The sequence below is a fragment of the Urocitellus parryii genome, chromosome 15, assembly GCF_045843805.1.
Source record: "Urocitellus parryii isolate mUroPar1 chromosome 15, mUroPar1.hap1, whole genome shotgun sequence".
Lineage (NCBI taxonomy): Eukaryota > Metazoa > Chordata > Mammalia > Rodentia > Sciuridae > Urocitellus > Urocitellus parryii.
Genome location: NC_135545.1, coordinates 17,706,589 through 17,769,869, shown reverse-complemented (window position 1 = coordinate 17,769,869; position 63,281 = coordinate 17,706,589). Strand labels below are relative to the sequence as shown.

The window sequence follows — 63,281 nt, the reverse complement described above, 5'->3', positions numbered from 1 at the left end:
CCTGCACCTGCAGGTGGCTCTCCTAGTCCCACCCCACAGGTCTCATTCTGAGGCTCCGCCTGGGGGCCTGCAGCTGCTGCCTGGGGCCTGTTTTCTGGGGCAGCAGAAGACAGGCAGACTCAGTGCTGGCACGAATTCACGTCGGCTGGAACCATGATCTGCTAAGTTCCCTTCGGTGAAGCCCAATATCAAGGTGGGAAGCTCTTTCTGCCCACCCGAAAGCCAAGCTGTGGCAAGAGTGGAGATGTCTCTAGGTACGACAGAGCAGGGAAAGACTGGAATCAATAATTTAACCTCTCACACGTACCAAACTGAGGTTCCCTAGGAAGAGGAAATGAGATTGCCAGAGAGTGGCGGGATTCATTTGTAATTAGTTCTAATTACTAAAAGGATCAATGTCTTAATTTTTTGCAACTTATTTGTATTCTGATATTCCTTCTGTAACAAAGCAAAAAGAAGAGGCTCTCGATTTTCCCCCACTGCCAGTGAAAATCCTCCATGCAAAATTTTTACTAGTTGGTTTCATCTGGAAGCCTGTCTAGCCATTTGAAAAAATAGATTCATTTTCAGATCCAGACCTTTTTAGATGCAAAAGTTAATTTTAAAAGGCTAAGAAGGGCTCTAAATGTAAAATCAGAACCGTCACAATTTGCAGGGAGATAATATTCTGAAATGTATCAAGATGCGTTTTCTTTTTGTACTTCCTTCGGTGACCTTCCAGTTTTTCAGCCAGAGGCTTGCATCGCCTAGAGGTGGAGGAGGAGGGAGGCAGCCAGGGAGGACAGCAGGAGAGGAGGGAGGAGGGGAGAGAGCAGGGGAGGGAGGGGGAGAGGTGGGGGGAGGGAGGAGAGAGAGGACAGGGAAGAGGAGGGGGAGGAGGGGCAGAGAGAGTCTGGAAGGGAGGAAGATTGGATGGCTGAGGGGAGCTGGCTGAGGGAGGGGACTTGGGGCAGGAGCTAGAGGCCCCATGTGGATCAAAGGAGTGACACAAGAGGGTGTCTACCCTGCCTGGTGATGTGCAAAAAGCAAGTGACAATCACAGGATTCCAGAAGAGACACACTTCCGTGCCATTTATGTCCAAGTTCCAAACAGACACAGCTGTTGTCATTGTTCATGACATTCCCGTTGCCAAAAGTAGACAAACGTGCGTAGAAGTGATACAACTTAAGCTGGGGAAGGAGAGAGGGGTTTAAACTGCTCTGTATCATTTTGTTTGGTTTTTAAAGAGAGAGATGAAGCAGGCTTTTCAAATGGTGAGGTTTGTTACATCGGGATGTCTTCGATTATTTTCTATAGTTTGAAATACAGAATGGGGGAAAGAGAGGCTGTGGATAGGTATGAATAGTTTGATCTCATATTTTAAATGTGTGAATGTGCGTGCACTCAGGGTGCCTTTGGGACTGTGCTTCTGTGTGTATGTGATTATCTGTGGTTGGCTGGATGCAGTGGGGCATGCTTGTAACTGCAGTGATTGGGAGGCTGAGGCAGGAGGATCTCAGGTTTGAGGTCAGCCTCAACAACTCAGTGAGACCCTGTCTCAAAATAAAAAATAAAAAGTAGCTCGGGGTAGAGCACCCCTGACTTCAATCCCTCAGTCACACACACACACACACACACACACACACACACACACACACAATCTGTATTGTGTAGCACTCTTTTGTATATACATTTGCAGGTGAGCAGGTGGGCATCTGCTGTGCCTCTGTCTCTGTTACTATGTGTATCTGTGTCTATCTATTGTTGTGCTTGTGTCTTTGAGCATGTGTATTCATGTGTGTGTATCTGTCTGAGTCTGTGCAATTGTGTGGGTGCACACTTGTGTGGACATGAATAGGAAAATGGCTGGTGATTACATCAAATCACTGGGACCGTTCCTTTGGGAGGGGTGAAACAGGATTTTTTTCCCTTCATTTTATTGAGGTTTATTACTTTTTTGCGATGACCTTGTATTCTTTATTTTTTATTAACTTGCATTAATTGTACATATTAACAGTGTTCTGCATGCTATTTCAATCCATGCATACGCTGTATACGGATCAAATCCCTCCTCCCTTTAGCCTCCCCCTCTCCTTCCAATATTTTAAAAGACTGTAAAGTGTTTCTAGGCATGAAAAATAAAAAGAATTTCCCAGCTGACCCTCTGGGCTCTCTGGGCTCCTCCCTTGAGCTGAATTGCCCTTTGCCTCTGGGGGCCCTGAGGGCAGAGGAGCCTGGGGACACTTCCCAGGCTTGCCCAGGGGCACAGCCCAAAGGAAACAGGACATTTTTCAAAAGTCTTATATTTTATCTTTAAATGTTAGGCAAATTTTACGCCTTCCCCCTTAAGGTATACAAGTTCATCTTAATTATACAGTCACGAGGTATTAAGCCTGGACTCTTGGAGTCAAGGGGCAGTTCCTGAGTTCCCATGTGTCTCCTGTGGGTGGGCTCCAGGCCAGCAGCACCCGGAAGGGAGAGGGTACAACCTAGGCCTATCCAGAACTCTTTGAAGGGTCAGTTGAAAGAAGAGACTAGCCAACAAAAAAAGAAAGAGGAAGTTTCCACCATCGTTTTCAAAATAATTCACACTTGCTGAGCGATTACCCTGGGCCAGGCTGCGTCCCTTGCATATGTCCACACACAATTCCCTGGGCATTCCCACCAGCTAGGTCCTCTCACTGTTCCCACATCACACAGCAGGACACTGAGACTCTGAGCCCGAAAGGCCAAGACCACCCAGTTGGACTCACACTTCCCAAGTTCATGCCCCACTTTCAGACAGTCTCCTAGTGGACGGGCCCAAGGGGAAGGAACTGCCTGGGACAAGAAAGAGGGTCAGTGTGCCAGGCTTTGGTCCCAGGAAGGCGCCCAGGGGCAGGGCTGACTCATCAAAGGCTACTTTCCTTACTGTATAAACTCTTTTCATGAGAAAAACTCTTGGACTCTCGCAAAAGCAATCTGCTGAGCCCTGTGACCTGTGAGCCCTGGTGGTCACTGAGGGCCACAGTGGTAGCCTCTCGATATTTAGAGGCAAGACTCAAGTGCTTAAGGCTGCTCCCGCAGGAGTCTGGACAGGGCCTATGTTGATTGAGAAAACCTGAGGAGCCCAAAGAGGGCCTCACCGGCCTCTCTCCACTGCAACAGCCTCGTCTGACCAGCAATCTCAGTAAATGCTGCTGTCCCTGGGCTGCTCTGGGGCCTCTTCCCAATGTCAGGCACTGCCTGCGTGGCCACCATTTCCCTGTTTCCCCGTAGTTGCTGTTGACAAGGAACAGCCTCATTCCCCCATGCCCCAAGGGGCTGCTGGAGGATCTCAGTTCTGTGCTGAAGCAGCTCAGGAGAGTGGAATGAACCCTGAGGAGGAACCCAGGTGGAGGGCCTGGGGGCAGTGGCCTGGCTTGGCTTCCTGGAAGTAGCCACCCTCTGCCAGACCACCCCCATATTTGGGCCTTGCATCTCCTGAGGGTTTGGGTGAAAGACAGTTGAGGACATAGCTACCTTAAATTTTCCTGGAGGTATCTGTTAGAGTTTGGGGGGCCTCTCTCCACTGTTCTTCTTTCCTTCTAGCTCAGGGTCAACAGCTTATAAAATTTGGGGGTGCGTCTTGAACACAAAAATCTGCCTCTCTGAGGCAGAGCTCCACTTGGCTCGGTATCCATTTCTCTTCCAAGGTGTGGGGCAGTAACCCCAGACTCCCCACCCCACCCCTAACCACAGGGAACCTGATTGGCTGAAGCCAATCCCTTTCCTAGCAGTAGGATTGCTAGGTGGCAGGTTGACTCGGTTTGGGCCAATAGGAGGCACCCGGGAGGGTCGTGGGAGCCGTTGGGGTGACTTCCTTGTTTTCCACGGGTGTTTAGGAAGGTCTGAAGCTTTGAGTTCCATTAATCTGGAGACCAGGGAAGAGCTGACATGAGGATAGCCCAATGTGCTGGAGATGGCAAGTGGAGAGACCCAGGGCCTTGATAACACCGCAGAGCCCCCCAGTCAATTCCAGGCTCCCTCCACCCACTTGCTGTTGTAGGAGAGAATCAAGTGCTCATCAGGGAAGCTACTCTGATACAGCTTTTAAGGTCTCAGGCTGGTCTCATGGTTCTTACTCTGAGCTGGTTCCCAGGGAGGGCAAAGTTAGTTTGGTTCTGAGCAGCATGCCTGGGCTGCATGCAGAGGAAAGGAGGGAGGGGTGGCCTGCAGCACCTGGAGATGGCCCCTGCCTTCTGATCCACTAGAAACGATAAAGCCTGTGCCTGAGCATGGTGTCTGCAACTGGGCAGGGCCCAGAGAGTCCTGGGGGGTCTTGCATTATTCTCTTCAATGACAGGCAGAGGAAATCTGGTTTGGGGAGGCACTAGTGTCTTGCATTCCCTCTTTGAGGGCTCAACCAGGTGGGAAGGGTGAGGGGGATTCCCAAGAGGCCAAGTGAACATCAGATTCTGAGCTCTGGGCTGGCCTGCCTCAATTCTAGCCTGGACATGGGCCATCTCTGAGTCATGGGCACAGACCTGGGAGGGTCTGGCCTTTACCCCAGGAAGCCTGAGGGGAGTAGGGAGAAGACAGCCTTGCCTAGTACCCCAGCTCTTCCCTCCTTGCAAGACCCAGCTGCCGGGTCCCTCAGCCTATTACTCCATTGGTCTGGTCACAGACTTCCTGAGATTAGGTTAGACAGACTATGATCTCACATGGGATTCATTTTACCTGCCTCATTAAGATCCTAATTTTTAAACAGTCTGCAAACAACAATGACAACAAAACACAAAATCACACTGGAAACCAACCTGAAACATTTGGAAACCCGAGGTCCTGCCCTGGGTTCTGTGTGCCACACATGGTTTTATACCTGGCAGACGACCTGCCTGACCTGTGATGTACAGAGGAATGTCAAAGTGGGCACAGGTTTGAGTCTGCTTTTTACACTATAAACTGCAATGGCTTAAGTGCTAGTTAAATCTTAATGATAAAGCAAGTTCTGATTAGACTCACATCCAATTTTGTTTCCTGGACCGCAGTAATCAAAGTAGATGTATTCCACAAGATGTGCAATATGTTTTCAGTCCTAATTATACATTTTCAATTAAAAAATGCATCACCATTGTATTATATACCACAGACCATTAAGTGCCTATCACAGGGCCATGTCCACATATCAATGTAAGGGATGGTTGACATTTAGCCGGGAACTTTTAAAACACTTGAGAATAAATTATGACCCAAACTTACTCTTCTTAACGACATGTATAAAGTTCAGCTCTTTAATAAAAGGGCTCAGGAATATAAAAACAAAGTCCCCAGCAGTATTAAAGAAAGAAAGGTCCTTCAAAATGGTCAGTTTTTGTTTCGATTAAATTGTGCATTTTTAATATAGTTGGTATAAAGTGAAACTCTTTAAAAAAACATGTAGGAATTTAAAATAAAGTGGAACATCCTATTTTCAGGGTCAGCAGTACAACAGTGAGATCTGTCTCTTAAACAATGACACTTAGTATCTCTGTACTTCTATGAATACTTTTGAAGTGTCATATTAAAACCAATCTCGTGGCCTTGAGGCAAAGGGAAGCAATTAGTCTTGGAGTTGTGAATAAATAAAAATCCATTTATACACCCGTCCTTGACATGTACCTTGCAAATCTTAGAAACTTCATCTAGTGGGAAAAGAAATGTTAAATCATGAATACCAATACTAATCACATTGCCATGTGGCTTCCTAAAACAGTTGAGTTTATACCAATCTTTTAAGTATTAATTTATATGTATATATTCATCCATATTGAACACAAAACAAAGGCACACCAGCAACGACCTCGAAGAGAAAAGAGGACTGAGGGGTCCTGGGGGCCACGAGGGCCATCACAAGCAGGTTTTCAGTGGGTCCTGGTTCCTCAAACGAGCCCGGTGCATTTTTCGTCATTCTTCTCTCCTCAAAGGAATAGGAAGTTTCTGTCCTTGAAGCTGGGAGCATCCCCACAGGATCTCCTCCATTGAGGAGTGACCCCACCTGGGGTTTGGGGAGAACCTCAGGAAGTCACAGTACTTGTCACTTCCTATTTGGGTCCGTTCCTTCAATGCGAGGTGGAGGTTGCTTTGCTGTTCTTAGATTCTGAACAACGTTGGACAGATCGGAGCAGTGGGCCACAGAGCTGAGCGGACCACTCAGGGTGGGCCAGGCCTGGCCAGGCCACCCAGCGCCAAGAGTGGTGTTGTTTAGCCAAAGCTGGGAATTAAGAAGCCCAGGGGCTCCAGAGCTTGGGGAGCAGAGTGGGCAGCCCTGGGCCGCATTGCACGGATCCCTGACCTACTTCCAGGGCCCCTTTCTGTTCTCGGAGCAGCTTAAAATCCATAAATTAAGGAAATTAACTGATGGGGCCTGCGGCATCTTTGTAAGCTATTTAAATCTATAAATTTACAACATCTTCTGCATATATCAAGTAATTGAACTAACTGCAGGGATGTAACTTTAATGAGAAAATTTCCCCCTTCTCCAGTAGTTCGGGATCTAAAATAAATAAATAAATAAATAAAACCCTCCCTTAGGAGGAAAGTTTCTGCTTATTCCCGCGTGGAGAAGTTACAGAAACGCGGTCCGGACGCTCCTTCTGCACGCAAGGTCCCCTAGTCTGGCGAGGCAGGCCCCCAGTTCATCATCCTCCCACAGCTCTCCCCGCGACCCCCGGGACTACAGCCGCTAGAGGGCGCCGAGGTCCGGCCGGAGCTCGTGGAGGGGCCCCCGGCGCTCTCCCGACCGGAGCGCACCCGCCCTCCAGCCTGAGCCCGGTTCTGGCCCGGACGTCCCGGGAGCCAGGCGAGGGCGCAGTATGGGTCGGGCACAACGGCAGCGCTCGGTTTCCTAAGACCTAGGAAATGGTCGTAGAGGAAGGACGGGCGGGGCGCAAGGGGAAGAAGAAGAGGAGGCGGTGGGAGAGAAGGCGAAGGAAGGGGCAGTGGACACCAGGACCCGATAGTGGGGTCATGGGCGCAGGCCCTGGCGCCGCAGGGAGCATTGGCCGCCAACGTCTCCATCGCGCCGCGCGCGTAAAGGAAATGGCGCGTCTAGCCGGCGGCTGCCGGCCGGGTGCCCCCCGCGCGCCCCTCCCCCGCGGTGGCCGCCCGCGTGTCCGCAAACGTCACTGGCGGCGCTGCTCCCCGGGAGAGGGGCAGCAGGGGCAGAGACCCGGGGAAGGAGGCCGGGAAGGGGGAGGGGCGGCCCTGGTCCCCGGCTCCGTTCCAGCCCCGGCCGACTCGCAGCCCAGTTTCTTCCCAAGTCCCGCCCCCAGCCCCGGGCGCCGCGGCGGCGGCTGCTCTCCTCTTTGTAACCGAGGAGTCAAGAAATGTGAGAAACGTGCCCTGTGTTACTTATTTGGGAGCCGAAAATTTATGCCCAGCTGAAAGCGCCCGGGGAAATATTACATCAGATGAAATGACAATGATTAAAATCAGCTTCTCCCCCGCCCCCTCCCCGAGCCCGGAGGAGGCCCGGGCGCCGCGTGGCCGGCCGGCGGGGGGCGGGGGGCTGGGCCGCGGAGGGCGCGGGGGCCTGGGCGCACCGCTCCCGGGAGGGTCCTGGCGGAGGCCCCGGCGGGAAGGCGACGGCTCGGGGAGAGGCGGGTGGGGATCGCTGGGCGAAAGGAGGGGAAACAGCGCATTTTTGTCGCCGAGCGCGGCGGGCGCGGGCGCGCGGAGCTAATTGCGACTCTAATCCTCTGCCCCGAGGCGCAACCGAGCCCCGAGCCAGGAGTCGCCGCGCGCGCCCGCTCGCGCTCGCCGCTCAGGGTAATTTGGAGCCGGATCGCTGCCCTCTGCGTCCCGGCTGGGCCGCGACAAGGCGCGGGCTACGGGCTGGGGTGGGGGGCTGATTTTCTCTCCAGCAATCGGGGGAGGCCGCTGGAGAGAGAGGAGGGAGGAGAGGAGGTGGGAGCGGCGGGAGGGCAGCCGGAGAGCGGCGCGAAGAGGAGGCGGCGGCGGCGGCGGCCGCGAAGAGGGGAGGAGGCGAGGGGAGGGCGGGGAGGGGAGGCCCCGGCGCGGCGCGCCGCGAGGGGCCGCGCGAAGCGGGGGCCGGGGCGGGAGGGGTGGGTGGGGGGAGGGTTGGGGGCGAGAGAGAAAGTAACTCCAGGACGAGACCGGAGCGACCCGCGCAGCGAGCATAGGCGGCGAGGCTGCGCCGGGCGCCCGAAACCGGCGGCTGCGGGGGGCGGGGGCTGCGTCCGAGCCCAGTCCGCCGCTCCGGCTCTGAGGTAAGCCCAGCGCGGGAGGCCACCGCCTCAGCGCCGTGCACCCCTGTCCCCAAAGTGGGTGCGATACCGAGAAAGTCTCCCGGGCAGGGTCCTGACGTGGGCGGGGGCAGCTGCTTTGTCCCTCTGCTGGGCGGCGGGGGCTGGCGGCGCGGGGGCGCCCAGCACAAAGGCCTGGCGCGAGGGGGGGTTGCCCACGTGGGCTGGTCCTGGCCGCGGGTGGACCCTCCCCACGCGGGCGGGATCCGAGCTTCCTGCCGCACGGTGTGTATGTATGTGTGTGTGCGTGTGCGTGCGCGCGTGTGCGCGCTTGCAGGTCCTCACACTCTGGTCCCAGAGCAGGACCGAATGCCCTGCAGAACCGGCGACTTTCCGGGGTCAGAAACCGGCTCTTGCAGCTGGGGCTTCGAGACGCACAGGCCCTAGCTTGGCGCTCAAATCAGAGAAAGAAAAAGTCTCTAACGGGACGGATGTGCGTCCTCTGACGCCCACCCCGGGAGTCCGAAACCAGGCGGGAGGGGTTAGTGCGCTGGTGGTCGTTCCAGGCGCGCGGGGTGTGGGACCCGGCCAGGGCCGCACTGAGACCCGACCGCTACCTCCAGGTCCTTTCTGCCCACCAGCACCTTCCTGACCTGGACTCGCAGGCTGGGCACACACCCGCAAACATCCCCACACTCCCGCCTCCGTAGCAGCGCCTTTCTGTCTTCCCGAAGACCCCGACTGCAGAAAGATAAAGCTTCAAGTTTTCACTCCATGTCTCAAATGTGCATGAAGGAATTTAACTGCACGAGTGAATAACAGCATTAGTTTCAATTAATTTTTTTTAATCCCAGCAACAATAAACTTTGAGAACAAAAGCGCTTTTACGTCCTTAATTAGGCGAGCTTCCCATCTGTGGTCTCGAAGTGTCTGCCTCTTGATTTAACTTTGTCCCCGCCCCCGCCGCACACCCCTCCCTTCCCAGCCTGGCCCTTCGGGTGCGGAGGCCACCCCGCCCCGCGGCGCCGAGTGCTTTAGCCCAGCCGGCTCCCGTCGCCCAGAAGTTCATACTGGCCGGTTGGGCGGCTGGGCTGGCGAGCACCAGGTGGCCCGCCAGCCTTCCACCCGGTCTACCCACTGGACAATTCTGTAGGCCACTGGCACTAGCGCCCGGGGCCAGCGCCCAGGGCGTGGAGCTGAAGGGAGCTTGCGAGGCGCCTTCTGTTTACCTTTTATGGTTAAAATAACAGCTTAGCAAAGAAGCGACTTCACGAAGAAGCGATTTAGTGAAATCGTCTCAAGCTGCCGCAGCTCAGCCAGTTTAATCACCCCCAGAGAGCTGAACAACTGCGAGCACAATGGGACACAAAATCATTTTGTGTGTAAATGAGCGTGGCATTCTGCTCACTTCCCTCTGCTCGGGCGGGCGGGGCTCAGCTGCGGGCGGGCGGGCGCGGGACCCGGGTCTCCCGCCGCAGCTTGGAGAAGGGGGCCCATAGTGGGCCGGTTTGCAAACCTGCGGGCCCTCTCGTGCATTGCTGCTGAGCTCCCTGCAACAGGCTGTTCGGCCTTGAGTCTTAGGACAGCGGGGAGGACTGGGACTGAGTCGTGGTTTTGATGCTGGTGTTGGTGGAGTGAACTTGTGTCTCTTAACTGCAACCACTTTTATGCTTCTGACCTCAGCAGTGGTCTCGGGAAAAGGGTCGTTGTCCAGCACAGATGCGATTGTCCGAGGGAGCACTGGAGATTCGGGTCAAGGCGTAACGCCTGGGGCTTCCAATGGTGAGTTTCTCATTTGCCCTGAACATCAGATTGTGCTTTTGATGGGAAAAAGGCTGCGTGAGAACAGGATGGAGCAGTTCAGGTGATGGGTGCTTAGTGTTACCTGTCACTTTTGAGTTGTATCTTGATGGTAGGGAAACGTTGTGCAGTCCGCTTGGATAGAATTTCAGTTGGAATTCCTTCCCCTTCAGTTTATCCTCAGCGTGTCTTCCCTTCTGACTCCTCCCCCAGCAGAGCCTCCTAGGGCAGGATAATTCATTCCTGAGGTCTGTTTTGGTTTCTCAGAACTTCCTTGAGATAAGTGACCTGGTTTTCTTTTTTAAGCTTTCAGGAACTCAGGAATGCCAAAAGTAGCAGATGGGGCAGCCAGCTTCCCAGTGAGGGTATAACCCTCTACCCCCACCCCAAACAGTTTCAGGTCAGGGAATTTGCCAGGGCACTCAGGGCAGAACTAATCACAGGAGAGCAACCTTCCTTAAATTTGCAGAATGTGATTCTCATTGGACCTTGGTCCATGTTTTAAAATTCAGTGTTGAGTTTCAAGGCACACATTTAGAAGCCAGAGTTTAACGGGAAAAACAGCCCCTTGGGTCCCCAGGATTTCATTTGGTTTCTCTCTAAGGGTTAAACCTGTGAAAGAGAAGTGCAGGCTAGGTGTGTGGAAGCTCTGTGAGTGTGTGTGTGTGTGTGTGTGTGTGTATTTTGTGTGTGTGTGTGTGTGTGTGTGTGTGTGTCTGTTCACCATGCAAAGCTCCCTTCTCCCCTTTTGAGACAGCCCCAAGTCAGTGGAAGGAGCTGCAGAAACCTGCCCTTCTCCACCTCTCCTGCATGGAGCCTGCAAAGAGCCCTGGGGGTGGCTTCTTGGGACTGAGGGACAATCTTATTTCAGGTGGCTATGGCACAGAGAAAAGTGGCTTAGTAGCTCTGGGGAGGAGGCAGAAAAAGGGTCCATTTGCTGATTGCTGTCTGGCCAGTTCTCTAATGCCTCAGGGGCATGTGATCCTGAGGGGGTCTGGAATACATTAGGCATAGACAACACCATAGTGGGGGGCTGCTGAGAAACTGGGAGGTGCAGATTAGCAAACAAAGACAGGTTTTCTCTGCTATTGGGAGCCATAGGGGAGAGGTGGCTTCCCAAGCGACTTTCCCTTATCCCTGTATCCTGGCTTTGGTTAAAAGAGGCTTCCCTGGGTCCAGCCAGTTTGCAAACTGTATCTTAACACAGTGGAGAGAGCTCCTGGGCTCTCTGGCCCACGGAGGGTGGGGGATCCTTCCTGTGCTGCCGTCCACAAGGTTCCCTGCGGATGCAAGAGGAGACACGCTTGGTAACATGGCTCTAAACCAAAATACCAGGAAAATCAGATTTGTTCTGAAACATTTCGGGGCAATAATGGTGAGCATATGTTTCAGTACTGTCATTAGCTGAATTAGCAGACATGGAGCTGCCCAGAAAACACATGTGTGAGTGTGTGTGAGTGTGTGTGTGTGTGTGTGTGTGTGTGTGTGTAATCTGCTATGCCCAGGAGGCCTGCTTATGGGTGTGAAGAGAGGATAGTGGCAGGTGGAATATGGGGGGCCGCCTGGCATGTGTGGGGTCCCAGAGAGCATGCAGAAAGGATGACGCTAAGCATCTCTGACTCCAGGGGAGATTGGGTGCCCATGACTCTGGTTTTGTCGCCGCTTCCCACAGATACTCTGGGCAGCCATGGAAGCCTAGATGCCTCACCGGAAGGAGCGGCCGAGTGGGTCCTCGCTTCACGCACACGGCAGTACCGGCACCGCGGTGAGCCTGTAGGGTAGGCTGGGTCCATTCCGGTGGCCCCCTCTTTGCCTTTTTTCCAGGGTGCCTGCTCACTGACTGCCCTTCCCTGGGGCCCTGGCACTCCAGAGATGGCTGTTGACTGGCTGTACAATTATGTATTTTTTTGAAACAAAAATGCTCTTAATTTGATGTGAAATTTACTACATGTATAAAACTCAGCGCCTTAGGTGCTGAGGAAGTCACTAATTTAGAGGTGTCTCGTTACTGAGACAAACTTGCAAAAACCCCTGAATCCCAATTCACAAATTGGTGATTCGTTTGTCAAGGGATATTTCACATCTAACACATAAGCCCTCGACCTTTAATTAGAATTTTGCAGTTTGTTTTATGCCCCTGGAGGCTGACACCTTGAAAATTTTTTTTTCTTGATTTCTTATTGCTAATAAGCATCTTTCTTTTTCCCTCTGGTACTTTGAAGAAAATGATGCAAATACACTTAATTACAGTGGTGGCCGTAATTTGTCAGCGGAATATGTGATCAGGCACAAGCAGAAGTGATCTGATTAGATCTGTGATCACACTTGCAATAAAGGGAGTACATGGCTGTGTCATTTAGAAACTCTTGGTTTTCACCTTATTTCTGTCTCTAGGAGGGAGGAAATATGTCCCGGCTGTCTCTCACCCGGTCGCCTGTGTCTCCCCTGGCTGCCCAGGGGATCCCACTGCCAGCTCAGCTTACCAAGTCCAACGCACCTGTGCACATCGATGTGGGCGGCCACATGTACACCAGCAGCCTGGCCACACTGACCAAGTACCCTGACTCCAGGTAAGAGAGAACCCCTCAAAATGCCAGGCAAGTAGTGATAAGAGGTGGCATTTGTAGCTTGTAATGGCAAAGCCCTGTCTACCCTGCCGGCCCCCTACAGGGCTCTTCGGGGTGCACTGCCTCATGCAGACACGGGGAGGAGGGTTCGGAAGACATAGTCTGCTTGTCCAAGACTGCTTTGAACCGGAGTTTGTGACCCTGTACTGGTAGCATTGGTTGTGCGAGGTTGCCTGACCTAGTAACGGAGACTTGACTTATTCAGAGCCTACCTCAGCTGAGCCTGACTAGCAGCTGGCTGGGGAGTCTTATGCACCTTCAGGATCCTCTTGAGTGGGACTGAGGTCTCCCTCATTTGTGAGCAAGGGATGCTAAGTACATCTTGGGGTCCTGTGTGCATGGAGGTATTTGATCCGATTTCTCATTTTGGCCTTTGGGAAAGTGCATAAGGAGGAAGAGCTGCAGCCACTGTTGGACCCTGAGGGCTAGCGAGCTAGCATCAGGCTTCCCTTGGAGCTGGATGTCACAGTGACTGACTAGGAATTCTAGGACATTCAGGAATATTTGAGGCAATGACTGATCATGGACCTCACAGCCCCATGGTGGATAAAGTGACCAGGCCTGGGGTGGGGGGGGCTTGCAGGCTCCTCCCATACTGCTTTGGTACAGCCTCCTACGCTGCTGACGCTCGGGTTGTCCTGACTCTACCTAAGGGAGGCACAGGGTATCTCTGACTCCCCTGCTCTTGCCTCTTGGGTGTTTCCCTCCCTGGGTGGACCTGGTTTCCCCATTGGCACAGCAGCTGGACCCACCAGAGGTGGGCTGCATCTCTGTGAACATCCCCTGGAGGTGACATGTCATGCTGCTTGCTGTTTGCTCCTGCAACGGTGCAGCCACAGTTCTCTGGGGCTGCCGAGGGCTGAGCAGTGGAAAGGCCACGGCTTCGGGGCATCACCCTGATTTTATACATTTAAAATAAGAAGAAGAGTTAATTAATTCCCTAGATATCGAGGGGTCATCTCTGGGGAGCTGGGGTGTCAGGCTGCCTCATCACGGGTGTGGTTGCTCAGAGCAGGGAGGATTACAGGGTGTGGAGTGGCTGCTTTGGGAGCTTATTGAGGGCCAGGTGGAATAGCCCCTTAAGGAGGGCAGAAATGCCCCCTTGAGGGAGCACTGGAGATGAATGCTGTGTCCAGTTCAGAATTTGGGGAGTATGGGGAACAGATGGTGGTTGGGGCTTCATGCCCTCAGCCTGGCAGAGACTAGGCATGGGGCCCTTATGGACTTGGGGCTTTGGGAGACCAGGAGCCATGAGGCCAGGTCAGTGGCACAGGCCTACGTGCTGACTTGCAGAGCCCTGTCTTGGGCAGGAGATGAATTCTGCTTATTTAATTTGAGTTTTGCCTTCTGCAGCATTCCCGAGTTGTATGAAATAGATCATTCCTTAATCGGCTGACGATGTTTGTGAGTGAAATTCATAAAATCTTTGCCTATAACCCTCTCGGAAGAGTGTTTCCAGAAGTCAGATGTTTGCCTTTCTGGAGCAATCATAGTCCAGACCTTGGGGAAAGGTCTCTCCACTGCTGCCTGGGAACAGGGAGGGCAGGGGTGGTCTTCCCTTCCCAGATGCACAGTGTGGTTCATCCTTCCTCTCTGACTGAGGAGCCGAGGCTCCTGTGGCCCCATGATCTGGCATGTGCAACTCTTGATTGGCAGGATGTGCCCAGAGGGGGTAGCAGTCAGCGTTCTTTCCCAGGACTGGGGTCAAGATGAGTGTGTTGTTCTGCCCGGATGGCTTCTGGTTTGAAGTAGAGCTGATCCCCAGGACTGAAGCTTTGGCCTAGAGGCCAGGGGCTTTTGAGACCTGCAGGATAGCCAGGGAACTGGCATGAGGCCTCTGTCTGGCGAGGATATGTGTACCAGCTCTGTAAATTTAATTTTACAACTTAAAACTTGTTTTTCAACAATTTTGGAATGAAGATCTATCCCTTCTCCAGTATCATTGATGGTCACCTGCACATGGAGAAGTAAAAGTGCTAATTCTTCATGGGAGTTTCTGGATATCAGAAATGTCATGCCCTGGGCAGAGCTGTGAGAGCGAGGGTTCCCTGTGCCCACAGCACTGTGCTCAGGATTCTGGTTCTGATGGGTCAGGGTGGCCTGGGTGTCGGAGGGCCTGGTGCTGGGTGTCTCCCCTGGTCCTCCCAGGAGCAGTCATTGGTCCTTACCCAGAGACACAGCTGCCTGGGGCTGGGTAGACTTCCTAGGTCTGCTTCTCCCCTGTGTCCTGCCTGCTTCATGTCACTTGTCTGCTGGTGTCCATCTGACTGTGGAGAACTACAAATGGGAGTTGGCCAGGAGCTTTGGGACAAATGAAACCTTGTGCTGAAACATCCAGGAGCTTGGAGCCAAAGCTTTTTTAAAAAGGGAATAAAAAAGCCAATGAAGATAGTATGATGCTTCCCTCTGTGCACTAGGGGCAGGGGGTGGGACAGTCTTCTTTTCTGCCCCAGAGGGTCCCAGCTGCCGCAGTGTGAACTTACCAGCTTTCTCCGTGGAGGACTTCGCAAGTTGGCTCCCACACCCTGCAGCCTCCCTCGGGGTGGCCTGGGGCTGGTTTCCATGGGACACATGGAGCCACCCACAGAACCAGGAGCTCATGGTGGGAGCTCACTCTTAAGACCCTGCGAGTGGCAGAGGGTTCTTTCATGGTGATGGTCCTGACCCTCCCTCAGCCTGCATGCATCCTTGGTAGGCTCGGATGCCCAGGGCATGAAAGGTCTTTGTGCTATGAGATGCGCCGCTGCCGGTTGGTCCCGGAATAGACGCTGAAGTGTGGAAAGATCTAGAACCAGCCAGCCCTCAAATAAGGCAGGTTGAGAACTTCCCAGCCTTGGATCAATACACCAACATAGAACCTAGTCAGCCCTGGAACGTGGGTGGATTAGGAGTCCTCTAGACCAACAGGACGATCTACAGCCTCAGCCAGCCCTGATGTCAGAGGGATTTGGATCTCAGCCAGGCCCAGCACATTGCTTGCTGTATCCAGCAGCTGAGCTCAGCTGCGAGGGTGTGGAACATTCCCAGGGAGACCGAGGCTTTGGATTTGCTGACTCACCTGTAGATGTGGCTCTTACCTCTTCCTGCTCATGCCTTTTGTGGACCTTCAGCTGTCTGCAGACCACTGTCCTTGCACCTGGCAGCCTGGCTGAGCCACATGTCTCCAGGGATGCTAGAAGCCCTCAACTCTGACAACTCAGTGTCCAAGCTCCAGGCCACTGGGCACTTTGAATGCTGCAATGAGTTGTGAAACTCACAAGGTTTTCCAGCATGGGCTGTGTCCCCCAGGACCACTATCACAGGTTTTGGGCTCGGTAGCCTTTGCAGCCCTGAGAAGAGTATTATCTGGGTGGCTGAAGCTCTGGTTCCACAGGCTCAGCCCTCCATAGCCCTCTCTGTGGCCTCTGACCCACTCACCCCATCTATGAGGTGGTCTTGCTCTTTTATGCTTCCCCACTGGGGCAGAGGCTGACCACATACCTACAATGAGAGCAGGAAACTGCATAGCTATCCTGTATGTGGATGGAACCTCTTGGCTGACACCAGGCTACTACAGCATACTGTGGTATGGATGGGAGGCCCTGAGAGGTGCTTGGGGGCTCTAAGCTGCTCAGCTTTTGCCTAGCTAGTATTCCTGGCAGTGATAGGCAGGGCCTTGGGAGAGGTTGTGAATGGACAGCAAAGTGGGCTGTTGTGGGGACAGAGGAGCATCCCTGGAGAAGTATAGGCTGGCGCAGGTCCCAGCTGTACAAGCGAGGCTGGTAGTCGCAGGTTGAACCACCCTTCTCCAGACTTGCAGACAAGCTGATGCTGCGGCAGGATCTAGAGGGGCCTGGCTATGTGGCCTCATTGCGGGGAGATGCTGCTAGCCTCCCTCCTCTTCCTGAGCCAAGTTCTTGGCTGCCCCAATCATCCTTGGGCTCCCGAGTTTCCATAGCTGGGGTCTGCTGGGTAGTCAGCCAAAGCAGAACCTGTTGCCCTGGGCACTGGGGAGGTACCAGCTCTAGCTCTGAGACTGGTTCTTCCTCCCTGGAGTGGACAGGGACAGTCATCAGGGGTTCCCCAAAGCCTATTACATGTCCTGTTTGTTAGAGCCACCACTGTTACAAGGACAGGGTGCCAGCACCTGGTGGTTCTCACCCCTGCCAGGTGTGCACATGCTCTGGCATATATGAATGCCCATACTCTGTCATGGACACATGCTTACATGCTATGGTATGTGTGGGGGCCGGGGTACACATGCACACAGGCTGTCCCTTCCACCTGCTTCTGTTTCCTCCGTGGCTTCCTAAGCAAGAAGCTATGGGGCATTTGTGATTTTGTGTTTCAGAGTGACTTGGGTTGGTTGGTGTATGTCTTGGCCTGTGTGTTGGGTCAGCCTGAGATTTGTGTGTTGCAAGGGGAGCGACTGTGTGACCCCATGCCCGTTGCCTGAGTGTGCTGTGTCTGATGCTCGTTGACCTGGGTTGGATGAGGAGGGTATGGATCCCTAGTGACTGTGTTGGCTGGCTTCCATGTGTTCACCAGGTTTGTGGCTGTTGGCTGGGGTATCAGGTGGTCAGTGTGCATTCTCTGGGTGGGTCTGTCTGGCGAATACAGAGAGTACCAGCTCTGTGACCACTTGATTGGTGTGTCTTGCTGTAGTTTTCCAAGCCTGTAACGTGTGTCAGAGGGCTAATGTGTACAGATGGGTGTTTCCTTTTCGGGCTGTGGCTTATGGGTGTAGGTGAAACTGGTGGCATGTTTCTGTAGCTGTCCCATTGTCCTGTATGATGGTGGCCTCGATGCCCCAGGTATGTGCAGATGGCTGTCAGGCCTGGCATGGCCCCATATGGTCCCTCACCCCTCCCAACAGGGTGGGCCCTGAGGAGTGGGGGCAGGGTAGGGGGATTTAGCCCCTTCCTTCCCACATCCTGCTTCATCTCTTGCTTCCAGAATAAGCCGCCTCTTCAATGGCACTGAACCCATTGTTCTGGACAGTTTGAAGCAACATTATTTCATCGACCGGGATGGGGAGATTTTCCGCTATGTCCTGAGCTTTCTGAGGACATCAAAACTGCTGCTCCCAGATGACTTCAAGGTAAGTCCACAGCCAGTGGTTCCCCTTGTGTGGCCTGTGCTGTGGCATTACACAGGGGACGCTGTGACTTAATAAATGGACCCCATGGTTGTCATGACAACCATAAAAAGTTAAACGATGAAGCCAAGGGCTAAATCAGTTTTTCTAAACTAATTTTGTTTTCTCACATTTTTAGCTTATTTATCGGGGTGTAACAACAATTAAGTTGTGGCACTTACCCCAGTTTAATGTTTGTTGCATTTAAGGACTGCTACGTGCTGGAGTTACAGGAGTTAGAGGTTCATAAATCTATACCTTGTTGGCAGTTCCCAGAGGGAAAACCCTGATGATCCAAACAGACAACTGTTGCCACCAAGTCTCAAGATGAACCTGTCCAGGTTCACCGTATCCTCCCCGAGCCCTTCCAAAGCACCAGGAATCATGGGAGGAAGGAAACTCAGACCTGATCCACTCCAGCTCATGTTAGCAAAAATCCTTCTTTCCTTTATTTCCTTCCTTTGTCTACCCAGAGAACCCTTAGCCTTGGGTCTCTTTTGTCCTTTACCCATTTCAGTTACTGAATGACAGTGACTGAACTTGAACTGAAAATATGGTGACACATAAGGAATCCACAAGCCCTACCCATGAGCTTCCAGTCCAGTGGAAAGATAGACATTGAACTTGAATCTCATGGAGCAAAATGCCTCAGAGAACAGTATTGTGCAAGCAAATGGGGAACCTGACCCAGGTGGGTTTCATGGGTGGTGAAGGAGGAACCAGGTAGCCAGATGTGAGGGCCTTGGTGAGGGGCTGGAAGAGGCAAAGGGCTTGATACATTCCAGCAGTGGAGACAGGGGTCAAGCCTGGGGCCTTGTGAACTGGGAAAGGAAGGGCAGGAAGGGCTGTCTGATGGCAGGGTCTTGGTGAGAGGCTTAGCATTTGGCACTTCCCCTGCATACAGTGGAGGGGTTGTGAGTAGGAAAAGGGCAAGCAGTTCACCAGCTGGAAAGATCACACTGGTTCTCGAGTGAAGTTCAGGGAGGGAGTGGGGTGGGAACAGGAGGCCACTTCCCCAGAGAGATTTGCTGAAGGCCTGGGACCAGGGTAGAGGTAGGATAAGGTAGAGCAAGGGGGAGACTAACATGTAGGAAAAGGCCTGGGGTAGACCTGGGGTTGCGTTGGCTTAGCGCTGAGCACCTCCAACACTGTGCCGGGTGTCTCCCAGCTGGTGGCTCGAGTCCTGAGTTGATGAATACAAACTCAAGCATTGAACAGGTTGAGGACAGGTATTGCCTCGTTCCTTTGGGAAGAGCTGGTAGAGGTTCAGCTGGAGACATTTCGGGCTATGAGGAAAGGTGAGGTCCCTTAACCTACGGATGTCACAGTTAACTCCAAGAGAACAGAGGCCCAGGATGGAGCCCTGAGGAGTCTTTGTGAAGAGGACAGAAGGGTCCCTAACCCATGGCAGGCTCAAAGGAAGGGTGAAGACTTGGGATTCCCTTGAGGCAGTTCCAAAGGCCATGGGATGGGCCCTGTTTTTCGGGTTGGGCTTCCTTGCCTTTCCCCCAGGGGTCCTCAAGCTTGCCAGTCACCTGTACCCTGAACCCAAGGAGTAGTGTGAATCCTGGGCCCAGGCCACTCGGGGCTGGGGTTGATATGGGTGCACAGGGACAATATCAGAGAAGTAATTTGTGTGAGTTCGCCCAGCCGGGGAGCTAGTGGCCTGGTGGGGGCTGGGCTTCGCCTTTCCAGCCACCTCATCGTACTCTGTGCCTGCTTGGGCAGGGTCAGAGCCAGGCACTTGTTAGACTTTTCCTCCTTTAATTCTCACTTGCCTTCTCTTAGCTGGGTGTTTATACCCATTTTAATGATGGGGAAACTGAAGCTCAGAGAAGGTCAGTAACGGAGACTGATAGGTCTTGGGGCTGCAGGCGATGAAGCTGAAAATCCAATCCATACAGGTCTTCCTGGAAATGACCTTTTGACCTCCCCACTGGAATGTGGTTTCCTCCAGAGTGGGTTGAGGGAGGGGTACCCTGTGTCTAGCCTGATGTCTTCTCTGGATGGGATTCTAAGAAGGCAGCAGGTCTTCAGGCAAAGACATAGGCTCCTCCTCTTGAGTGTGAGCTAGTCTCCAGGTCTTTTCATGAGGCTTCTCTGCCCCACGGGGATGAAGCTGCCCACTGCTAAGGCCAGAAGTTGCCCAGGCGGGGTCTGGCACAGGTGCCCACTAGTCGGCAGCTAAAGTCCCTGTGCCTGTGCAGAGCATCTGACCCTCATTTGCCCTTCTGTATAATAAGGACGACCATCCCAATCCACACTGAGCTATTGGGTCACAGTTCCTGCAGAGCTGTAAGAGGAAGACCCCTGGGTTTGGAAAGGACTGACCGCCTCCCCCTACCCTGTGTGCACCTGTCCGACCCCTGTGCGCATGTCCACAGGACTTCAGCCTGCTGTATGAAGAAGCCCGGTACTACCAGCTGCAGCCCATGGTGCGTGAGCTGGAGCGCTGGCAGCAGGAACAGGAGCAGCGTCGCCGCAGCCGGGCCTGCGACTGCCTGGTGGTGCGCGTCACGCCTGACCTGGGGGAGCGCATCGCGCTCAGCGGAGAGAAGGCTCTCATCGAAGAGGTCTTCCCTGAGACTGGGGATGTCATGTGCAACTCGGTCAACGCCGGCTGGAACCAGGACCCCACGCATGTCATCCGCTTCCCGCTCAACGGCTACTGCCGGCTCAACTCCGTGCAGGTGAGGGCTGAGGTGACCCAACCCACCTCCCGCTGCCTCCCGAAGCCCTGGGGCGGCAGAGCGAGACCAAGGAGGGGCGGTCCCTGAAATGGCAAAGCCCTCTGTGCCATCTTACAGAAAAGGCAACAATGTGTCGATGCATAATTTATAACCCGCTCATAATTAAATGATGGCGCCTGGGGGATGGACTTAAAAAAATTGATCTCTACTTTTTTTTCCCCCCCCAAAAGGATGTTCTATAAAAATGGCCCAGAGTATTTTCAACCAAGTGTGCAGTCATTTGACACCCAGAGTCTGACCTTGGATTCAAATAAAACCCAAGCACCAGGAGAGGTGGGACAGAGGTGGAGTCCCTTCCTCATCCTGCTCACCTGGGAACCACACTGGCACCCAGCAGCTGCCCAGAGCATTTCTGGACTGGCTTTTCCCAGATGGGTGTAAGGATTGAGAAACCCCAATGGAGTGGGGGGGGGGGTTCTGTTTTCTGGATCCAAGGGCAGACTTGCATTTTGGGGTGAGGGCAGAATAGGCTCTGTGGGAAAAGATCCTCCCAGGCACACACTCTGCAAGTTGCCATCAGAACTTGATAGTTACGGGACACAGATGTCAGTGACTAAAACTCACCCTCACAGAGGCAGAAACCCACGGGAACATGGAGGCCTGCCCTCTCTTTCTTTCCACCCAGAGCTCCTTTGAGCTGATGAGCCCCCAGGCCTCAAACCATCTGGGACTCACAGCTCCAGGAAGCAGGTGGCTGCCCAGAGGCTGGGGGCAGGGGCTGTCCATTATTGGGGCAGGAGAGGGTGCCTGGGGCCATGTGCGTGTGAGGAAAGAGGGGCAGATTACACCCAAGAGAAGGGAAGGGTCCAAAGGATCTTTTTTTCTTCTCTAAAGCAAGGCTCTACACCTCAGAGAGCAGCAGAGAGCCTGCGCAGAGCAGCCCACCCAGGTGGGATCGCACAAAGGTTCCCTGGGTCCAGCTGTGTCTGTCCCTCCTGTTGTGGCACCTAGCTGATAGTACAGTTGGGACCTTTGTCAGGGAGTAAGACAGATCTTAGCAGGAGAAGGTAGCTTGCTCTGGCAGATACCTGACTGCCCGCCAGCCCAGGCGAACTCTTGTAGCTGGGTACTACTGACTCCTCTTTCTTCCCTGATAGGTCCTGGAGAGGCTGTTCCAGAGGGGTTTCAGCGTGGCTGCGTCCTGCGGGGGTGGTGTGGACTCTTCCCAGTTCAGCGAGTATGTGCTTTGCCGGGAGGAGCGGCGACCGCAGCCCACCCCCACTGCCGTCCGGATAAAGCAGGAGCCCCTGGACTAGGCGCTGCCTCAGTGCTCATCTGAGGCCTCTCAACCCTGGGTCACCCCCAGAGACCTGGAAACAGTTCTGGGGAGTCCAGCCTTTGTGTGCTTAGCAGTGGGCATGAGACTGAGGGTGGGGCTGGAGGGCTTCCGCCCAGGGAGCACCAGGGCCCCAGGTGTCATGGCAACAGAAATGTGGGATGCTGGAGGCGTGTCCACTGAAGGAGTGTTGGTGTGACCTAGAGACGCTGTGGCTGGAACTCCAGTGTCCACTCTCCGAGCCCCTGGGCTCCCCAGCCCGGTACAGTGTCCTCTGAGGCTCAGGGACCTGCCGAGGCAGGGTTAGCAGAGGCATCCCCAGCCACTCCGGAGCAGCCGATCATCCTTCTCCACTCACGGCGGACTCTCACAGGTCTCCTGGCTTCAGAGATGGCTTATTTTTCTACAGTATTTAAAAATGGAAGTAACTGTCACTGCACAAGTCAAAGAGGCCGACAAGGACCAAGCCTTCTTTATCTGGTGCTCAGTTCTCAGTTGAACGTGCAGCAAGCCTGCATGGTGGATGAGCTGCAGGGTGCTCAGGCCCAGCTGGGGCTCTGGGGACAGATGCGGCAAGGACAGTGCTACAGAAGCAGAGCCCCCAAGGGGCAGGCTGTTGGGAGGAGGGCTATGGGGGCTGGGTGGCTCTTGACCTATCTTAGACCCTCTCCTTTGCTGCTGTACTTGGTAGGTCACCTGACCTACTCATGCCCAGGGGCTTCCCATCCCATCTGCATGTACTTAAACCTGGGTCCCTAGAGAAGTCTCTCACCATCCAGACCAGCCACGGGGCTGCACCTTACCTCAGGAATGGGCCTCATTACAAAGAAGCCCATCTGTCAGCAGCATCCTCTGGGTCCCCAGCTCAGGGAGCCACCCCCAGCTCCAGTTTTTCCACACTAATATGCACACTTGAGTTTTCATTAAACTCGTTATGCTAGCCTGCCTGTGAGACCTGGACACAGGTATATCTAGTGCTCTTGACCCCAGGTTCCAGTGAGGACTGGCCCTGAGAGGGCCCAACCTGCTGCCTCCCATACAGGCCCAAAGATGGACACCCCCGGCCTTGTCACACTTCCCCGTGTGCTGGCTCCTCCCAAGGGGAGAAACTGCAGAGAACTGGTGGGTGGGGTGCCCCCATTGGCACTACCCTGTGTATAATGCCTGTAGACTTGTATATGACTCCTTTAATATTGTAAAGATGCTGATGTACAATTGTCGTGTTTGTGTAAACACATTACGTTCTAGTTCATGCCATAAATGATGCTATCAAGCAAAAGACTGAGGCTCCATCCTGTGCAGAAGCAGCAGCCGGGTTCCCACATTTGATGTTGTGCAGGGAGGTTTGGGGGTGGAATTCCTCCCTCAGGTTCTTTAGTTCAAATCCAGGAATAACCAGCAGTGGTAGCTGGGGGAGGGGCGGGGGCAGGGGCCCGAGCTGGGTGTTATTTATTGCATTTGGGTATTTCTTCGCTGCTTCTGCCTGTCCCCTCTGGGCAATACAGATTCTGAATTCCGATTCACAGCCCCTAACCAGATGGAAACACGGAAAGGCAGGCAGAAGGTTTCTGGGAGCTTTTGAACCTAGTCTTAAATGTTTCGGATTTTCTCTCTCACTGTCTTTGGTTGGAGGTGATATTCTCTTTAGAATTCCATACAACCACATAAGAAGGTGGCAGGCCGTGGCTTAGGCCAGCCAGGGGGACAGAACCATGCAGCTAACATGAGGACCACAGATTGCCTAAGCAAACTGGATCTGAATAGCCAAGGGGAGGAGCCTGAATATGTCCCACAGGCCCCCAATTTTAATGAAGCTTTTTTGTATTTTTCTTCAAAGCCCCTATGTTCTAACCCGTGAGGACCTTTTTACATGCCTGATAAAGTCTACCAGACTTGACCTGCCTGGGAGCACAGGAGCAGAGGCCGGCAGCTTCCTGTCTGAATCCCACTGTACAATCTAATTTGCTGGACAAACTTGCTAGGCTTCTCCTCTGCTTAGCAACACGCCTACTGTTGGCACATCTGCATTTTGGCTCACATCTGAGGAGGAGAAAGTGTTGTGTTTATTAGGAAGGAAGTCTTGTGAAAACAGCTCAATTCAGTGTGTGTTCATGGATTTTTCTGGCACAATAGCATGAGTACTGAGGGGTTGAGATTCTTTAACATTCTCAAACATTCTGTGCATTTAAAATAATAAGGGGGAGGAGAGTAACTCTCATATTAAAATGTTACTCTGTATGTCTTTACCAGTTAAGTAAAATCAAAAGGTGTATGAGTTTATGAAACTTTATTATTTTATATGATGCTAGGAATTGAACCCAAGGCCTCATGCATATTAGGCAAGTACTCTACTACTGATCTGCACCCCCCAGCCCATGAAGTATGATTTAACATCAACTGGGGAGTTTCTGAATTTGTAGGAAAATACTATGTTCCCAGAGTACTGCTATCATTCTAATATGCTTCCTCTCCATAAACAGTAAGTACAAATTATCCATTCTTTTAAGCATTTCTACTCTTCCTGGAATGAATAGATTAAAATTTTGAAGAAATACCAGCAGTATCAATGTTAACTTCTGCTCTTCCACAAACCTCACTCATGAATTATTCTTGAACGTAAGCAACTGGACAGGACTGTGCCAATGCTGTTTCCCACCAAGCTAATGCCAGCACAGAGAATCAGGCAAAGCCATAGCAGGCAGCTTCTACCACTGTCCCCTCACATGGGCTCAAATATAGGTCACAACACTAATAATATCTTTTTTAAAGTGTGTGGTTTTTTTTTAAACCTACTACTTGACTGTGTTCCTTAGACTAAATAAAGGATATTTTATAAATTACACACAGCTCTAGTGCTTTGTTTTCAGTCTACCAAGGAAGCCACAAGAAGGTATTGTAACTTGGGTGATTACTTGGAACTTGATTGGCCGCTAAACAGGGCCTTGAGTATCTATACTAAGTGCAAATCCCAAAGCTTCCTGTTTGGAGCATCCTGCTGAGGATTGGACCCTTTGCAGCTGCCTGGGCCCTCGACACCTAGCACACACCCTGCCACAGCCCTGGGAGTGAGGGCCTTCAGGCAGTGACCTCCTCCACCTCTTCCAGACCCCCAGCCCTGGGCTCCAGCTTCCACCAATGCCAACCACTGGGTGTGCTGAGCCTTTTGCACTAGGTTGGTTTCATGCATGTGTATGTGTGAACAGAGCCACTAATGCATTTGGAAAGATGGCAGACAGTGTATATGTGAGAACTGGGGGAAACTGTCCACTAAGCTTCTGTTCAGGAGAAGACTTGAAGTTGACTGAGCACAGCAGAGTCTGTCCCCTGACTAAGAGGCAGACCTTTGTTCCCTGGAGAATGCTGTCTACCAAGATGGCCCCATCCTGACAGGCCCTGTTCTCCCCCTTGACTCCACAGACAGCAAAACAGTTACACTGGACCAGGAGGATAATCTAGGACACAATATTGGAGCGTCTAAGTAGGTGACGAGGTAGAATATATAAAAATGGGAGCTGACAGAGGATTTTCAGTTGAAGGCAGGCACTTACTTCAAAACAATAAAGAGCTCTGGACAGAGCTAGAGGGACAACCAACGGCCAGAGAGGGCAGCTTGAACCTCATATCTCGGCTGATATGGTGTTCTGTGAAATGTGATATGGCCTTGTGATGCCATAAATTTAGTTGATTTTTTTTTTTTGTACCGGGAATTAAACCCAGAGGTGCCTAACCACTGAACCATATTCTCAGCCATTTATTTATTGATTGATTGATAGATATAGGGTCTTGCTAAGTTGCTTAGGACCTTGCTAAGTTGCTGAGGCTGACTTTTAACTTACGACCTGTAACCAAGTCACTGGGATTACAAATGTGTGTCACCACTCCCAGCCTGTTTCAGTTGATTTTAAGAGATAGGCAAAGGTGTTTAGTCACAAAGCTCAAGGCAGCCCCATAAAGTGGTCTTGTCTCATGTGTGATGAGGGCACAGATGGCTCTCTTTCTACTCCCCCAAAACCCACCCAAAAGAGGTGGCTCCTTGTAGAAAGAGCACTTGGGGCCTCTGCAGACATCTCCTCTCTAGTGGAGGTTTTGATTTGAGATTATCTATCCTCAAAGACTCTGGGTAACTAGATAGGGTAAAATCTTACTGTATTCATTGCCACAAGTTGTCAGACTATCCACAAATGGATGTCCTTAAAATTAATTAAGAATAGAGGAATGATTTTCATGCATATTTGTCAAAAGAAGCTCCTGCCTTATTAGTGTGAGAATTCACATTAGACCCAAACAAGGTTTGTTGTCAGTATCCATGGAAACCTATAAAGGAGTCACAAAGATAAAGCTCTAATGCCCACATAAAGCCCAAGACAGTTTCCCTGCTTTTTTTTTCATAACCTCACCCTGATCTGAGGAAGATGGTCAAGGGCACTTGCTTAGAGAATAACTATACAGTAACAACAATAATTTAGATAAAACCACTCAATTCACTAACTGGGGCCCAGAGTCAGAGAAGCATTCTCTTCAGAATTTCTTTTTCGTAGGAGCTCATTCCTGGCACATTCTCGGCAGTTCTGATAATGTCTAGACCTTAGGAGGTGGCCCTGCAAGGAAGGAGACAAAGAAAAAGGTGTTGGTGGCAGCTGAGAGCAACTTCCTGCCAGGAACAAGATTTGAGCTGATATTCTCTTAAGTTCAGGGAGGGAACCCTCAGCCCCAGGGAAGCCCTCACCCCCAATCTTAGGCTAATTCTTGGATCTGGCTTGGGAACTCTGAATTGCAGCTCAATTCCCACAAGCCTCAAAACTGAGCAAATGGGGCTCGTGCCTGACCCACGGTAAGCTCTTCACACCTCAGAGTCTAGAAAGGCACTCTTGAGGGTGGGTGTCCAGGCATGGCTGATGATTGGTAGTTTCTTTTCCACCTACCCCTAGCAGTAGAAGGATGTGTTAGATAGAATTGATGCTATTTGGGTGGTAAGTCAAACCACCATGACCAGGAAAGCGGGTAGAGGTGGCTGCTGGTTTCAGACTTTGGTTATTAAAATGGTCCCTGCTTCCCTACAAAGATCTTTATCTCCCTAACCACTGGAGGACAAGAATCGTTTGTGTAACCAACCTATGCCAGCCACTGCAGGGGCTTGGATGATGACATATCCTATGGGCTAAGAGAAGGCATTATTTTTATCCACAAGAAATGTTTACTTTTAATTGTTTATTGGAGGATCTGTAGGTATCCAGAACAAAAACTATATATAGTTTCCCATTTTGTCATGACACCAAACACAGATTTACTCCCAAATGCCTGAATTTTCATGTAGAACCAACTACCTCTCAGACCTCCTAGTCAAAGAAGCTTCTCTAAAATTCTAATGAGAGGGGCTGGGGATGTGGCTCAAGCGGTAGCGCGCTCGCCTGGCATGCGTGCGGCCCGGGTTCGATCCTCAGCACCACATACCAACAAAGATGTTGTGTCCGCCGAAAACTAAGAAATAAATATTAAAAACTCTCTCTCTCTCTCTCTCTCTCTCTCTCTCTCTCTCTTAAAAAAATAAAAGAAAAAAAATAAAATTCTAATGAGAGATCCAGAAAATGAGGCAGCCACACTCCTCGGGAAAAAACACATAAGGAGAAGGCCAGAGGTCAGCTGCATTTGGGTTTTTGTCTTTATTTCCATTACTCAGAACAGCCAGTCGTGACAGCCATCCTTGGCTCCCAGGCAGTGAGGGACAAGGCTCTTCCTTGACCCAGAGGCATGGCAGAGGAATAACAGCTGGGTCATCAGAGCCTGACTCCTGGGACCCTCTTCACACGGAAACCACAAACCAGGATAAAGTCTTTGGGAGCTGCAAGGATGAGCCAGCTGCGCTGGAGCAGCAAGTAGACCACCCTGCCCCTGGGAGGACCCAGGCGTGGGCATCCCTGGCTGGATGGGCCGGAGATGCTCCACCAGCCACAGCTGGAGCGTCTGCGGGCCAAGCGTGCGGCTCGACGCCCGTGTCTAGAATGTCACCAGAGCTTCCTCCTCTGTGTCCTGGACGGGATCCAGGGCTCCCGAAGAAGCTGCGGTTGGGCAGCCCGGGCAGGGCTGGGCTGCTGCTCGCGCTGCGGACGCGGGCCACGCCCTCTTGGACGCGACCACGCCTCCATCTCCCGGGGCCCACGGAGCCACGCCCGGCCCTGCAGCCAAACAGCAGGAAGGCAGATTTGTACGAGTAAGTACAAGGTCCTGGAATTCTCGCCCGGTTGCCACACACTATAGGGAGAATAATTGGGGGGAGATTGTGCAACTGCCCGAGAAGCCGGGGCGTACAGCGAGGGCTCTCAAGTTCTCATCACAGGCGTCCCGGGAACCTTGGGACAGAGCCCGGCGCCACCTTCGAGTGACACCCATGCCTGGCTCCATCAGGGAAGCAGTATGGCTCTGCGGAGAGTGGGAGAGCCCGGGTCCAGGCTGGGTGGACCGGAAAGAGGGTTGAGAAGGGACCACGCCTTCAGCCCCAGGCAGCTGCAAGCAGCCGCGGTGGCAGCAGCCCCGTCTGGCAGTGTCTAATGAAGCACCCGGCAGTACCCAAAGCCCCGGGGCTGCACGCACACCAGGTCTCTCCCCCTGAGGGAGAGGGGGAACCTGGGGAAGCCCCACCCAGAGACTGACAAGCCCTACCCACCCCGTGGGGCCGAGCCTGGGCAGCTGGGCTGCATGCTCAGCCCCAAAGAACCCCCATGGGTGGGTCCATCCCGGGGGGCCTAGTGAGTCACTTCCCCAGGCCCGGAGGCCTTCGTGGAAGGTGCCTCCCTCTTCGGCAAAGCATCCTTTGTTCTACTGCTGGCTTCACTTCACAACCTCTCCCTCCTCTGCTTTGCAAACTCAGGTCCCGCGGGGGGTTAAGGGCACCAGCTGTGAGCAGCACCGAGTGGGCACATGCATACCGCCTCCAGAGTGCTCTGGCACTGCAGAGTCTGAAACTGGCTCTCTTGCTTCCTCTGTCCCCTGCCTTTCAGGGCCCTGGCTCTCCCACTTCCCCAGATGTCTAGGGGAAGCCCCACCTCCCCACACAGGTGGTGGGTGTGCACCTCCTGGGGAGTGCTGATCCTGGACGTGCACCAGGAGGGAGGGTGGTTTGGATGTGCTCACCCTGGCCGGCACCGCCTGGAGCTGCTGGACTGGCCTCAACACTGATCTTGCATCAGGGAGAAGTTTCCAGCAATCACCACTCACTCTCCCTCCCTTAGGCCTCCCCCAGTTCCCAGGCCCTGGTGGAGAAACCTTGTGAAAGCCCAGCCCAGGAAGGGAATTCATCAAGCCACCTCCAGACACAGCCTCTCCTTTGGCTTCACTCTTGGCCTTCCAGCTGTCACGTGGGCAGCTCAGCGTGGGCAAAGTCCAGGAGCTGATGTCACTTATGTGGTGAGCACTGGCCTTGTAGACCCCTGCACTCTTGTTTTGAAGAAATAGAAGACTAATTGAAAGAAAGAAAGAAAGAAAGAAAAAAAAACTTGTATGCATAAAGAGATTCTCAAATTTTATTTTTACTAGACCCCAAAAGGCAGGGGGCAGTGTCCCAGGAAAGATGAAGTCCATTATGGAGCATCATTTGACAACATATATTTACCTTTCCATAAATATTTCTTGAATGTCTACAATCTACTGTCACTTGTAAGACCTGTGGCTCAAAAGAGGGCTTGCTGGGGACTAGGCTCTGAGCCACGGGTGTCACATATATCAAGTCATCAAGTCCTTATACTGATCTCCAGCCCCTCCCCACCCATGGGGAAAGAGCAATTAATATTCTCTTACACAGAAAAGGAAGGTGTAAATTCCCTCCCAAAGGAGGGGCAGAAGAACAGCCCCAACAGGCTCCAGAGCTTATGCTCCTGCCATTCAAAACAAAGCCCAGTGCATGGGGTTTTTTTATGTGGCTGTGACAAATAACCACAGACTCGGTGGCTTCAAACAATTCTAAATTTGAGACGATGCATTTTTCATCTTACATGTCTATAGGTTAGAAGTCTGAAAGGGGTCTCACAGGACTAAAATCAGAGTTAACAGAGCTGTGTTCCTTTCTGGTGACCCCAGGGGAAAATCTGTCTTGTGTTTCCAGCTTCGAGAGGCTGCCTCTATTCCTTGGCTTGTGGTCCCTTCTTCCAGCCTCAAAGCCAGCAGTGTGGCATCTCTGGTTTGTCTCTTCTGGACTCATCATTACATTGGGCTCACTTGGATCATAGGATGATCTTCCTATCATAAGGTCAACTGATTAACCTTAATTCCCCTGTGCCACATAACCTAATATGTTCACAGATTCCCAGGTTTAGGATAAAAAGGGCATAGATGGGGGAATTTTTCTGTGTGGTAGCAACTTTACTCAAAAAGTCTTGATTGAATATATTTGTGTTTCAGGCACTAGTCTAGGTACTGCTGGGGATTAAAAAAAAAAATCTCTGACCATGTACAGCTTATACCTTATTGAGGGAGATGGAAAATACAATAAAGAAATGAGTGAAATATCTGGCCAAGGTGGTGATAAGTGCTAAAATGAAAGATAAAGCAGGGAAGAAGGACAGGAGTACGTGTAAATTGTTATTTTGGACTGTGTGCTGGACATCTACCCTCGTGCCCAGCTCTGTGCCTGGAGCTGACTTCAGAAGCAGCATGAGGGGCTCCCTTATCCTCTGGCTTCCTGTTGGATATGGCTGATGGGAAGCACCTTTAGAAGACTGAAGTGTAGAAGGGAAGTGAGGTTAGCTTCTTTCATCCCCTTCCCAAGGCCTCAGCCCCTCTAGGAGGCTTTTACCTGCACAGCCCACCTGGCTCTGAGAACACCTCTCTTTCATCACCCCTTTAGGCCTCAGAATGGTAACTCTGGCTGGATGTACTAGCCCTGAGGGGCACTCATTACCCCTTCTGCCCACACCTCTGTAAATAGTATGTTATTAAAATCTCCTTGGATTGTCCAAATTGGAGGTTACCATCTTCTTACCAAGAAGGCCTCCTAGTAACAGTTAGATAAAGCCCCAAAGAAGATGAGGCAAGAGGCATGCAGGTGCCTGGAAAGAGCATTTGGGGCAGAGGTAGCAGCCCTCAGGTAAAAGCACCCATGATATGTTTGAGAGACAGTGTGAAGCAGGTTTATGTGGCTGGAGTGATCGAGGAGCGGGGGAGTGACAGAGATGAGGTCACAGGGGTGCTTGGGCTAGGGGAAGTCAGATAATAGAGAGCCTTTGAAGAAGCTGCTGCCAGTGCCCCACTAGTCCTTCAATATTCTCCTTTAGACAGTGGCAGACCTACTGTCCCTGCAAAACCTGGCCTGAGAGTCTTTTTTGAGCAGGTGTCACAGACCCCTGCACATGGGGCAGGCCAAGGAGTTAATGGCACTGGGAGTAGCTGTCAATCAACATGGAGTTGGTGAATAGATACCCAGTGTCTCGCCTCTTGCATTTGACAATTGCAAGACACGCTCAAGTCAATCTCTCAGACGTCCCCAGTGGGGCTGAGCTCCAGTTGCCCACATGGTAACACCCCTGTGGCCATGTTTCCTTCATTCCTCTGTCTCATTTCTCTGTTTCTCCCCACATACCTGCAAGAATCACCTCTTAAATGAACTTTTTTTTTTTAACTATGTCCTGTCAGGTGACACATGATTTCTATTTGTCCTGTAACTGATTACTTTGGTTTGGCTATGTTTTAATTGTGTCCTCCCAGATGTTCTTGTGGTTGAAGACTTGGTTTTCAGGATGGCAGTACTGGGGGAGATGGAATTTTTCAGAGGTAAGGCCTTAGGCCTTAGTGTAAGGACCTTGGGTCATGGGGGGCATGACCGAGGAGCGTTTAGGCAGCTCTCTGGGAACTCTTGGGTTCTCCTGAGAAGGCAAGCCTGGCCCCATCCAATTCTCCCTCTTCTCCTGATTCAGGATATAATCATTTGTTCCTTCATGCAGTCTTGCCATTGCCAGATGTATCATAAAGTGATACAGCCAAGTGGCAGTACCTGTGCTACGTCATTGGAACTTACAGCCTCCAAAACTATGAGCTACATAAACCTCTTTTTTTGTCACAAGTAGTCTGTATAGTGACAAAAAGGTAGCTAATCTACATGTGATATTCAATTTGATCATTGGATTAAGGTGCTGTGCACCAGCCATCTCCATAAACTTACTTCTTTCTTCTTAGTAATTAATAAGTATATGGTGGTGATTACTTTGAAGCTATGTAAATACCCCATTCCTCATCAAATTTCCATCTATTCACTTGTCTGTTGACATCAGTGAATCCTTATTCATTAATTTCTGTTATTTCCAATGGGTTGTAAACTGCTATTTTCATTATTTACTTTGGTACTTCAGTTACCCCAGTTGGCCAGTGGGATCCCTTTTATTGTTGGCTTTCTTCTCTTAATATGTCTCCATCTTTTTTTTTTTTTTTTGAGTATTTCCTTCCTGGCACAAGCTGTTTCAGGCTCATTTTATTTATTCCCCCCATCCTGCCTCAAAGTCAGCCCCTCCTACAAAGAACTCTGATTGCTCTTGCTGGAGAACAGTATTTAGAAACCAAGAGAAGGAACTAGGTGTGCTCATTGCTGTTGGGGTGTCAATTCTCCCAGATCCCCTCATTGGAAACCACTAGGGAATATACGTGTGTGTGTGTATATCCACATGATTTTATGCATATTTGTTTCTATACTGCTATGCTTTTAGAAAATCATGAATTGTCGCCAATACAAACCTAACACCACACAGCTCAATGTTCTCCTTTTTCCTATTTGTGTCTCTCCTAAAGTGAGAAGAAATATGGGTCTCATATCCTTAAAATAGCCTGTTGCTGCCCTCCCCGTGTCATCGAAGACTCAAACACCTTCCTCATCCTGCTCCAGCTCTGACTCATGGACTCCCTCACAGCACTATGCAGAGGCCTCCAAACCCTCATCCTGCACAGAGCTGATCTTCTGGAAAGATGTCCTCCTCACCTCTCAGCTTGCAAACCATCCTGGACCACTGTCTCTACCTCCCCTGCTCAGTCCCACCTAATAAAATCTGAATTGTTCAAGAGAGAAAAAAGAAGAACTTTGTCAAAACATCAAACACAGGGCTGGGGTTGTGGCTCAGTGGTAGAGCACTTGCCTGGCACACTCGAGGAACTGGGTTCGATCCTCAGCACCACATAAAAATGAATAAATAATGTTATTGTATCCATCTACAATTAAAAATATATTTTAAAAAACATCAAACATAAAGAACAGGTTAACAAATCATATACATTGTATATAGCTACAGTTTGTTAAAAAAAATGTAGGGGTCAGGGGAGTAGCTCAGTGGTAGAGTACACATTTAGCATGATCGAGGCCCTGGCTTTAATCACCAGTACCAAAAGCAATTTTTTTAAAAATTTTATTTTTTAATTGACAGTAATTGTACATATTTGTGGGGTACAGTGTGATATTTCAATATATGTTATGTATAATGATCATATCAGGGTCATTGGCATATTCATCAACTCAGATGTTTATCATTTCTATGTAGGGAACATTCAAAATCTTCTTGGCTCACTATTTTGAAATATACAATTTGTTAGAGTCTGTAAATAAGTCTGGATGGTGCCTGGCATTTTGCCAGAGGGAGTGGTTTGTGAAGTAACGCCATTAAGTGTGGAGATTCCTTATTGGTTGACTGATGTATCTAGTTTATGCTAATTAAGATAAGCTGTGTGGAATGTATAAATCCCTCTGTTGTCCTACAATAAACGGCTCCCACTCCTGCTGTATCAATCTACACAAGTCATTCGTCACCTCCCCCCCCACCCCCACCGCCGTTATTTTGCTGCAGCGGGACTGTGGCAACAATTATTGTCAACCGTAGCTCTCCTCCTGTGCTGTAGAACATTAGAAGACTCTCCTCTTACCCAGCTATACCCCTGTACCCATTAACCATCTTCTCTCCAAATCCCCTTCTCCACACTTTTCCATTTAAAGATTTTATAAGGAAATTAAGACTGTGGGAATCATACTAAAATACTAAAATTCTAATTGCTATTCTTGCAAGTTAAAATGATGAAGTTTCTTTCCTTTTCCTCATTTTTCAAGGTATCTGTAATATAATACTTTTCAGTTAATATACATATGTATCAAAGGGAACATAATTTAAATTGTACTTTCTAAATCATCTCAAGCTGTGTACAGGATGCTCAGGATTTATGCTGTTGGTCCAAGAAGGTGATCGTAGTTTTAACAGAGATCTGAAGAAGAGCAAGTCTATTCAAAACAAATGTGGATCAGAATGCAAAGTTCTCATGAATGTTAAAAAATAAAACCTGAGTTCTGGTTCCAGAATAAGACAGTACTTTTTCTTACAACTTCCTGTGCTCTCCAGCCTATTTTTAGCTATCTTGCACCTGGCAAAATCAGGAGGGCCTTGAATGGCCTAACTGTAAGTTCCCCTCCTCATTCTGCTCCCACTTATAAGGTTCTCTAGCCAAATAACCCTCCTCCTCCTTAAGGGGGCCAGGAGTAGCTCCTGTTTATCCCTGAGTATTGGGTTTTGCCAGTCCATGGAATCATGAAACAGGTTCAATTACTTCTTCCCTTGGGGACCCAGGAGCATCCTCTCTCTGATACTACAAAGCCTTCTCCCACAGCCCCTGCTGTTCATTTAGTTCCATGTGCAACTCCCATGGGAACCTATGTGGCACATGGTGTCCTCCTGCCCCAGGCTATGAAAATATGCAACTATTTAAAATCCTGTTTATCTCATCTGTCCAGGTTCAACAATCATGTATCCACCATCCCACAACCCTTGGACAGGAATCCTTCCCTTATCAGTGGAATGAAGAAGAGGTAATTGGCCTTTGGGGCTGGGGATGTAGCCCAGTGTAGAGTGCTTGCCGAGCATGGATGACGCCCTGAGTTCAATCTCTAGAACCACCAAAACCAATAACAGCAATACAAAATCCTCTCTCTACAACCAAATACCCTGGAAATTGTTTAACAGACAATGATTAAAAGACTCACGTTGGACCTCAGGATTTGAGAAATGTTGTAAGTTCTCTGAGGTTCCTTTGTTATCTCCCATGTTGCTGGACACAGTGGCACATGCCTGTAATTCTAGTGCTTCAGGAAGCTGAGATAGGAGGGTTGCAAGTTCAAGTCTATCCTGAGCAACTTAGCAAGACCTTATCTCAAAATGAATTTTTTTAAAAAATGGCCGGGGATATGGCTCAGAGGTAAAGTGTCCCTGGCTTCAATCTCCACACACACACACACACACACACACACACTCAAAAAAGAAAAGAAAAATCTGCTCTTTCTGAGAAATGGGCAATGGTCAAGTAAAAGCTTGGAAGAGACGTGGAGAGCCCCATTCTCCCTCTACAGCAGAAGCCCTGGCAGATGGGCTGATCCACATGTTGCAGCTGTCAAAGAAGGAGTTGTCCACCTGCAGGGGCAGCACCATTTTAGCTCTGTGCTTATCTGTCCTTCATCTAGTGGCATAAAAAGACCCAGTCCAAGGAGCTTCTGTACCTGACCCTGCCACCAACACTTCATCAAGAGAAGCTGGTTCACAAACACCAGGCAAACACCAGGGAAGTGCCTATTGTATCAAATAGATGTCACCAAGAGACCAAGCAGTCACCTCAGAAGTTCTATAGAATAAGCCAGTCCAGAGCCACACTAAAAATATTCTGATAACCAAACTGTCACTGGGCTTCATACCTACAAGTATATGTCAGAAACTACATAGTAAACCTATACAGAGCAACTGCTTGCTGAAACAGATTTAAATAGCATCAAAAGGGTCCTAACATGGCAATCAAAATATCCAGGAACTAATTGAAATCACTCATAATCATATCAGATAATCACAATTTCAATGAGAAAAGAAAATTGATTCCACTATTTATATGAATCCAATGTTGGATTTACCTGATAATTTTCAACAAAACAAAAATGCTTCACCAGACACAAATTCTCTTGAAGCAAATAAAAAAAAAGTTAGAAAAAAAAAACAAAAACAGAATTTATAAAACTGAAAAATATAACTGAAATAAAAAAATTCGTTATATGAATTCAAAAGTAGAATAGAGATAACAGAGAATGGAAGCAATTAATTTGAAGATAGAGTGATAGAATTTCCGCAGCCTGAACAACAGAAAGAATAGCCTGAAAATAGAGCTGGGGTGTTCTCTTGAATGCTAACAAGAGATAACATTCAGATACTTGGAGTCTCAGAAGGGGAGAAGAAAGAGGGTGAGGCTCAAAACCAAGAAAGAAATAGGAAATATGAAAAAAGAAGAAATTTTTTAAAAACCACATCAAGATGTATCATCTGAATCAAACTTCTGAAAACTAAATACAAGGGGAAAAAAGATCTTAAAAGTAGCCAGTAAGAAACAATGTGTTACCTATAAAGACACTAATCCAAATGACAACAGATTTCTTGTCTGAAACCATGGAGGCCGTGAGGAAGTGGTACAATATTTTCCAAGTGCTGAAAGAAAAGAATTGCCAACTGTGAATCCCTCAGCCTTCAAAAATGAAGGGGAAATAAAGTCATTCTCAGGCCCTGGAGAGCTTGTTGCTCACAGCCTTAGGGGAGGCTCTCCAAGAAGAAAGACAATGATAACAGAAGAAGGCGGTGACAGTCAGAAATGAAAGAAAAGACAATCGAACAGGCAAAACTGGAAGCAAATATGATAGACTCTCCTTTACCTCAGGAGTTTCTTTAATCATATTTTGTGATTGAAGCCAAAGTTATAATACCATCGAATGAGTTCAGCGTATAGGATGTAAAACACTTAAGACAAGTATGCTTAAAACGTGAGGATAGTAAGGTGATCCAGTGTGGACACCAGTAGGCTCTGATAGGTTAGAAATGTATATGATGATACCTAGGGCCACCACTAAGAAAACTACTCAAAGGAATACACTAGAAAGAAAGATGTCATAAGGAAATCTAAATGGAGGTCAAGGTGTTCAAATAGCCCCACAGAAAGGCAAGGAAAAAAAGAAATAGAGGGATGAGAATCAGGGTAACAAGCAGAAGACAAATAATAAAATGGTAGACTTGAGCTCTCACATAATAAAAACTTTGAAAAAAATACTCTAGATTCACACATTGCAGGCAAAGATTGTCAGAGAATGTAAAAAAAACATAACCCAAGTATATGGCTTTTACAAGGAACTTCAAACACAAAGACATAAGTCAGGTTGGAAGTAAATGGATGGAGAAAAATACATCATGCAGGCATTGATTTTTAAAATGCAGGAGTGGTTACATTAATATCAGATAAAGTGGAATTGAGAGCACAGAAAATTACTATGTACAAAGAAGGATAGTACTTAATGGTAAAAGGATCAATACCACCCTTATCAAGAAGATCTAGCAATTCTTAATGTGTGTGCATCCGACAACAGATGCTCAAAATATAAGAAGCAAAAACTGATAAAGATGAAACGAGAAATTGACAAATCCAACTGTGGTTGAAGATGTCAATGCTCCACCCTCAGTAACTCATTTTAGTACTAGACAAAATACCAACAAGGGTATACTCCATAAGAAATAAACAAAACCAGGCTGGGTGTGGTATTGCATGTCTGTAATCCCAGTAACTGGGGAGGCAGAGGCAGAAGGATCACAAGTTCAAAGCCAGCTTCAGCAACTTAGAGAAGCCCTAAGCAATTTAGTGGACCCTGTCTCAAAAGATAAGAAAGGGCTGGGGATAGGGCTCAGGGGTAAAGCAACCCTGGGTTCAATCCCCAGTACCAAAAAGAAAAGAAAAACATAAAACCATCACCAGAAGGATCTAATTGACATTCATAGAATATTCCACCTAACAACAGCAGAATATTTATTATTTTCAAATGCCCAAGACAGACCGTATCCTGCACCATAAACCTTAATGCCATTGTTCATCGCCCAAAGTTATGAAGCTTGATCCCTAGGATACTGGTGTTAAGGTGATGGAAACCTTAAGAGGTATGGCATAGTGGAAAGTGACTAGGTCAAGGGGGCTTCACCCGCATGAATAAGTTAATGTTGTCTTATGGGAGTGGGGCACATCTCATAGGAGTGGATTAGCTCTCTCAAGAATAGGTTGTTACAAAGCCAGGCCATCCCATATGCATGACTTCTGCATGTGTGCATTCCCTCTGCTTCTTTCCCATGTTGTGAGACAGCCAGGGGGAACTCAAAAAGATGTGAGTCTGTGCTGTTTGGACCCTCCAGCCACCATATTCATGATCCTAACATGCCTCTTTACTTCATAAATTAATCAGCCTCGGGTATTTTGTTATAGTAAAAGAAAATGCATTATGCACTTAACAAACTAAAAATTATTGAAATCATGCAGATTATGTTCTCTGATCAGAATGGAATCTAACTAACAATCAATAACAGGAAAATTTTCAAACACCCTGAAGTTAATCAACATAGTTCTAAATAATTCATGGATCAAAGAGGAAGTCTCCAAGGAATTTAGAAATTGCATATACCACTGAATGAAAATGAAAACACAACATGTCAAAACTTGTGAGATACAGCTAAAGAAGAGACAATGTCAAAATACACTTTACTGTCATGTATATCTAAAAAGATGAAATAAAATTGTTAAGAAAGAAGTGATAAGGGGGAAATTTATAGCATTAAATGCTTATGTTAGAAAAAAATTGCAAGTTTCAAGTCATTTATCTAAAGTCTCATCTCATGAACTTAGAAGAGAAAATTATACCCAAAGAAAGTTGAATAAAAAACATAGCAAACATAAGAGTAAAAACAACAAAACTGAAAAACAGACAAAATTAAATGAAAATCTACTTATTTGAAAAGATCAATAAAATTCTAGCAAGATTGACAAAGACAGGAAAGAAGACATGTATGATCAATAGCATGAATGGGAAAGTGAATGTAACAATAGGTTCTGCAGCCATTATATGGGTACAAATGGAATACTACAAATAATTCTATGTTTATAAATTCAACAACTCAGAAGAAATGGACAAAACTATAAAACGTAGCCAAGATGAAGTTGATAGCCTGAATAGCTTTATTACTATTAAATAAATCACATTTGTAATCATGAAGCTCCTCAAAGAGAAATCTCCAGCCCAGACAGTTTCATTAGAGAATTTTACCCAACATTCAAAAACAAAGTGCTAAAAGATTTGTAAACACAATTTTTACAAAACCTCTCTCAGCAAATGCAAGTGCATTGAACACTTCCCAATTTACTTGGTTGAGCCCATGATTACCCTGATATCAAAACCTGAAGAGAACAGCACAAAAAAGAAAATTACAGACTAATATCTCCTATGAACTTAGACACAAAGGTACTCAACCAAATTTTAGCGCATTGAATGTATAAAAAAGAATAATATACAATAACCCAGTAGGATTTACTCCAGGTATGCCAAGTTGATTCACTATCCAAAAATCAATTAATCTAACCTATCATATCAGCAATCTGAAGAAGGAAAATCAAACCAGCCATGGTGGTGCACATCTGTAATCTTAGTGGTTCAGGTGGGTGGCTGAGGCAGGAGGATCATAATTTCAAAGCCAGCCTCAGAAACTTAGCAAGACCCTGTCTGTAAAATTAAAAAAAAAAAAAATTTAAATAGGCTGGAATATGGCTCAGTGGGTAAGTGCCCCTGGTTCAATCCCTGGAAGAAGAAAAAGAAAAAGAAGGAGGAGGAGGAGGAGGAGGAGGAAGAGGAAGAGGAGGAAGAGGAGGAAGGGGAAGAGAGAGAAGGAGATGGGGATGGAGAAGAAGAGGAAGGAGAAAGAGGAAAGAGAGGAAGGATTAAAATCATAGGTTCATATTAAACATTTGACAAAATTCAATACCCACTCATGATAATAATTTTTGGTATCTAGGAGTAGAAAGTTCTTCAGTCTCATAAAAAAGCATATACAAAAATCCTGCAGCTTATATGATACTTTTTTTTTTGAGATAGGATCTCACTATGTTATTCAAACTGACCTCCAACGTGTTATCCTCTCGCCTCAGCTTCCTGAGTGACTAGGATGGTAGGCATGCACCACTGTACCTTTAATACGTTACACTTGATAGTAAAACACTGAATGATTTCCCTCCGGGATCAGACATAAGAATGTCCACTTTTACTGCCCCCATTCAACATAGTATTGGAAGTTTTAACCACAGCTCTAAGGCAAATAAAAGAAAGAAAAAAAACATACAAAGGCTTAGAAGAAAAAAAAAAAAAAGAAAACCTTTCTCTATTTGCAGAAGGCATATTGTCTACAAGGAAATTACCAAATACCAAAAGAAAAAACTCTTAAAACTAGTAAGAAAAAAAAAGAAGGAGACGAAGAAGGAGGAGGAGGAAGAAGAAGAAGAGGAAAAGAAACGTTCAGTGAGTTCACTAAAGTCACAGGATACACAAAATTCAATTATATTTTTATGTATTGAAGAACAAATAGGATAATACTGCATGATTCTATTTACATAACATTTACCAAATAGTGTAATTATAGAGATTGAGAATAGATTAAGTGGTTGCCATGTTTAGGTATGCAGTGGAGGAATGGGGAGAATATGTATAAAAAGGGAAATAAAAATTAAAAATACAATACCATTTGCAATTTCCCCAAAGAGAATGAAATACCTATGTGTAAATCTAACAAAACATGTAAAGATCTATATGATGTAAATTACAAAATGCTGATGACAGAATTAAAAGAAAACCTAAATATTTGGAGAGACATACTATGTTCATGGATTAGAGACTTAACATGATAAGAATGTCAAGACTGTATAAAACAATCTGTTGTAGGCTTAATGCAATTTTAATCAAAGATTCTCAGCAAGATTTTTTGGTTGATATAACAATCTTATTCTAAAATTTATATGAAAAACACAGGCTTAGCTTGACCAAACTTCTTTTTTTTTTTTTTCTTCAATGCTGGGGATGCTAGGCTAGCACTACTATTCTTCAATTAAAAGGAATGATCTATTGGTACTCACAATAACTTTGATGAATGTATAGGAAATTATCTTGAGAAAAAAAGACACTCTCAATAGGATAATACTGCATGATTCCATTTATGTAACATTTACCAAATAGTGTAATTATAGAGATTGAGAATAGATTAGTGGTTCCCAGGTTTAGGTATGGGGTGGAGGAATGGGGAGAATGTGTATAAAAGAGCACACAAGGGAGTACTGTGGTGAGGTACAGTTAAGTATCTTGATTGGGTTGATGGTTACACAAAGCTATGTGTGTGACAAGTTGCATAGAGTTACACACGTGTGCATGCACACACACCCACATGTGAGTGCATAGATGTGTTAATCAGCTTTTCATCATGTCATCAAGTGCTCAGCAAAAGCAACTTCAGGAAAGAAATGTTTATTTTGGCTCACAGTTTCAGAGGTTCAGTCCTCCATTATCAGCTGATTCCATTGCTCTGGGCCCAAGGTGAGGCAGAACATCATGGCAGAAAGGTGGGGTGAAGAAGCACTGCTCTGCTCATGGTGGCCGAGAAGGAGAAGAAGAAGAAAAGGACAGAGGTCATATGGAAGATGAATCATTCTAGAACATGTCCCTAGTGACCCACCTCCCCCAGCCACACCCCATTGCCTACAATGACCACCATTACTGCATTCAAACTAGGAAGGGCTGATTAGGTTGCAGCCTAATTTTACCACACATTTTACCTCTGAATATTTCAGCATTAACCCAGGAACTTTGGGAGGAACACCTCATATCCAAACAGTAGCAATAATAAAATTTGTAGAAGGCACCCACGTTCACTTCCTAGTGTGGATTTTTCACCATCATTATGTAAGATGTTCCCCTTGGGGATGTAGAATGAAGCATAACAGGACACTTTGTACATTTCTTTTCCATTTCCTGTGAATCTATAAGTTTCAAAATAAACAGTTTTAAAAATTAAAACTTGAGACTTGAACCCACGTTCCCAGTCTCCAGGAAGCCCAGCTTTGCTCCAGAAGGGGCTCTGTTTTATTCTACGTCCTTTGCAAGGTGCCCCTGACACCTACGTGATGCTCCATAAATATTTGCCCAACAATAAAATGAAGGCATAAAGACATTGGGGGTCCCTGGGGCCTGTGGACATGTAACTCCCCCAGCCTGGGTTGTCAGGTGTATTGGCCTGAATGTTTGTCCACCCAGGACTCATCTAAATCAGGGCCAAGTATGGCGGAGAGCTTGAATTATTGCAGCAATGCACACAGGAGAACTACACCAAGCAGGAGTCTGTTTATTCCTTCAGCATCATCAGTGAAGGTTGGAGGTGAGAAGAGCACCCAGTTAATGTGCTAGAGATATGGAGGGTTCATACCTCATTTTCCTAGAGGGCACATGGAGGAAGACTGCTGGGGAAGCGCATTAGAAATCGGTGAAGGCAAAGGCCCAAATGCATGAAAGAGAGGTGTTTGGAGTTACACACGTGTGCATGCACACACACCCACACATGAGTGCATGGATGTGTTAATCAGCTTTTCATCATATCATCAAGTGCTCAGCAGTTGCCAACATTCCTAAAGAGGGCTGCTTTCTGGCTTCTAGTTCCCACCTTCTACACCCAGGGCTTGTGCCCACTCTGCCAGCTGGCAGGGGATGCCTAGTTCATAATCCCTTTCTCCTCTTTCTTCCTCAATGGAGAATCATCTTTTTCTTTTTTTCTTTTTTTTCCTCAGTTGCTTAATGCGATCTCCAAAGTATAGCAATCAATGAGAGGAGATATTGGGGAGGTGGGAGTAGAGGGTCTGAGTGGACATGTCCCATGGGCTGAGTATACTGTACCCCCTGAGCTGTAAATCAGACCTGCTCTGGGGGAGCCCTCTGCCCTCCTTTCAGTTCCTGGCACCTAGTGTGGGCCTGTCTTTGGCTGAGGACAGTGACCTGTTGCATGTCACTCTCTCTACCCACCACAATTGCTTCAGAGTTGGAAAAGTCACCTAAGCCTCTCTAGAGGGACCTCTAGCATGTGTGTGGGACTTCCTGCCTCCACCAGAGCTGCTGGCTTCTGAAAAACTCCAGGAAGGAAACTGATCCCAGAGAGCGGGGTGTGGGGGAAGGAGAGAGAGACAGAGACAGAGAGAGAGAGTTGAAGTCTGGGGAAGGAGACTGAGCCCTGATGAGGGTCCCTCCTGCCTCCAGCCATGTCTGCACTAGCCTGCTCCAAGGCCTCTGGGCTTTTCGGTTATGTGAGCAAATACACAGTCATGTGTCATGAATCGGTATTCCAGCCAGGGATCGACTGCATACACAACAGTGGTTCCATCAGATTATACTGAAGCTGAAATATTCCTATCACTTAGTGACACTGCAGCCATCATAAAGTTTTAGTGCAACTTAGGCAACTGTTATGTTTTGGATGTGAGGTGTCCCTCAAAAGCTCACATGTGAGACAATGCAAGAAGGTTTGGAGGAGAAATGCTTGGGTCAGGGCCCTCACTTAATCAGTGAATTGATCCCTAATGGGATTAACTGTGTGGTAACCGGAAGCAGGTGGGGTGTGACTGGAGGAGGTGGGGCATTGGGGGCGTGGCTATGGGGTATATATTTTGTATCTGGTGAGTGGAGTCTCCCCCCAACCCCCTTTCTGCTTCATGTGAGCCACTTCCCTCTGAAACAGTCTTCTGCCATAATGTTCAGCCTGACCTTGAACCCCAAGGAATGGAGCCTGCCATGGATGGATTGACACCCCTGAAACTGTGAGCCCTCAAATAAATTTTTCCTCCTCTATAGTTGTTCTGGTCAGGTCCTTTAGTCACAGCAGTGAAAAAGCTGACTAAAACCACAACCATAGTGCAACTTACTAGAAAAATTTGTGGATGGTTCCGAGTCCGTTTCCTAGTGTTGAGTCTTCATGATTGTGTTTGTGGTGATGCTGGTATAAACAAATCTGTTTTGATACGTTTAGATGCACGAATACTTACTATGGTGTTACACCTGTCTACAGTATTCTGGCCAGTAACGAGCTGTATAGCTAACCTAGGAGTCATAGGTTATATCGTATAGCCTAGATGTGCACCACACAGGTTTGTGCAAACGCACTCTATGTATGATGCTCATGTCACTATGACACAGTTCCCAGAACACGTCTCTGTTATTAAGATGCATGATTGCATTTCCTTTTTTTTTTTTTTTTTTTTGTCTTATGCCAATTTGAATTGGGGTTTCTTTTGCAACCTAAAAGTCCTGATAAAAGAATTATCTACTCTAGCATTGTCACGGGCCCAACATGTGGATTTTGAAGATTACATCTACTGCTTAACATAATAGGAAAAACTATGAGAACTTGGGAAATGGTGTGAGACCAGTCTCTGATTCCCTGCACAGGAAAATCTCACGTAAGGAGCAGATAGAAGACAGAACCTAGCAGACAGATGTTAATACCTTTCCTGGACTTCGTGGCTGAAAAATGAGGGTGAACTGTGGGTGAGGTTTTAAAACTTCTAAGAAGTAGAATTTACTTCTTATTTAGGCTTTAGGATGTCCCCCATAGTGATCCTACAGAAATACCTAAGAAACAGGAAAAATTGTAAAGAATCTAATTTATATTCATAATTCTGAAAGGTAATTGCATCTAAAATATGAAAGCAAAAAAATCATGCAAATGGAACAGTCTGAGGACAGAAATATTCTTGGAGATTAAAAAAAAACTCATCAATAAATTTTAAAATGTGAGAAAGACCATGAACAGCAGACCAGATAATGAAAACAGAAAACTGAATCAATGAATGAGAACACAGGCTCAAGAAATTCTTTGAGGAAAATTCTAAAACAGATTAAAAACCATAAAATACCTATGAAGTTAGACTCAAGCCAGAAAGAGCAGGATCATTGAAGATCATCAAAGAACTAGTGGAGAGTTTTCACAGCCAGCAACCCAGTGGGCTGAGCTAACAGAACCCCTGTGCCCAGTACAAGCACACAGAAATGGTGGATGAAATAGAATAACAGCAACGAATCCTGGTAATTAATATACTTTGAATGCATAATGGAACATGTAAGAATGAGAGAAAATGAAATCCTGAGCACGGAAAATGGAGCACCAACCCAAGGTCAAAAAACCAGCCTGGGCAACACAGTGAGATCACCTCTAAAAATATAAAAAGTCTATGCATAGGGCTGGGGTTGTGGCTCAGCAGTAGAGTGCTTGCCTAGCACATGCGAGGCCCTGGGTTCAGTCCTCAGCACCACATATAAATAAATAAAAACAAAAGTATTGTGTTCAACTTCAACTAAAAAATAAATATATTTTTTAAAAGTCTATGCATAAAAAAAAAAAATTCATCATGAAGGAGAGTCAGCAGATGTAACATATAGGAGGAGTACCACCCAGGAATTCAAGATAAAAGAGCAAGTCGAAAAGGATTATAAACAGAGGTGTAATGAGAAAAATTTTGAACGTTTTGCAATGTATTCATGTGTCAAAGTATCAAGGGATACCCCACAAATATGGACAACTTTTGTGTTAACTTAAATTTTACTTTTAAATTTTAAAACTGAGAAAGTAAAATTAATAATGTTAAGACTAATAAAATAACAAAAAGAATGATTTTTAAAGAACTCTAGGAGTCTAAGATGAAAAAGATAAAATGGCTAGGAGTGATAATAAAATAAGTAGAATCTATAAGAAAAGAACAGGATAGTTTGAAAGTCTGTGTATTTATTCATATATGCACACACAAATATATGCATATCTATTCAGTATATTTGAAGACACAGCAATATAAGATAAAGAACTGAAGCAGAAAGGAAAAAATACTTTAAACATGAACAGACCTGTGGGACAATATGGAACAGAATAATATCAAAAGAGATACACAAGGAAGTGAGGAGGGATTATTTTTTCTCCCCAAGAAGTAACAGTCCAAGTCTTCCTTGAATTGATGAAAAAAAAAATTCTCTCATAAACCAAAGAACCCCAATAACCCCAAAGCAGGACAATCACAAATAAATCATTAAATAGCTGAAAGCAGACAATAAAGAGAAAATTTTAAAACATGTATATATAAAAAAAAAAAAATTAGAGCCAGACACAATGGGACACGCCTGTAATCCCAATGGCTCAGGAGGCTGAGGAAGATCTTGAGTTCAAAGCCAGCCTCAGCAACTTAGCAAGGCCCTAAGCACCTCCGAAAGACCCTGTCTCTAAATAAAATATATAAAAAGGGCTGGGGATGTGGCTCAATGGTTAAACACCCCTAGGTACAAAAGCGGGGGGAAAATAGGTCAAAGTGAAATTATTATCCAAACAGCACAATCTAAGTGCATCCAAAATCATTTTCAAATACATCTTAAAATCCATCCTTAAATTAGTCAGAAGAGTAGGTTGTTATTTTTTCCATATTTTTATTGGTGCCTTATAATTATGCATAATGGCAAAGTTTGTTGTAACATATTTGTAGATGTACACAATAAAACAATATAATTTAAATAATTTAACACTGAAGAATAAGATCTCCTAAGAGGCAGCTGACTATATCATGCCACCATCATAGCCACCATATGAAGAATTTTAAAAGGCACACTATAGATAGGGATTATAAAGATAAAAGCCCCCAGGCTGGGGCTGGGGCTCAGCGGTAGCATACTTGCCTGGCATGTGTGAGGCATTGGGTTCAATTCTCAGCACTCATATAAATAAATAAAATAAAGGTCTATGAACAACTAAAAAAAAAAAAAATTTAAAAAGCGAATGCTGACTTGTCAGAAACAATGTGATCAGGAAGAAAAGGAAACATCTGTAAGTGGTAAAGGAAGAAATGATTACCTTTGCTGAATATAGAATTACAGGCCAACTTGTTTGTTTTCAGCTTTTCAGGGAATATGTCCCTTTTCAGGGAACATTTTATTATCACTCCTAGCCATTCACACAGTATGCCGTGTGAAGTTAAAGCAAATCCTAGAGCAAGATTAAATCAGGGGTAGAGTGCTTACCTCAAGAAATAGCAAAGGAATTTCTTCAAGTTGAAGGAATATGAGGCTAAGGACAGACTTGGATCAACACAAAGAAGAGATGAGAGATAGAAATGTAAGTAGGTGGATAAATAGAAGATCTTCCTTAAAAAAAAAAATTCTCTTAAAAGATATTTGATTACTTGCAGCAAAATAGTAAAATGCATTTTGTGGCTTACAATATATGTTGAAGTAAATTATATGGTTACTGGTTGTGGCTCAGCAGTAGAGCGCTCGTCTAACACATGGGAGGCCCTGGGTTCGATCCTCAGCACCACATAAAAATAAAATAAAGGTATTGTGTCCAACTACAACTAAAAGAAAATATTAAAAAATTACATGATTACAATTGTACAAAGGAAAGAGGAGGGAAAGGGAATGTATTATTGTTTAGTTCTTATGTTACACATGAAGTAGTGTAACATGCGGAGTATGCTGTATGAAGTTAAAGCAAATCCTAGAGCAGGATTAAATCAGTGGTAGAGTGCTTGCCTGGGATGTGGGAGGCCAAGGTTCCATCTCCAGTACCACAAAAAACAAAAAGCAAGGTGAGGAACCAGGCACCATGGCATGCTCCTCTGGTTCCAGTTATGTGGGAGACTGAGGTGGAAGGATCACTTGAGCCCAGGAGCTTGAGACCCGCCTGGGCAACATAGTAAAACTCCACTTAAAAAAAAGCCATATATATATATAAAAGTAAAATATATATATATATATATATTTATATTCTATGTGAAAGAACCATCAAGGCTTGCCATTGGAGAAAATGCCCATTTATTGAGGAACAGCTCTGCATATTTATAGAGCCCAGGGTGGTTTGACAGTTGGCATGGGGTGCTTTTTTATTGGTGGGTAAGGATCAGGTGAGCAGCAGGGCTAGCCTGATTTGTGGGTAAGGATCAGGTGAGCCAGCAGGGCTAGTCTGATTGGTGGGTAAGGGTCAGGTGAGCCAGTAGGGCTCACCATTGGACAGCTCTTCTTGGGGGATGGGGAAGTTAGTCTTTGGAGCCAGGGCGACTCCCAACACTATGTATGAGAAATCTGAAGTAGTTTTATTAATATGATACAATGTAGACATCAGGACAGAGTATTATTGGAGATAAACGAGAACATTCTATAATAATGAAAGGATCAATTCGTTAAAGACACATCAAACCCTAACATTATATATACTTAATAACAGAGTTTCAAAATTCATAAAACAAAAAATAACTAAAAAGGTAAATTAATAAGTTAATAAAATTACAATCATAGTTGGTACTTACATACTTCTCTTCAGTAATTAATAAAAATAACTAGACAAAATATCAGTAGGAATATAGAAGACTTGAACAATATTATCAAATAACTTGACATAACTGACATTTATAGAATAACACACGTAAAAATTACAGAATTTTTTTTCAAGAGCATGTGGGTCATTCACTAAAATAGACTCCCCTATAAAATATACTGTACTATGAACAATTATCAATAAATTAAAGGTATTGAAATCACAGTGTATGTTTTCTGAGCACAAAATAGACAGAATTAAAAATCAATACCAAGGGGTTGGGGTTGTAGCTCAGTGGCGGAGTGCTTTCCTAGCACATGTGAGGTACTGGGTTCAATCCTCAGCACCACATAAAAATGCATAAGTGAAATAAAGGTATTATGTCCACCAATAAATAAATTTTTTTTTAAAAAAATCGATACCAATATCTGTTACATGCCCAAATATTTGGAAATTCATATAGTTTTGAATAATCTATGAGAGATAAAGGAAGCACACAGAATATTAGAAAACAATTGGAATTGAATAATAATGGAAATGCAACTCATTAAATCATTAGTACATAATAAAAGTGGGATTGAATACACCAAAACTTTTGAGATTTTAATGCTAACATTTAGAAGAGAAGTCTAAAGCCAATGATCTAAGATTCCATCTTAAGTGGCTAGAGAAAGCAGAGGAAATGAACTTAATGGTAAGGAGGAAATAATATAAGTGTGGAAATAAGTTAAATTTAAAATGGACAGATAATAGAGAAAATCAGTGGAACCGAAACATGGCTCTTTGAAAACAGCAATAAAATTAAAAACTTCTAGTTAAATTGGTCTCTCTCACACACATAAAACTCACACCCTAACCAACATGTATGAAAGATGACTCATTTCTAAAGATATTACACACATTAAAAGAATAAAGGAAACATTGCAAACAATTTTGTGGCAACCAACTTGAAAATGTAGATGAACTGGACAAGCTCCTTGAAAGATATAAAATATAAAAACTGACTGGGGTTGGGGATAGAAAATCTGGGTAATTTGCTATTTTGGAAATTTTAATTAGTTAATAGTTTTTAACACTTCTGATAAAGAAAATCCCCGACCAAGGCAAGGTCATTGGGGATTTCTAACAAACCCTTAAAAATAATCATTCATAAGCATGCATAAATTCTTTCAGAAAAGAGAATACTTCTCCTCTATGAAGCCAGTATTAACCTAGCAATCAAACTTGAGAAAGACATGACAGAAAAAGAAAAACTCCAGACTAATGTACTTCATTACTTTGGTGTTTAAATCTCCAATAATACTTTAGCAAATTAGGTTCAACAATATATAACCAAAGGGGTTTACTCCAGGAATGCAAGTTTGGCTTCATTTTTTTCAAAATCAATCAGGGCAGCTGGTGCAGCTGTAATGACAGCCACCCAGGAGGCTGAAACAGGATGATCACTCTATTCCAGTAGTTTGAAGCCAGCATAGGCAACAGAGCAAGCCTCCCCCCATCCTGCCCCACCCCAGCCCTCTCTCTCTCTCAAAAAAGGTGCATTCTAAAATAAATCAATGTGATTCACTATGTTATCAAAATAAAAAAGAAAAATCCATGTAATCACCTCAATAGATATAAAGAATATACATATGACAAAATTCATTATTCACTCATGAAAAGGAAAAAAACCTCACCAAACTTGATCTATAAAAGAAAGTCTCAACCTAGTAAAGTTCATCTGTGGAAAATCTACAGCTAATATCACACATAGGATGAATGTTTAAGAATTTTGGTAAAACTGTACTAATTAAGATAGTGTGGTGTCAGGATAGATGTAAATTTCAGCATATATAGAATCTGAAATACACATCAGAATAGAAGTCCAGAAACATACCTACGTTTATACAGTTACTTGATTTTTGACAAAGGTGCTAAGGTTATTTGATGAGGAAAATAAATCTTGACAGCAAATGGCTCCGGAACATTTAAACATCCATATGGAACAAATGAATCTCAATCCTGTGTCTCACCTTGCACAAAAATTAGCTTGAATGGGTTAATAGACCTGATTATAAGGTACAAAATAATAAAATTTCTGAAAGTAAATAGGGGAGAAAGTTTCTGTGATCTTGGAGTAGGCAAACGTGTGTTACATAAGATATAAAAACATTATTTAATAATAATTTTTCTTCATCAAAATTGAGAAACTCCTGCTCTCTGAAATATGCTGTTAAAATAAAAAGTCAGGGCACAAAATGGAAAGAAATATTTTTTTAACATTTTTTTTCTTAGTTGCAGTTGGACAGAATACCTTTATTTTATTTATTTATTTTTATGTGGTGCTGAGGATCGAACCCAGAGCCTTGCACGTGCCAGGCAAGTGCTCTACTGCTGAGCCACAACCCTAGCCAGAAAGAAATATTCTTAACATACATCTTAAAAAAGACTTGTGTAATATCTTGCAAAAGCTCAAGAAGAAGACAACCCAATTTAAAAATGGACAAAAGATTTAAATAGACATTTCACAGACTAAGAAACACATGAAAGAATGTTCAACATTATTAGTCATTAGGAAAATATAAATTCCAACAGCAGTAAGACACCACTAAATACCCACTAAAATGGGCTAAATTTTAAAAAGTTGAAAATACTGAGTTTTGGTGGAGTATTTAGAATGTTCATACATTGCTGGAGGAAGTGTAAAATGCTTTAATTTACTTTCCAAACAGTTTTTCTAATGTTAAACATTCATCTACTATGAAACCCAGAGATTGCACACCAACATATTTACCCAAGAAAAGGAAAACATATATTCCTACCAAGACTTGTATGCAAATGTTTATAGTAACATTATTCATAATAGCTGAAAACTGGAAACAGCCCCAAACAAAAGAGAAGTGGAAAAACAAATTGTGGTATATCCATGTAACACAATGTTATTTAGTAATAAAGAGGATGAACTGTAAGTCCATGCAACAGTATGGATGAATCTTGAACACATAATACTAGGCACAAGAAGCCAGACGCAACAGAACACGTGCTGTATAATTCCATTTATGTGAAATATAAGTAGTGACAAAAAGCAGATTGGTCATTGCCTGGGGCTGGGGGTCAAAGGGCAGATTAGGCAGGGGCATGTGGGAACATTCCTAAAGGTGGGGCTCTGGGGTAGGAATTTCTCTATCTTCTTCACAGGGTGTGGTTGCATGGTTGTATACATTTGTCAAAATGCATCAGTGTCTACTTAAAATGGGTGCATTTTATTGTGTACAAATTATGCCTCAATACATTGGGATTAAAAAGGGAAAAGGATGAAAATATTTTTTCTGCCATTGGGGGTAAAGAAGGTTTTTTTTTTCTTTTTTGAATAAGATATAAAAATGACAAACCACAAAGGAAAAGGAGAATTCTGCTACATTAAAATTCAAAACTTACGCATATCAAAAGATACCAACTTCAATGTTAAAAAAAAAACCACAGATTGGGAGAAGATATTTGCAATGCTATATAACTGAAATAAAGATTAGTATCCAGAATATCTCACAAGCTATTACAAATCAATAAGAAGGCCGCTATCTAGTGGGGGAAAAAATGGCCAGAGTCTCATTAGGCAAATTATAGGTGAAAAAAACTAAATAGCCCATAAACACATAAAAACATGTCCAAGCTCACTATCAAATATGGAAATACAAATAACAATGACAAACTTTGATGGCCTGATAACACACACTGTTGGTAATGGGGAACGGTGACAATGGGTACAATTCTGTATTTCTTCTGGGATGGCATTTTAATAAAACCATTTGAAGAGGAATTTGGTAAGTAAGAGCTAAGGAAGTTGAAGTATGTACCAGATTTCCTCATTTAGCTATATACGCCCCCCATCCTCAAAGTTGGTGCCAGGAGTTATTAAAATGTGTTGAATACTGCATTGTTTATTAGCCCCAAATTGGGAACATCTTTCTATTAAATGAGCAATGATAAATAAAATGTAGTATAGTCATGTAATGGAAAACGATTCAATAATTAACTGAATAAACTAAATGGATACAACCAACTATGATCGAAGACTTGATGGCTTAGCAAGATCCTGTCTCAAAATTAAAAAATAAAAAGGTCCAGGTATGTAGTTCAGTGGTAGCATGCTTGCCTAGCATGTGCAAAGCCCTGGGTTTAATTCCCAGTAACACATACACACACACACACACACATACACCCAATTTTTTTTTTCAGAAAAAATTACACTTATGTTAAACACGCACAGACATTTTCTTGTCATTATTCCCTAAAGAATATAGAACAACTATTTGCATGGAGCATCTACATTGTATTAGGTATTATAAGTAATCTAGAGGTGCCAAGAGGGTACATACAAACATTATGCTATTTGATGTGAAGGACTTGAGTATCCTCAGATTTTAGTACCTATAAGTGTGTGTGTGTGTGTGTGTGTGTGTGTGTGTGTGTGTGTGTGTAGATACAGATATATCGATATGTCATCTACAGGGATATAGAAAGGGATAGATATAGATCTATCAATAGATAGTCTGATCTATAGATCTACATCTCTATATTCATTTCAGGGGGATTGGTTTCAGGATCCCTGTGGATACACACATGCGTGTGTGGGTGTTATAGAGAGGGAGCTATGGAAGGATATATACTGCTGAGAAGGACCATGTGTGCCAGGACCCTAAGAAGGGGCTCCACTATCTATAGCCCCCAAGAAGAGGGCAGTGTTGGGAAGAGGAGGCTGTGGGGGAGTTTCCCAGACCCTGGACACCTCAGCACAGACCCATCCCGACTCTCCACGAGCAAGGCAGCTCTTTTGAACGCGTGGGCTGCCGCCGCCCAGCACCTTACCCGTGGCAATGAGCTGGAACAAGCGCTCGCGAGCCCTGCGATCCCGCGCCACCTGAGCGCTGCGGAATGCCAGATGAGCCAGTCCAGAGGCCTCCAGGGCCGCTCTGTATCGCAACCCGCCTGCGTTTTTCTTCTCTGCTACCATCCCACTTACTTCGGATCCACAGACTTGCTTTGAGGTTTGGCACTTTCACATTTTTAATATAAACTCGAATTCTTAAGACACTAGCATCAAATCCTAATAAAAAAAATATCTGCTTTTCTAATTTTTCCAACTGCCCTTTGTCTCCATAAAGAACAGGTGTATGGGTAGCTTGTAGATGGAAACCTTTTTCCTAAAGAGAGATCTGCTTTCTCTTTCCCCTGATTCTAACCTCAATAATCCCAAATCGGTTTAGGGTTGGAGCCTGCTGTGATTTTTACACTCCTGTCTTCTGAGGCTGCCTTGTGGGGAGGTGGGCTTTGATGTGCCTGAGGCTTGTCTCTGGCTATGGCCCTTCCTGGGTCCTGCTTTGCTTGGAGGAATTTAAAAAGCCTCAGTATCTTGAGCTGGACAGAATCTGCCCCTTTTGTACTGATCCCAGAAAACTGTGGAGAAATGGGAACCACTTCCCTGCCTTCCCAAGAGAGCCCATTGTACTCTCTGTGTTCCCTAGTCAGGGCTGCCCTTGAGACTGGCCCATGTGGACCTCATGAATGGGCTGTATGCCCCTGGCCTTTAGCTGGGTGCAGCCCTGGGGATTCTCCAGTCCAAGGTGAGAATGAGAAAGCTGTGCTCCTGCAGTGCCACCTTCATCCAAGGTCACTGCCCAGGGGGCCTATCACACAGCCTTTGTTTTCTTTCATGCTGGCCACCAGATTCTTGTGACAGTATCCTAAAATTGAAATAGACATGCATTTCCTTAGCAATCTCTGTCTTCCTCTCTGCCTCCTTCTACTCATTCATCTGTAGCATCTATTTATGCTGCAGCAGCTATGTTTTAAGCCCTGAAAGATTAGGAGGAGGTGTTGAATGTGATCCCTTCCTTGGAAGAGAAGTGCAGGTATAGAACTTTGAGGGCCAATGGGGGAGGAGGGGGGGGAGGAGGAGGAGGAGGAGGAGGAGGAGGAGGATGGTTTCTGACCATCTGAAAGCTGGCTTCCCAGGCGTGATTGCAAATTGACTTTCCTTGGTAAGATCTGTCACTCTGCACTAAGCACTTGCCTCAGAGGAGGCCTGTGCTAAGCACCTCAGGATTGGGAACAGGTGTACAAGTTGGGGCACACCTCTTTACTGACATTTTGAAGATTCCAGATTCTTGGGAGGAGGCCAGATGACTGGGAGTCAACACTGTGACGAATCAGTTCTTGATAGATATTCAAAGTGGTAGGAAGTTACCACTTGCTGGTGGCCTGACAGTGGCCATTTTTGTTTTCCCAGAGGCCGAGGGACCCAGTCTATACCAAGAACCCATGAGTGGGCCCAGGAGTAATATTTTTTACATGACAAATATATACAAACTTTATTCATTGAGTAAATCTTAATAAAGCTGGGATAGGGATTAATGGGGCATTATCTAGAAGAGTTGAACATGCGTATGCCCTTTGATCTAAGAATCATCCAGCATCTCCAGGGTTTGCTCTTGCCACCCAGGACTGACGAGTACTAGCTGCCTTTGTGATCTTGGCCAATTTTTCTCTTCTATTAAAAACAACAATAAAGCCCATAATCACAATCCAGTTTAGCAGCACATTTTCATCCAACATTGCTGTCCTTGCCTCTGTGGCTTGAGGGTCCCTGCCCCGCTTCCTTCCGGCTGAAGTGGGCTGGAGAGAAACTTCCTAAACAGGGGAAGTGACACAACTGGACTCTGAGACTGGGTGGAGATTGAAGAGGTGGCAGGGAAGGATGACAACCATAAAGATGATGCCCAACCAATATTAGCAGTGTCCCGCGCCCTGTGCTAAGGGTGTCACACATACAATCTCACTCGGTGCCTGCCTGCACCCTGTGGTGTAGCACGGTCAATCCTATTTTCAGGTGAGAAGACTGAGGGGAAAACAGGTAGATAACTGACCGTTGGTGGCTCTGGAATGTGTATTCTTTGCCATGTTGTCCAACTGACTTGAGAGAAAATGTTGAACAGAGGTACCCACTGGGGCGGGGGTGAGGGCAGTCTAGGGGTGCCGCAGCACAGGGCAGATTTGGGAGGGGCAGGAGGCAGTCAGGTCTAACAAGCCTGTATGTGTGTGGGAAGGTGTTGAGCACTTCGGGAGCCCTGTGGAGGGGGCTTCCTGGGCCCAGCTAAGGGGTCAGGGCTGTGGGGGAAGGGAGCAGGAGGTGGGGGAGAGCCCAGGAGGGAGGCCCAGCCACTGTGGTGCTTCGGGGCGGAAGCCACCCTCCCACCAGCCCTTTTTCATTCACATAAAGCTGGGTTTGTTTCCATTTATCTGCTTGACTTTTCAGCCAAGATGCTGTTAGAAAAACATATTGCTCTAATTTAATCCACATGTGCATCCCCGGGACAGAGTCTAAAAGGAAACTTAGGTCCTGAGTCCCAGATCTAGCATCTCAGTACCAGGGATATGGCAGGGAAGGACTCCGCACCCCCACCCCCCACCCCGGGGATGCTGACTACCTTTCAGGGTCCTCCCTGAAGCCACTGACAACCCCCCACCCCAGCCTCTGCCATGCCCTGGACATGGAGGTAGGAGGGTGGGGGAGGGGAAGGAAATAGGTGAGAACTGGCCCAGCCCCTACCCACAGCCAGGAGGGTGTTCAGAGGAGAAGGTCAGTGGGCACAGGGGGCGGGGGTGGGGTCAGTGCACAAAGGGGACTGACTTCTAATCAATTCCATCCTCAGAGTCAAGGTCTTAACTCTGGGGCATGCAGTGGTGACATAAGCAATTTGTCCAGTCACGTGGGGAGAGGCTGTCTGCAGGATCAAAGCCACGGATGACCCAGGGCCAGGGCTCTGAGGTGGCACAAGACCACATACAATCTCATTCCCACTCCTGGCTGGGTGTGGAAAGAAGTTTAGGAAGCTGGTCTTGCAGCATGTTCCTTGGTCAAAAGCCAGCAGGGAACAGTCGGTGTGCTCTTTCAAGACTGTCTTCTAATTTGGCTCCTGTCATGGAACTTATTTTGAATTTAATTATGTTATTTAGAGGAAGCAGTTGCTTAAAAATGAGAAAAACTGAAAGGACCTATCTCACAAGACATTTATTCGTGACTGAGCCGGAGACACACACTAAAGGACTTAACCAAAAGGTGTGATTTTGATTCAAGATCTGGGGTCCTTTTGGTGGCTTCTGAGTCATGATTCTGGTGAATTAACCCAGGCAGAAATGATGATCCCCCTTTCCCAAGTTTGCCACCTCCAGGGTTGCTCTCTCTATTTCAAAACCCCTCAGCAAATGCATGTTAGAACCCCCAGGGTATGAAGAAATTGATACTTGAGTCAGCACAGGAATTCATATACAAGCAGTTTATATCTGAGACCCTCAAGGGGGACCTACAGGGACCCCTCTGTCCCTCATGACTTTCAAGAATTGAGCCCACAGACCCCTCAGCTGGACACAGTCAGAAACAGCTTTCATAATGCTTTTAGGTGGTGTCTCAAAGGATATTGTTGGAAAGAAGGGATCTGGGCAGTTTATAGGGCTTTTGATTTGAACTAAAATGCATTTCTAGTAGAACTGACAAATGAGAGTTAGGGGTGCAAAGTCCTGGGTTCGGTCCCCATCAAGGGACCAAAAAAAAAAAAAGGGAAAAAGAAAAAGGAAATTAAAATAGTAAAAATAATATCTGAGAAGAATAATGTTGGAGTGGGATGAATTTTCATTTGCTGCCTAAGTCAGAGAACAGTCCTTGTCACATCTGTGCCTAGGCAGTATTCTTGGTGTTGCTCTGCCAAAGACAGAGGAGAGGACTCTCTGGACTTCTCTTACCTGAAGTTTTAGAATCTTCCAGGTTGCCAGGACTCCCCTGTATCTCAAGTCAGGGGCTCAGTTATGCACCAGGATGCAGCTCTCTGGAGTTTCCTCCAGACTGGGAAGAACCTGGGAGCCCTGAGGCATGGCCAGCACTCTCTGGTGCCCTCCACAGGTGGGCAAGAACAGGGAGGCCGTTCTTGCAAGGACTGGCATCCAAACAGGTTTGAGCAGTTCTGATTCTATGGGGATAGGTCAGTCAAGTTCCCTGCCAAGGTTTTGGTGAACCCTACATGGAGAAGCGAGTAGGCAATTATACATCATTTACAAAGAACCCAGGGTCAGCAAGCAGGCAGAGAATGGAGAGCTGGAAAACTAGATTCACAGCTCTCCATCCCTGATCCCCAAATAAAGGCCAAGAATGCTGCAGCTCCTGCTGCTGGAGGAAGGAATGGGAAGCCTGGGTAAGGAGGGCCCCAGCAGCAGATACCAGCTGCTACACACAGGCTCCAGAAAGGAAATCTGGCCCTGGGAGTTACAGCACCTCCTTAGTTGGGCTGGGCCTACATTTGGGTTTATCAGATTGGTCATTTCAAGTTCCAGTGACCAATTACAATGAAACCGCCTTTCCATATTAACCAAGTTGATCAGGGCAGCACAAACATGTGCCAGATCCCTGGCTCACAAGCATGAAGGTTAACGACAGCTGCCTGTGTTCCTCTGATGGAAACTTTCTTCTGGTTTAACAAGAATTTGATCTGATTCTTTTTTTCCACCAAGGGCTGGTTCTCTAGACACCGCTCTGTATAGTAACCCTGTAATCTTAGGGTTTAATCCAAACATATTCCAACAACCTATTCTGGTACTCCAAATGAATGTTTATTTTAAAACAATTTGCTATGGCTTTTTTTTTTTTTTTTGAGGGAGAGAGAGAAGGGAATTTCTTGGAGCCAGATTTTTCCTAAGCAGGTCTCTCCACTCAAAAGACTTGTGTCAGATGCTCAAGTCGTAATTAACCACAGAGCTGTTTGGGAGATGGGAGAGGGCATTTGACAAAGAGTTAACAGATGTCATTTCGGTGGCTGCTGGCCCACTGCTGCTGGGTCATTTGTTGGATGGAAGCCGATTCTGCTGCTGTCGTAAACAGAGAGTAGTAATAATTACATGCAGGCTGCATTAGGCATAACAGATTGGGTATATAACATTCTGTTAAAACCCAGCTCATATCCTGTTTCTCTGGAGATACAATGGAGACGACCCCTACCTCCTAGTTTTGGAGTCGCCTCCAAGGATCCTCACAGACTTTCCAGGAGGGAAATAGGTCATGTTCTTTCATGGCTCATTCTGCCGAGGACCCAGGGATGGCACAGAGCTCTGCTCAAAAGCGACTGGGGCACGCACTTCACTCAGCCAGCCCCGCACCGCACCACGGAGCTGCCTTTTTCCATTTGAAAAATGAAAGAATTAAATTCAAAACAAACAACTTCAATTTAACACCAAACTACAGGATAACCAATCTTAAAAATGTCACAGCGTAATGGATCTTAATACCCACAGAAAACACAAAAACAGCACCATTGTTCCCCAGCCATGCAGAGCAACCTCGCAGAATCTCAGTGAAGGAGAAAGAAGGGAAAAACACCTTATTACTTCCAACCCCTGCGAGCCATTTTGGTCTCCAAAGGTTTTAGGCTGCCCGAGGCCGTGTGTCTGCAGTGTTTCGGGAAATGACTTGCCTTCGCACGATCGCGGCTCTGTTCTGCAGCGAGCCTGCTTGCCCCGGAGCAGCGCCGCTCCATTTCTGGTTAACTCTTCCTTCCCAGGCCTGCCGCTTGCAGGAGCAGGACCAATAGGGCCCAGGGACGCGGAAGCCACGGCACACTGCAGCCCGGCCTCCTGTGGGGCGGCCAGGATTGTCATCTCTAGGAGCGATCAGCTTCTCAAAGGAGGTAGCCCCTGCAGACCGGCCGGGTGGCTATCCTCACTGCTCTTTGGAGAATCTATTCTCCAAAGGAACTAACTACAAGGCAACTGTCATCAAAACATACAATGCGCTGAAGCCAGGGGACACAAGTGAGGCTTTGTGGGCCAAGACGGTGCAACCCACCCTTTTGGGGTTCCCAGTAGGGGACAGCTCTTGTCTATGTCACCCCAGGCAAGGACACTCTCCTGGTCAGTAGGGTGTAAGCAGGGTCCAGCCTGCTACCAGGGCATAGCCTGCTACCAGGGTGTGACTTGGGCCTGAGGATTTTTACTTCCCCAGTGGCATTGACTGAGGGAGACCCAGCGCCAGAAACGTGTTTACAAGGCACCTCGGAGCTGGGAGACGACAGAAAACCACTTAGCACTTAAGAGGTTAATACAATTCCTAAGTGTTCAGCAATCACTGCAATTTAGTGCCATTTCGATTATTACACAATAAACAGACCATGTTGTCTCGAAGCAAATTTTTATGAGTATAGCTGAAGGGGCTGCAACTTATTTAGCTGCCGAAACTCAGAGGGAAAGAGCATTTCTGAATGCTAACACCATGGATCAGAAATACAGGTAGCAGAGAGAGGTTATTCTCAGGTCACCGCTCTGGCAACTCAACACCATGACCTTTAAAATGAGTATGTCGTTAGGCGGAAATAAAGTTCACCAAAGTGTTCTTTACACTGAACCATTTTAATAACAATATTGTTGAGTTTCAGAGTGAAAGATTTGGGAATTTCCAGAAACATGTTATGCTCAGGAAAGAACATCATGTTAACATGGGCTGGGAATTCGTGAACCATTTTGGCTATCTTGAATATGCATTGAAAATACACACACACACACACCAGTCCATTCTTATACATGGAGCACAACTGTATTATACAGGTGCTTGGGTGTGATGATTGCAAACCAGATCAAATTGCTAACATAATAAGAAAAATCAAACATTTAAACTGGAGAACCAGAAGGTGAGGAGATGCTGTAACTCTCAAAACCTATGCAGAATCTCACTGTACACTGATTTCTAAGAGGCTCTTTTTTCCTCCAAGGCTCACACAGTTTTAGATTCAGGGATGTGAGCTTCACCCCAGTTCCACCAATAGAGGAAGAAAATCTCTGCAGATATACTTCAGGATTCAAGGTTAAAATGTGCACATGTGCATAGAACCTTTATGTCTATACATTTTAAGGCTTGCAAAGAGTTCCCCAATTTTATGAGATATCTGCAGTGACCAAGCAGACCTCTGCTAAGTAAGATAAAGAGGTTATTATTTTTATTACCATTTTACAGATCAGATAACTTTTACTCCATACCTGTTACATGCCGGGAACCCCTCCAAGAAGGCATGAAGTCTAGGAGAAAGTGCATCTAGGCCTCCTTCTTGGGGAAATTTGATAGTTCTGTAGCTAGCCCTCATGCACATATGCAGACTCAGGAAGATGGGGCCCTTTCCTCTCTAGGATCCCGAGGACCCACACATTTAGAAGTAGGCAGCGAGGGGGCAGAGCAATGCTACAAAGGTGCTCTGTGATATCAGGACATGAGCAAGCCTGCTGAGAGAGATAGGTCGGGGACAATAGAAACACAACTAACATCAAATGTCAAGGCGGGCACCTTATGTAAAGGGGACAGGGATAGATCCTGGGGCTGCTCTGACTGGTACATAGAGCAGAAAGGAGGTCACAGCTACTGAGACCAGGTCAGAATTTCCACCCCACCTCCAGTAGAGCTGCCTGCCTGACTCCTGAAGTCCTACCTTTAAAGAGAAATGGTCTAATACTGTGTGACACGTGCAAATATATAACAAGGAATTCCACTATTATGTATATTTATAACACGCTACATGGGAATTCACTAGAATCTCCTGAGATGCCTAGCATAAAGGCACATTTCTGTGTGAGTAGATCTGGGATGGAACCCAGGCACCCAAACGAATGGACCACCCAGGTAGTTCTCAAAACAGATAGAAGAGCACACCTTGAGAAATCCTAATTTGGGACCACATTTCTTTGTACAAAGCTTCCTTCTTAGGTTTCAAAAATGCTATGCTCCTTGGAGGGCAGCATATTTAGTAAATGACATGAGTTTATGAAATGCTTTCAACCATCCTCCAGTCCTTCTGTCTAACCATCCATCTATCCTTCCTTCCATCCATCTATCCATCCATCCATCCATCCACCCACCCACCCTTCCATCCTTCCTGGACACCAATTCCATGGCAAGCCATGTTCCAGGCACTGGAGTGATAGAAGGGATCCCAGCAGGCACACGAGGGGGCAGCCCTTACGGACGCTGATGACTCAGAGAGCAAACACAACTATGGGAGGCCCAGGGGTGGGTGAGTCCACTACAGTTGCACATACTCCTGGCCTTGCCTTAGTGTCCGAGAAGCAGTCCACTGTGACAGAGGGCTCAAGGCAGAATTTGGGCCCCAAGAACACTAGTCATCTCCTCAAGGGATCAAATTCTTTCCCCCTCAGAAAGAAAGTGCAATTCATGATCATTGCATGGTGAGACAGAGACAGAGGGATTTGCAAGAAAGAGCAGGATTAGGAAGAGAATGATAGGGGCAGCCACAAAGAGCAAATTCTGTACCTGAGGCTCCTGTAGAAGTCCAGGCGAGGCCTATTAGGAGCCCAGAAGCCACCAGACTTAGAGCCTTCAAAACTCGATTTCGAATTCTCTTTGAAATGTTTATAATTGGCCACTCATAAAGCCATCACCCAGACGGTCCCGTCTCAGGGCAGTGTCTCAGACAAAGGAACACAATCCGTCCACCTACGTGTAATTTCAAAGTAAGGCAAGTCCGACCCTGCCATTCCTGAAACACTCTGAGGGCGATACACAGACCACAGGACTGCTTCTTCCTCCTGTCCCAGATGACCAGGTCCTTCTCTGGAATACTGCAGCGGCCTGTCTTTCCAGCACTCCACGGCACCTTTCCCCGGGCCCCTCCCTCTTGAACCTGACCTTCTCTTCCCTCTCCTTTTCTTTCTGATCCTGCTGTACAAAACTCCCCCAGGACTAGCCTGGTTGGCCAGAGAGAGAAGTTGCTGGGTCGTGGAACCCTTGGATTCGTTATCTGAAAAGCAGAGACAAAACGGTGATCTCACAGATTTGTGGGAAAAGTTAAATGAAATATATATAAAACATTTAATAAAGGAATGGGTATCTGGTAGACAATTAACAATTGTCTGTTCCCATAGGGAAAACTCAAATGTGTGTGTATGATTTAATTTTTTTAGAAGAATTTACTATTCCATATAAAATTATTCTATCTCGTATAAAAATGGACTCATCAATTTGGGGGGAATGTTCTCCTAATTTATGGCAAGGAAAACTGGGGAGTAAAGTTACTATTATGCAACCTTTTCCCCCAGAGGATTCCCGTATTGATATTCTAATGAAAATAGTCTCCCAAATTCTGCATTTTTATGTGTCTATGCTAGCATTTATGTTATATTCTGAATTAACAAACATCAAACGCTAAAAATTACATATGCATAAAAATTGGGAAAGGGATACACATCTTTTGTAAATCTCAGTGGAGTACATTCAAACCTCTAGCCCTACCAGATACTCCCAGATTAAACCACATGGTAACTTTGGAATTGGGGAACATTAATGACTACAAAACAATAAGAAGGCTGTTTGGGCATGTGCTAAAAAAAAAAAAAAATCTTTAAAGCCAGGCTGTGTCCTTATCATCGGATGCGTCCTAATGAATATCATTTTCCATAAAGAACCTTCTGGCTCACTTACATGCTTTCTGTTTGTTAAAATAGCACTCGAGTCATTTTATGGCACCCAGAGTTAACACAAACCCCAAACAAAATATAAAGGAAAGAGTGTCAAAAGAACCAACTTTTAAACTCTGTACTTTTTATTATTAGATGCTATTTCTAACTTGTTAAAATTGATCAAATAGAAAGCTGGGAAAAGAGAAAAAATTAAGCCAACTAGAAAAGTGTGACTTGGATTTAATATTTTATAATTGCCAAGGGACATACTGAGATCAATGAATTTTTGCCTGAGATGAACGTCAGAAAGAGATGTACTTCAGTCTTTTAGGGAACATTGGTCTATTTAATTCTTGTGTCTGATGCATGTGAAATAGGCCTGCCTCGGCCTTCTTTCTTTGCCAGGGGCACCGCCGGCAGCGGACATTACCAGTTTTAATAGGCCGCTGTCTGAGGAGTGGCAAGGGATCCGATAACCCATCGACTCTAATGGATCTGCCTGTTTATTCACTTACACCTTTTTTTTTTTCCCCAGCTAATTTTAGTTTTGCATGCTGAGTTGTTTCGCTTTGAATTAAATGAATAGAAACAAAGGGAAAAGTCTGTGCTGCTAATAAACCATGATCATAATCCCCGGCCCCTCTCAACTGGCTTCTCCACGTCCCAGGTACACAGTCTGAGAACAGATTCACGGTGGCGATTTCTCCACTTGTTGACGAAATTAGCATTTCATACATGCTCAAATTTAGAGGAAAAATTAGATTTAAATCACTTTATGTATAATGTGCTGCTGTTTGCAGTAGATCCAAATGCCCAGCCTCAGGCCCCAGACGTCCTCAGATTTCA

The 63,281-nt window shown here is 46.5% G+C and overlaps 1 protein-coding gene and 2 long non-coding RNA genes across 6 annotated transcripts; 2 read left to right on the top strand and 1 right to left on the bottom strand.

Annotated features, from left to right (window-relative positions):
- The first annotated feature begins 8,064 nt into the window (after positions 1–8,064).
- On the top strand, positions 8,065–24,520 carry Kctd15 (potassium channel tetramerization domain containing 15). Of its 4 annotated transcripts, none has more exons than XM_026391217.2 (8): positions 8,065–8,208; positions 9,435–9,562; positions 9,871–9,966; positions 11,657–11,749; positions 12,379–12,554; positions 17,547–17,691; positions 20,112–20,417; positions 21,575–24,520. In XM_026391217.2, the coding sequence occupies exons 4-8, from the start codon at positions 11,684–11,686 to the stop codon at positions 21,731–21,733; spliced, it is 852 nt and encodes a 283-aa protein (XP_026247002.1). In that variant the 5' UTR covers positions 8,065–8,208; positions 9,435–9,562; positions 9,871–9,966; positions 11,657–11,683; the 3' UTR covers positions 21,734–24,520. The 4 variants fall into 4 exon arrangements, with proteins under 4 accessions (XP_026247002.1, XP_026247001.1, XP_026247000.1 ...); XM_026391216.2 differs by having other exon boundaries at positions 9,868–9,966; XM_026391215.2 differs by lacking the exon at positions 9,435–9,562.
- A 2,927-nt stretch (positions 24,521–27,447) lies between these two features.
- LOC144250375 (uncharacterized) lies at positions 27,448–33,497 on the top strand. The gene is made up of 3 exons (XR_013342465.1): positions 27,448–27,961; positions 28,980–29,154; positions 32,521–33,497. It is a non-coding gene; the product is annotated as an uncharacterized LOC144250375 (long non-coding RNA).
- A 24,190-nt stretch (positions 33,498–57,687) lies between these two features.
- LOC113184499 (uncharacterized) lies at positions 57,688–58,601 on the bottom strand. The gene is made up of 3 exons (XR_003301004.2): positions 58,360–58,601; positions 57,982–58,155; positions 57,688–57,851 (listed from the first exon to the last, which is right to left on the bottom strand). It is a non-coding gene; the product is annotated as an uncharacterized LOC113184499 (long non-coding RNA).
- Between the last annotated feature and the right edge of the window lie 4,680 nt (positions 58,602–63,281).

Bases quoted from the DNA above. Each gene is read 5' to 3' on its own strand.
- Kctd15 (XM_026391215.2), top strand. From the start codon at position 11,684: ATGCCTCACCGGAAGGAGCGGCCGAGTGGGTCCTCGCTTCACGCACAC. The intron at 12,555-17,546 runs GTAAGAGAGAAC...TCTTGCTTCCAG, and splicing joins ACCAAGTACCCTGACTCCAG to AATAAGCCGCCTCTTCAATG. The intron at 20,418-21,574 runs GTGAGGGCTGAG...CTTCCCTGATAG, and splicing joins GCCGGCTCAACTCCGTGCAG to GTCCTGGAGAGGCTGTTCCA.